Genomic DNA, 70933 nt, shown 5'->3' with positions numbered 1-70933 from the left:
TAGAAAATACTGCATTGGTAAATTTTGATCATTTGTCATTTGTTAGATAGATAAGTTGTTTTGTTGGATGTCTGCTTGAATTTTTCATACTGGCTTGATTGTCATAGTAGTCTTTTATATGTAACTTCAGTTTGACATCATTTTAACTTAGCATGTTCTGGCATCTGGCTATGATTTAGGCTTTCAGGCTCCCTTCTTTTTAACGTAAATAGGTGATGAGTACACTGCCTAACTAATTTAGGAGGAATAAATAGCCACCAATACAACTTTTTGGAAGAATTCCAACTTGAGGTGTAGGTCTATGTGCCTTTTGTGGTTGACTTATGAGACTTGCTTGCACTGAGTTACCTCAGACATTTGGTGTGTGCTGTACATGGATCAGACACTTCCAAATTGTTGATAGTGTCAGTATGAAGTATGAAAAGTAAATGTTGCTTTCCTATCATGCATTATAGGGACAAGGTTAATAGAAGGTTGTGATTTCTATTGACCTTATCTGCTTTCTTCTATCGCTGTTTGTTTTGTTTTCTGATGATATCTTTCCTTCTGATTTCACTTATTCTGGGTAAGCATGCATTTGTATTTTATTCCGTGTTTAATGAAAGCTTCTTTCTGTACCGGATACTGCAATCAACCATCATTGTGGAATGTCGAGCTCATGAGCTGTGCTAGAAATGTAGTTGCTAAGCTACATTGAATTTGAACTGCGGCACTCAAGTTGCTCATGAATTCTGTGAAAGATTAAACATTGCAAGCAAGCTGTTTTCGACTTTTTGTTCCTTCAATTAGATTGTCCCTGCACTCTAGTGTAAGAGTCAAGCTACAAGAGTAAAAGATAAAAGCCTGCAATTTTGTTCATATACAAAGGCGTTTCCATTCATTTAAATATAATTTACAAGTTTAGAACCTGCAATACGATTTTTGCTCTTTTACATGATGTGGGTACATGTACCAACCTGTCATGATCTTTCTGGTTAATCTTGATGGAAAATTAGTTGAGTGATTTTGTATCTGTTTCCCCACTACAGGAAGATCATTGATTTTGGTCGAACGAGATCTAACATGGAACCATCCTCACAGCCTCAGCCTGTGATGGGTGTTACTGATGGTGGGTCACAAGGATATCCTGCTGCTGTCACTGCTTATCCGCCTGCAACAATGATGCCTGGAGCTCCTGCTGTTGCCCCTCCTGGCTCACAGCCAACAGCATCAGTCCCCACTAATCCAGCTCAACTCAGTGCTCAGCACCAGCTGCTCTACCAACAAGCTCAGCAATTCCACCAACAACTGCAGCAACAGCAACAACAGCAGCTCAGGGAGTTCTGGGCTACCCAGATGGATGAGATCGAGCAGACAACTGACTTCAAGAACCACAGCTTGCCACTTGCAAGGATAAAGAAGATAATGAAGGCTGATGAGGATGTACGAATGATCTCTTCTGAAGCTCCTGTTGTTTTTGCGAAGGCATGCGAGGTATTCATATTAGAGCTGACATTGAGGTCATGGATGCACACTGAGGAGAACAAGCGCCGGACCTTGCAGAAGAATGACATTGCAGCTGCCATCACTAGGACTGACATATATGACTTCTTGGTGGACATAATTCCAAGGGATGAAATGAAAGAGGAGGGACTCGGGCTTCCAAGGGTTGGCTTACCGCCTGCTATGGGGCTGCCGACTGATAGCTATCCACCATATTACTATGTGCCAGCACAGCAGGTGCCAGGATCTGGAATGATGCATGGTGGTCAGCAGGGTCACCCGGTGACGTATGTGTGGCAGCAGCCTCAGGGGCAAGAGGAAGAGCCTCCGGAAGAGCAGCAGCAGTCTTAGGTCATAGGGTTTCCTAATGGTAGTTTCGACTTTGGATGCTTCTATGCAGCAGTAGAAGAAGATTGTGATTTGGGACTAATGTTAATCATAAATTTTCATTCTAACCCGATATTTCAAGTGCCCTTGCTTGAATTAAGCAGTGGAAGTTCATGTGACGCCTCTGTTTGTTTGCCTCATTTGTTGGTCATTAATTCATTATGTTGTTTGCTTAGCAAGAATATTGCCTTCCTGATCTGGCACTCACCAAAGTATAGGATGCTGTAAACTGGTAAGCATGAAGAACGAGGACTAGCAGACTACTGATAAGTTTGGAAAACAAGTGGGTAGCTTTCTTTGGCTCGGTTTAGCATAACTGAAACTTATGAGCTTTTACTAAAAGCTGTTTTTTTAAAGCTGTTTATGACTTATAAGAAAAACTATTAGCTTATATGTTTAATTTTTAGGTTCTTGGCATACAATTTTTCAGAAAAGTTACTCTAAACCAGCTTACAAATTTTTAGTGTTTATCAGTTTTCCATGACAAATAAGGCCTTTGTAATGCATCCTATGTATGTAAAATAGTCTTCTAGGCTTTGAGGAATATTTGGGACAAACAAAATAAGAAATTGATTATTTTTTTTACAGTGACCACGATGCGCACCATGTGTTGTACATGCATTTTCCACCTTTTCCCGAATTTTCCAACATTTTTCCGCTGGGCTATGAAATGTGGATCAATCAAAGATGCATATGGTCACGTGAGCGTACTGTTACGATCAGGCATTACCACCGCAAGCACCTCCCACGTCATCAGCTCTAGGTGCCGAGGCGATAATGCCACCATGCCTGAGAAGTGAGATGGTTTATACTACGTGTTTGTAAGCCGGGTCTATGGACGGCAACATATCCTGTGAATCCGGGGAGACCGCTGCATCCCTGCATCCGTTGGGCGTGAGCGCTCCGATGGAAATCCAACGTACCGGCAGCGCTGTGGTGTTTCCCGAGCCCCTCACGCCCGAGCGCTTGGTGCTCACGCCGTCAGCCAATGCCAAACGGAGCCCCCAACCGGTGCAGCCATCAGCCAAACGGACGAGCGCTCACGCCCAGATGCGCTCGAGTCCCTGGCCCCGTACTCTTCCCGAGGGCGCCCTTTCGTTCCTGACCGGCGCTGGGCGTTCGGCGCCGATTGGGGACGGAGATTGGCGCGCGATTAGTGGTGATTGGGGACTGCGATCAACGAGCGGCATCGGAGCCTCGGCGCACAGCGTCAAGGCGATCGCCCGGTGGTGCTGGTCGTTCGAGGACCCGAAGCGGGAAACCCTACAGCGGCTGGTGGTGCTGGCGATCGGACGGCAAAAGGAGCCTCTTTGTTTCTACCTATTCAAGTTTCTAATTCAGTGAGCCATTAGAGGTAATTCTAATTCTGGGCATGCCCTAATTCAGTGACAGTTTGTACATATCAAAATTTTTCACAAAGGTATTTGTAAGTGTGAAAGATACTCCGTGGTTGCCGTTTTAAGTCGCTTATCGTGTGCCTAAATGTGTAGTGATGGAATCAGTCGAATCCTTGCAAATGCATCTAATGAATGAGGATGGATTAAGTTCACCCAAAAAGACAGGGAGCATTCCTCTTTGTGTAAGTGTTATGATTTTTCATATGTTCTTTGATTTAGTGAATTATGCAAGATGTGCTTATTGCAATTCATTTGTTATGTTGCAGTGTTCATCTTATGTACCCGAATGTGACGAGGAATTTAAGCCTAAAGTAGGTATGGCATTTGAAGGTATTGAGGCTGTGGAGGAATTCTACAAGTCCTATGCACACCGTGTGGGTTTTGGAGTCCGTGTTGGGCAGCAAAAGAAGTTACAAAATGCAGTGGTACGAACCAAGCGCTTCTTGTGCAATAGGGAAGGATTCAAAGAAAAGGGTAATGAGAATGTTGATCCCTCGAAGAAAAGGCATAAGATGAAGTCCAGTAGATGTGGATGTCAAGCGCATATCTTCGTCAGGTTGTGTGGTGATAACACTTACAAGATAGACTCATGGGTTGAACAGCATAACCATGGTCTTGTGTCTCCCGATAAACTTCATTTGATTAGATCAAATCGTGAAGTCAGTGAGAGGGCAAAGAATACACTATACACATACCACAAAGCAAGCATAGGCACCTCCCAGGCATACAGGCTCCTTCAAGTCAGCGAGGGTGGGTTCGAGAATGTCGGATGCACAAAGAGGGACTTACAGAATTATTACCGTGACTTAAGGTATAAAATTAGGAACGCAGATGCTCAAATGTTTGTGGCCCAGCTAGCTAGAAAGCAAGAAGTCAATCCAGCTTTTTTCTATGACTTTGTCGTAGATGATCAGGGTAAGTTGGTGCATGTGTTCTGGGCAGATGCAACAAGTAGGAAAAACTACAGTCACTTCGGTAATATATTATCATTTGATTCTACGTACACCACTAATCAGTACAACATGATTTTTGCACCATTTACGGGAGTCAACCACCACTTGCAAAGTGTGTTTTTTGGTGCTGCATTCTTAGCAAATGAGCAGACTGATTCATACATTTGGTTGTTTGAGACATTCCTTAGAGCAATGGGAGGGGTAGCACCTAGACTCATAATCACCGATGAAGCTAAGAGCATAGCAAATGCTATTGTTGCAGTTCTTCCAAGCACGGTTCATAGGTTATGCATGTGGCATATCATGGAAAAAGTGCCCGAAAAGGTTGGTCCGGCAGTTAGAGAAGACCCTGAGTTTTGGAATAGGATAAACTTGTGTGTTTGGGGATCAGAAACCCCGGCTGAGTTTGAGTCACAGTGGAGTTCTATCATTTCAGAATTTGGGCTAGAGGGGAACGAGTGGTTTGCTAATAGATTTGACATTCGAGAGTCATGGATACCAGCTTATTTTATGGACATATCTTTGGCAGGCATTCTCCGAACCACATCACGGTCGGAAAGTGCAAATTCGTTTTTTAACCGTTTCATTCATCGCAAGCTTGCTTTTGTTGAGTTCTGGCTTAGATTTGATACAGCTTTAGAATGCCAACGACAGGAGGAGTTGATGGCGGATAACACTAGCATTCATACGACACCTCAACTTATAACACCGTGGGCAATTGAGAAACAAGGAAGTGTAGTATTCACATATGCAGTGTTTGAGCAATTTCAGCGTGAAGTTATTGCCACAAGAGACAGCTGTTGTGTTCAAGGTATTTCACATGATGACAATGTAAAAGTTGTGTCCCTTAGAGATGGCCCTACTAAGGTTAGGGAGGTCCGTTACGAAAAGGAAACCATGCTTGCTGATTGTTCATGCAAGTTATTTCAGTCAAAAGGTATCCCATGTCGCCATATTATTCTAGTACTGAGAGGTGAAAATCAAAACGAGCTTCCCGCGTACTACATTATGAAAAGATGGGGAAAAAGGTGTAAAAGGTACAAATAAGCTTAACAAATTATTGCATAGACATCTGAAATTAATTTGACTGATGGCACTTATTTCCTTTGTAGGGAGAGTATTTATGATGACCAAGGCAATCCACTAGAAGAGAAGCCCACTGATCCATTGGATGCGGCAATGAGAAAGAAGATTTCGACTGTTCGCAATAAGTTCGAAGATCTCATTCAAATGGCTAGGCACTCAATTGAAGGAATTGAGTTCTTAACCTCGAGTGTGTTCAACCTTGAGGCACCTCTACAACATATGGTTCCGGCTATTAAGCAAACTAGGCAAGAGGAATACGAGGCTTTTATTGGATGCAACATTCCTACCGAAGTCAACATACACCCACCAAATGATATTAATTCGAGGGGGAGAAGCAAGAGAATTAAGAGGGCGAAGGAGATGAATCAAGGTGTTCAAAGAAATAAGAAGAAAGAAGCTAACAAAAGAGTGGCACGCCAATGCAAGACATGCAAGCAAGTGGGGTTTCATGATACCCGCACCTGTCCAAGCAAAGAAAAACAAGAATGATAATTGGGGTTTCATGATACCTGCCATTTTGCGCTTTTGGCTACGTTAATTTTGATGTGGTGGAAGTGTCTTTGCTAGTGCGTTTGAAAGCTTTTGTATGAAATGATGAGTAGAAGCTGTGACTAGAAGCTGCAGTCCTATTTTGAGTTTTATTATACTGTACATGGTTGGTACTTCAATCCAATGTTTTATACTATAAGCTTATAGTACACCAGTACAAGGGGGCAGCTCTCAGCTGCTCTTTTACAAATTCTGAAACACACATATTTGTTTGGGTCAGAATGATGTGAGGTGCTCTGATTTGCAAATTTATAACCTCGAGTGTGTTTGGGTCAGAAAAGCTCTTTTACAAAATCTGAAGGCATGTTTGAAACATGGTGTAGAATAAGGTTGTCATGATCTCCATAAAATATTTCTGAAACCAATTTAAACCAAGTTTTTCATTTTCTCTAAAAGGATTACACAACTTGATTGTAAATATACGATGACAAAACTGGATACTTGGCTTTAATAGTTCCATTTCCATTCTTCTTGGCATTAAGGACAAGATGTCCATTAGACAACTTCAAACACTGCTTTCTCTGTTATATGTTCAGTTTATATCTTGCAACAGCCTCCATGCTTATATCTTGCAACCAGAATTAAATCAGAAAAAGGAACTCCGGGCTCCAGAGAAACTGATACAACAAATCAAAACATTATCGACACCCAGATGATTCAATATCCTTTTTCTTATTTCAACACAACATCACGGAAATTTAACATACAAAGATAGCAATAGTTATTCGGATACATGACATGAGCATACAAATATTATGAAGGCTACAGACAGCAAACAGACACAACATTTCGGCTATCAGCTACATCAAGCAGTTTCTCCCTCGACACTTCACTCTACAAGATTTGGGCTCTCTTGCCTTTTGCCTTACCATCAGAAGGTACTTAACTAAATCATTGTACATATTGGCTTCCTCAGCAGCACAAATGACATCAAGGAAATGTGCTGCATCATCTGCGCGAATGAAGGACTCAATTGCTTCACCGACTAAACCTTCACGTAACAGGGCCTTAGCAACCTGGCTCTAAACAGCATCTTCTTCAACACGGAATGCAAACTCTTCAGCTCTTTCTATATATGCTTCAGATGTTATCCAAGAGAAGCTCGATCAGTTCATGAGGAAGGTTAGCTGTCATGAAAGCCTTAACAGCAGCAGACACTTGCTCAGAGATCTTGCTCTCAGGCAATGCAGTAGAAACCACTTGGCCATTGCCAACAATCTGAACCAGACAAATTACATCTTCAAATCTGCAGTTCAACAAATAAGTCAATGAATCTTCACTAACACAGAATTGAATTCAACACTTTAAATGGACGAAAACAAGTCTACCATCGCCGGTCCACATTTTCTTTGTCTGAACATGCATCCATTGGCAGAAATGTGAGCTCACACATCCATCAACCAAGCAAAAACCATGAGACGAGGGGAGAAGAGAGAGGCGCGTTGGGGGCGTCAACGACGCTGCTGGCGGCGGCGTCCCAGTCGGCATCCTCATTGGCAGAGCGAGAAAAGGAGGGCGCAAAGGGGTCCCAGAAGTCCCAGCTCGACGACATTGGAGGCGGCGACGAAGGGCGGAGGGGGCAAGAACGCGGACGCAGAGATCGAGGAGGAGTTGGTCGTCCAGGACCTTGTGGTCGGGGTGGGGCTAAGCGGCGGCGGCGGCGGGGGAGGCGGAGGCAGCGTCGGAAGCGGCGCCGACGAGGGCAGCACCGGTTGGGGTCTGGGCGTGAGAGCTACTGCGCGTGACGGGGCCGGTTGGGCGCTCCGTTTGGCTGACGGCGTGAGCCTAGGGCGTGCGCGCTCGGGCGTGAGGGGCTCGGGAAACACCACAGCGCTGCCGGTACGTTGGATTTTCATCGGAGCGCTCACGCCCAACGGATGCAGGGATGCAGCGGTCTCCCCGGATTCACAGGATATGTTGCCTCTATGGACCGTGGGTCTCACTGGGTAGTGTGTGTAAGGGCTAAAAGGCCAAGTCTTATACGCAAGAGGGTATCGAATGAAAATATAATATGAAATTTTCTCACCCTGTTCTTCTTCCTCCCCCGACAAGTCCTGCGAGCAGTGGTGGAGCTTGAGCAAACGAGTGGAGGGAGCCGGCCTAAGTAATTAAGCTCTAAATATTAATAAACAGTAGCTAATTTATTTCTTAATCAGTGAAGTTTAAGTTTGACAAAGGGGCCATGACCCTCTCTAACTACAACTAAGCTCCGCCACTGTCGGCGAGAGAACAAATGAGAGGCGTGCACCAGCTGGTTAGGAGAATGGCTCGGTCCAGCCATCCGGTTGGACCCAGCCAGCCTTGATTCAACTGAGGGACAAAACAGACTTTCTATGTGGCTGCATAAGGGGAGTTGAAAACATTTTAAAAGGCCAAAATGGCAGCATAATCAAAGTGGGAATGTTTGGAGTGACATTTTAATTTGTGCAATGATTGGATGGCATAATTGCGGATCTCATTCTTTGAAGTGGCAAATTTCCAATTTTCTCTAGCCCGGTACCACATATTGGCCGATTCTGACACATTTATCTAGACATCGTGAAATTATTATATGTTATCATAGTATTATAGAAAATATTTCTATTATATTTGTATAGGCATTGTAGAATTGTTATCTGTTATCATAATATTGTAGGAAATCTTGTTTCTATCGGATGTAGACAAGAACTCTTCTTAGACTACAATGGTCATTTGCTATAATATTCTCTGCTATATAAAACACGAGTTGTTTACCACATCATTTGTTCTTTCTATCCTCCTTCCATCTAATAAAAGCTCTTAAAATTCAAATAATTTATCTACTTTTATCATCCACCCTCGTCCTCTAGTCCCCCGTCTCGTTATCGGCTACATATATGAGACCTATTTTACTAGTAAAAATAAATAAAAAAATTAGAAGGAAAATTAGCGAATAATCTTCTCTCTTTTTTCAAATCCCATCTGAAATTAAACTATAGCATAGCTCCCGACGTATTCATTCGATGGTGCTCCTATGACGCATCAATATCTACATATCTTGAGTTTGTGCTTGATGTTAACACGTCCAATGTTTATATTTTTGTTGCAACTTACGGACACTTAGTTAATATTAATATAATATGTAACATGATGCGACATATTTCGGGTTTTGTTACGTTGATCTAGATATGAATGAGGTTTGTCCTATCAGCAATGTGAAGGATCCGGAAGGAGGTATGTATCTATACCTCATTTTGCTTTACTTATTTTATTTTTTTATGGTTGCTTCGATCTTGCTCCCCATTGCAATTACTCATTTTATTTTTTGATAGCTAGCAACATGCATTCATATGCCCTTTCGTCCTCTATGGAAATTACTCATCGAATCATGATGGTTGTATTGGATCAATATCTAAGTAAAGAAGTACTACAAGAGATCTGGTGCGGAAGGACGAAGAAGTCACCATCGCAAATACACACTTTGCTCAATTGTTGGCATGCTTGAAGTGTTTGTTGATGAGGGCGTGAAAGAATTGGCATGCTTTTTTAATTTGTAGATTTGATGCACGCTCTATTGTTGTCTGCAGGAGAGAGGTGGGCATAAAATTTCAAGCAATGAGTCGCACAAAGTGCTCAAAATATATGACTGAAGTTGCATTGATCACGATGACTTTGTCTCAATTAGTTGTGCTTTATCATATGGTTATCCTTTGGTTACCGGATTCCTATGTGGCAAGAGAATTAATATCTTACAGCCTGGAGAATTGTACATGCCACCAAAGAAGACTAGCATTAGTAAGGATTGAAAGAAGAAATCAGAAGATCATGTTGTTGTGCTTGTTGGAGCTCAACAGTAAAAGCAAGAAAGATTCGCCTACTTCCTCAATTCTTGGGATTAAGATTTATGCATAAAGAGCTACTATAAAGGTGATGACATCCGGTGGTGTTGGAGCTATAAGGGCATAGGGTTTATATTTTCTGCCGATTCAAATTTTGAGATTCATTGAGAGGTATAATATTCATCTTTTAAAGAATATTTAATATTCATTATTATAATATCCCTTGGTAACTTTTTTTCAATGAAATATGTCGGGAGAAGCAAGCTGTCCTACATTCTACATAGCCTTGTTTATGACATGTAAGTATCAAGTCCAAAGAATGTTTTGTTTGAACTTCAAAACTACTTGACACTATAAATGAAATGGTTTTAAACTGTTTATGTTGAGAAAATGCAATGAATACTTGATGGAATATTCTAGAAAATTTTGAAAAGAGCATGGTGAAGATATTTGCAAGGAGTATTTTGCCATGGTCAAATTGGAATGCTCTAGAAGGTTTTGGAGTACTACAAGAGAGGAAGATATTTGCATGGAGGCTCATAGAAAATACCAAGTATTTTGTCATTATAAAATTGAACATTCTAGAATCCTTGAGAGCTTTCATGAAGGATATTTACCAACTAAGATGTTAGAGAACTTTCTTCACGGTGAAATAAGAAAAATATAACTTGAATAATTTTGTAGAGAACTCTAGAAGATAGATATTTGTAGTAGGATGGTTAGGATGATGACACTTGTCATGTATCCAATGGTGTTATAATCCGCATGCACCATGGCTATCGTGGAAGCACCCTCTGAGTCCTGTTACGTCGGTATTGCCTAGCGGTCTAGCACCTTTCGCCTAATGAAACAAATGGTACCTGATTCAATCCCTTCCTCATGCAATTTTTCTACTCAAAAGGGAGTTTTATTGTGATGTAGGCATGTTTGGCCTGTGGGTAGTTAGAGCATCTCTAATCGATCCCCTATATTTGACCCTCTATATCTTCATATAGGGGTTCTTCCTATCCAGACTGACTCCTACTTCTCTATGCGTCCAACCGATCCTCTAAATTTGATCTCTATATTTCACTCACCCATATTTTACTACTATCATGTAACTACCAAATTAATTCTAATGGCTATATTTCTAACGATTTTTCCCAACGGCTACTTTTTCCAATAGCTATTTTTGATCCAACGGCTACTCTTTGTTCCCACTGCTACTTTTTTCCAACGGCTAATTCTTCCAACTCTACATATACCTGGCCAGTCCCACGGTTGTTGTCGATGATATGGGATCCGGGGGTTCCCAAGTCCCAAGGCCAGGACAGCGCAGTGCCACATGGTACTTTCCCTTGGGGACCACCTCACCGAGGGCCCGGGGGAAGCCAGGTCCGGGAGGGGGTGCTCGGGGCCAAAAACAGTTGGTCCCTAAGTACCCAGAGTGCCCCGAGGACCCGAGAAGAGCCAGGTCCGGGAGTGGACGCTCGAGGCCAAGTACAGTTGGTCCCCGAGTACCCCGAGGACCCGAGAAGAGCCAGGTCCGAGAGTGGGCGCTCGGGGCTAAGAGCAGTTGGTCCCTGAGTACCTAGAGTGCCCCGAGGACCCGAGAAGAGCCAGGTCTGGGAGTGGGCGCTCGGGGCCAAGAGCAGTTGGTCCCCGAGTACCCAGAGTATCCTGAGGACCCAAGAAGAGCCAGGTCCGGGAGTGGGCGCTCGGGGCCAAGAGTAGTTGGTCCCTGAGCACCCAGAGTACCCCGAGCACCCGGTAAGCCCCATGCCGGTGGACCCCGCAGGGACTCCACGATGAGGTGTCGATCGGTGGGAGGCCCGATGCCGCATTTAATGAGGAGCGTGGACGGTTACATCCAACCACTCTCCCCCACGCCTGCCGTACTGAATATGCCAGCCCCTGCCGCCGCCTGGCAGGGAGGCGTGGGCACAATTAATGCGGCGGATCCCATCGTATGTCCCCTCGCAGGGCCCATGAAGAAGGACAGCTTGAAGATATCTTCGATGGGCTTGAGGCTTATCACCTATCGCCCTATTGCATCAGACCATGTCAGACCTACTCTGACCAAACAGACATGAGAGAGTACTCAGAGGCTGGCCGGTGGGCGCCCCTGCACCTGCTAAAGTTAGGACGTGAAGACCGATGGGACCATCCAATGGGTGTATTTTCAACCCTCTGTAACATCAATTGTAGACCCATAATGGTTGCTTTCCATTTATTATTTACGGGAACTTGTGCCCTCATTTTGGGCACTCCCTGGAGGGCCTCCCCCCGGTAGATAAAAGGGGGGAGCACTTCGTAGAGAGGGGACTTCACACAACCGATGGAACAGCAGCACCTGGTAACACAGAGAAAAACAAGAGAGCTAGAGATCGAGAAGGACATAGAGACATCTGAAGAGCATTGATAACATACAGAACACACAAGAGTAGGGTATTATGCCTCCGTGCGGCTTGAACCTGTCAAAATTCTTGGTGCATTCATTACTACTAGCCAACGATGATTCATCTTGCCTAAGTCCCACACGCATTAACCCCACGTACGAGGTAGTTCCAGGATCAGCCCCCCGGCCGAATCTCAAAGGGGGTCCCTCAGGATCCCTGCTTGCGGTGTTCATCCATCGACAGCTGCCATTCACCAAGTCTCACTCCTTTGTAGTTCCCTCTCTAGCTGAAATGAGTCATCGTTTTCTCTTAGATTCATTGTCATCGTTGGAGGATGACGATGATGAACTCATTCTTAGTACACTACACCAAGCACACACTCAATATGAGCTTATGAATGTTTCACGACTTGGCAGTTCTGTGCCTGAATGTCAGTATATCAACCGCAACAAAGAAGCCGAGCATTAGAGGCTATACGAAGACTACTTTTCAGATGCTCCTACCTACAACCCAGCTTTTGTAACATCCCGAGTTTAGCATATTAGTTAATTACGAATTTTTGCTTCAAATTAAAACTTTTGTGATTAATTAATTAAATAAATGTATTTCAGTTTAATTAAATCATAGTTAATTAATATCATGTCTTAAATTTATGAAACCACTTGGATAATTCATGTTATAATCAATGCTATCTAGGAAAAATATACTATGGTATGAAAGTGTTGTTTAAATTATTAAAGCTCATTTAATCTTGATAGCTAGCTTAATTAAGTTTCTTTTTGGACAGACCTTACATAAATCATTTATACCATGAACATATATAGTTCAATTCGAGTGAATCTTGTTGCATTTTGATCTTTACTCAGTACCACATCCCTCATTAAATTTTCATAGCATTTAGTGTATTTCTCATAGCATTTCATTATGTTGATTGTGATGCACCGTTCTTCCTTTTAGTGATCGACGAACCGGAGAGTGATAGGGGTATTCTTGAGGTGGAACTTGATTGTGATTTTGTGTGTGAAGCAACTGTGCACCAAGGCAAGCATCTCAACATGTCGCATCTATTACTTTGGATCATATGTTGTCTTTAATTTGATAAAATATGTTATATGTATGTCATGCATGATAGTTAGTCGAGGTCAGGTTTTTGGGAGTAGATCCTAATTGTTGTATTATCCTTACTTGGTATTGTTATCTCTTGATCCATTGTAATCTTGGGTATAGAACTCAATGGTCTAACTTAAAATTAATACGTCATGCTTAGCAAGGCTTAGGTTATCGGTAAAAGTCAAGCGATGGTTCAACCATTGTTTACGAGCTTAGGGCTTACTCTTATTTCACAAATACAATGATGATGATGGGATGTGTAAGTTAGTGAGGATGAGATGAGATTCAGTCGGGCAATAGGGATAGCTCGAGAAGGGAGTCTTGGATGCTATAGGCTCGTTTGAATCGATTTAAGCATCGTCCGTTGTTGTAGTTGGCTTTAGCAGTTTCCGTACTTACCACATATCGATATAATAGTAGATAAGTAGAATATCTTTTGTATCTGTGACCTTTTGGCTTGTTGGCATATGGTGTTGTTGGCATAATAGGCTTGTAGAGGTATCTAGTTTTCTCGGAGAGTAGTTCTAGTTAGCTCCGGGAGTAGTCCTAGTGGATCTCCACATCTATAGGTGCATGTTCAAACGATCAAGGCTCAATTGGAAAAGGTTGACACAAGTACCCGTTGTGTGCACTTTAGCTGGTGACACAAGCCGAATGGTCATCGTGTCGTATGGGTAAAGATATACCCTCTTCAGGGTATAAGATCAATTCAAATTATCACACTCTCGGTTATGAGCATGTTTCTGTCTATTTACATCATTCGTAAAGTTTTGTTATTGGGATGTTGTGATGGAATGTTGGGACATAGCTAGTGATGTTGATAAAGAATTGATATGGTAAAAGTTACAGCTTTGTTATGTTAATGGTCTCAGGATGCAAGGGTATTTGATTAGGTGTAGATGCTTACACTTGAGTCTAAATTGCTTTTGCATATGAAGTTACTTAACTTTTATGGTCGAGTCCTTGCTAATTACACATACGCATTCTCCTTGGAGTTGAGCTATTTATAAGTGCCCATTATGATCATATCTTGCAAGTACCTTCGTACTCACGTGCTTTATTTGCTTTTCAAATGAGGAAGATTTAGTTTTTGGCTACATTACGCCCGTCGATGTTGGCGACAGCAGGAGTAGTATCATTCTACTCGTGCGTTGTTATTTTGGGGTAGCGTCTTAGGGCAAATTGCTCTACCCATCTTTTATCGTTATGTAACTTATTCTGCTGCGTAGCTAGTCTAGCAAATGTTTGGGTTATGTATTTTGATGTAAAATTAAATCTAGTTAAAGACTTGTAACTCAATTTAATTACTCACTCTTTATCATGTCTTGTGATGATATGCTTGTTGTAAAGGTATGTGTTCTAATCCTAAAAGTAAATACATACCGGGACTACCAGGGTGGTATTCCGGTTAATAATTATGGGCATGATTATGAAAAAATGATCATCCTAATGATTAGCTCGAATACTATTTGAACAGTTTCCCACATGTTCGTGGACCAGCATGATTTTGGAATCAATACACACTAGGACAAAAGTTGACTATCATCCCAATATGATCCATTGTTTTTAATGTTTTGCTCACTCATCAATTCCAAAAAACTATCCATTGTTGTAACCTGCACCTACATAACAAAAATTGTATCATTATACTAATTTCTAGCATTGCAAAATATACAATTAACCAATTTCTAGTATTAAAATGATATTGTTGCCCAACCCTCCCTCTTCTTCTCTCCCAGCCAGCCTCCATCTCTCTCCAACTGAACTCCCTCTATGTTGGCCCCCTATCTCTCTCCCAGTCAACCTCTCGCTTCTTCTCTCCTAGTCGGCCTCCCTCTCTCTTCGGTCAGCCTTCCTCTCCCACGACCCTCTCTTGCTTAGATATATGGGGCGGGGGCACTAGAGGACCGGAGGCATCGACGCAGGTAGTCAAGGGGGTTGCCAGCGCGGGTAGCCAAGGGGGCCGCCGACGTGAGGCAAGCGAAGGAGCCGGCTGCGCGGGGTAAGCCGCAAGTGGAGCAGCCGGCGACGTGTGGCAAAGCGGAGGAACTGGCAGCATGGTCGGCAGTGGGACTAGACAGGGGTAGAAGGTGTACCTGGCATGGTCGGCAAAGCAGATGTCCGTGGCAGGAAGGAGTGGTCGTTGAGGGATAAGGAGCCGATAGCCACTTCCTACATCTGACGATCGAGGTATGCAAAGTAGGGATCTCTAAAAAATAAGGAGCCAGATGAAGGATCAGTTGGAAAGTCATTTGAGCATTTTTTTGGCTAAAAAATTGGGTAAGGGGTGGGATGAGAGTTCGGTTGGAGATGCTCTAAGGGTAGATTAGATGCAAGGACATGTAAAGTTCAATTCACAGCTAGAGATTATTCCCTGTTTCTTGAAGTTTAAGCTCTAGATAATTTTAATTTAGAATGAGACATGGTTTCCAATGTTTTTTCTTGGCCAAATACTACTCATCCTTTGAATTATTGTTGGCAATTATTCTAAACTGAACTAAGAATGGTTCAATCTTCTATGGTGTTAAATTATTTGCTAGGAAAAATTGATTGTGCAAAATTGAAGGACCATACGATTTGTGCAAAATGTTGGCTTTCATTGCTTATCGCGCATAGAGGCATGGAGAATCCCAACTTGCAATTGATGACATCTATTTTGGTTTCTTACTTGGAACTGATGAGAAATATACCCCTGAACACCGAATCGTCTTTGATGAATGTGATGGGAGGAATTGAAATTTATTTACCATGTTGTACATACCAAGTGATTGATTAATGTTGTTGTCATAGAATGATGTAGCTATTATATTTCAGATGCAATGGAGTTGGCGGTCTGAAGGTGCTGCACAAGGAGGAATAAGCACATTTTGTTGTGTTTGCAATAATGAGGTTGATCTATTTCCGAATAATGCATGACTGATGCTTTTGTTTCCTTAGCATGTCCGAGGTTGATGATAGTATAGATGAAGAATACAGCATGTATGAAGAATGCTTTCAGATGTAGTGCTCTTACTTATGCTTGCAAGTTTCTATATATTAACATGAGATTGTTTCATTTCTTCATCCTAGGTTCTTGGATGGGAACATAGGATGAAGGAACACCCTGTAACATTATCATAGTTTTGTTTTTGTTGTTAGAAAGAGCATTAGTTTGTCACATGGAAGGATATAATGAACTTTGTTGGTATTGTTAAATAGTTTGCTCTATAAACTTCATGATCTTATTCATTCTTGATTCATCTCATAAAGAAGTTTGCTCTATAAATTTGATTTGTTCAAATAAATCAGCTTTTGAGCACCTGAACGACACATTTTTCTTGCATCAACTATTGGATCACAAGGAATAAGTGCCTAGCATTTGTGCAAAAACAGCATGCTAACATTTTCACTTATTCATCTGCAGTTCATGTACTTGCAGTCTCATAAACAGAAATGATGGTTCAGTATTGAAACAATTTCATTTTAATGCAAAGTCAGGTTGTCAATTTGTTTGTTGTAGGATGTTGTAATAATCAAATCAATTCATCTCATTCTCTCTCTATGATTTGTTATGGATTTGTTAATATGTGTAGTGCTTTGCTTTAGGAGGTAATTGTCGCTACTACTCCGGTAGCTCCTCGAGTTTGAACACCTCTAACTCCAACAAACATATCGTGGCCCTCTCATTGATCATCGCCGCCCCCACCTTGACCTCAAAAAGTCTAGTAGTGGCATCCTCTTGCTCATCCTCGTGTCTTTTGCTGCACATGTAGGACCTCTTTCAAGTGAAGAGGTTGAGCAGGTCGCCAGATCGAGAGAGGAGAGAGGAAAGGGGAAGACAAATGAGAGAGAGAGAGAGATGTCGCGCTGTCACAATTCAGCACACCTCGTCGACATACATGTCAATAAGGAAAGGGTTAATAGGGCTTTTGGACCTAGGGTGGTACATTTAACTAGGTTAATGGACATCAAGTTGATTTTTAAAAGTTTGGGGACTAGGTAACACCCCTTGTACAAGTTGAGGACTGCTGATTGATTTTTTCCTTATTTAAAACAAGAAATAAATAAACTATTGAAGATCAGGGTGACCCTAACACCCACTAAGTTGAGAACATACACCTATACTACACCAACTCATGCGAGTTAGATACCCCTTTTAATTTCTAGTTACTTAGTGCACCAGGTCTTTTCGATGTCAGAGATGCCTTCTCACTTCAGTGTGGCAAAGCCTAGCAACAGATGAAGCTGGCTTCAGGGTGGTAGAGCCAACCTTTAGATGAAGTCCAGATCCTTATGATCTTAGATGACAAAGCCAACCTTCAGATGAATCCTAACTTAATATACACTAAGTATTTAAAAATTAATGGCCTAATCATGAGACTGTTACTTACAAAAAAGTACTCTTTACTACACTAATGCGATTATTGGTATAACAAGACTCATACTTTTTTAATAGCTATATATCTCTACTAAAGGTTTTCTTATGGCCATCCCTATTATTATGGTAGCTCTCTCTTCTTCTTAATGGTACCACCTTACTTCAGGTGTGTTATATTATATGGGAGGTGTCGGAACCCTTTATCAGGTGTCGTTGGGCTAGACTAGAACAATGAAAGTAGGCAACCGAAATGTTATGATCCTACAATTATAAGGGGATAATCATTCATCGGGAGGATAGTCAGACGGTGTCGGCTGCTAGGGAAAAAAATAAATTATGAATGAGAGCCTTAGAATATTAAGGTTGACTTAGATTAATTCTTCTCTTGCTTCCTTGTAATAATGTACGGATATCCCTTTATATAGAGAGGAAAATTACAATCCTAAATCAATTTCAACTCCTAACTTATCTTTAAGCAATTATAATTTAATTTGACTCCTAATTTATTTCATATCAAATTTATCTCTAAACAAATCAGTTCAAATTCTAACCTACCAAATTTATCTCCTAATTAAAAAAGATAAGACTTATCTCCTACCGTCGTTGTGTTGATCCTTCAGCCCATACGAGCGGCCGGCTAGCCATCATTACATGAACAACCTTCTTTTGGAGATTGTACGTCTCCACCGGGTTAGATAAGCCTAATACAGGCAATCAATGATGCTGTAAGTGTCGGATTCAGTCTCAAAGTCATACACATGTATGCACTGAGATTCGGGACTCGAAGATTGAGGTGCTAGTGTAATTTCCTGTTTCCTTTTCCTTAAAAAATGTCAAAAACGAGAACTGATAAACCTGGACGCATGCCAGAGATTGATTCTATTGAAATTGCAATCATGTTAGCAGGCGCCAACTGGCTAAAGGGACGAATCTCGGTTCAGTGTGTTTTTATTTCTAAGATCTAACCCAACTGGTGCCTGATTGACGGACGGCAGTTGATCCGAAGTTCCGAACTGATATCGATTCTGTAAACGGTGTCTCTCTTCTGGATGGAAGTGCTAATATTTTAGATAGTAATTATCTAAAGGCTGCTATTACTTGGTCTAAAAAAGGCTGCTATGATATTAATAATGTGAAAATCCTGATTCACACGCGTTTACGAGCGACCAACTTATATATCACACGTAGTTCACGTAACATACCAAGTCACGGTCCACAGAAAACTTTTTTTATAACTTTTTTCTCAAAACTTTACTCGATAACTTTTTTGACACAACTTTTGAGCCATAATTTTAAAGAAAACTTTCAAAAAAAGAAAAATTACAGAGAGAAAAAACTTTCTAAAAAAAGTAAGTTTTGAACTGTCAGGGGACGTCCGTGAGCTGCCCCTCCTGGCGCGCGCGTGAACTTCTGAGTAAACTTTCTGTTAACTTTTTTTTTTTAATTTTTCTCATACAAACTTTTTCCGTAAAACTTTTATCATATAAAGTTTTCTAAAAATAGAAAGACATGTGAGAAATATTTTTCGGAAAAAGGAAAGAGTGGAGGGACTATCGGGAGATTGGCATGCTGACATGCTGACCCGCGCTAATTAGCGGCGTCCTTGATAATGTGACTTAAAAAAGCTCGGGTTCTCTGTCTTCAAAATTTACTTATAATCCAATCTACAAATGGGGCGAGCCCGTATTAATATTTCTCGTTTTAATTCGTGTGGTCTAAATATTTTAATATGGTGAGTTTAGTACTTAGATTAGTATTTTAAATAGGTTAGGGTAAATTTATAAGTCTTTACCCTCCAAACATAATACTTACAGGTTAATCCTTTTACATAAAACTATAACAAATATTTAAAAAATATGTTATGCGTATATAAGCCTACCTTACATGTGGGTTGAACTGTAAGTAAATTTTAGTGACAGGATGTTATAAGGTACTATGATTTCAGCCAAATCATCAACTCTAAAATCTCAACATTTAACTCCTAAGTTAGCTATGAAAAAGAGAAGTTCAGAACTCACTCTTGAAGGAGTACAGTAGCAGCTATCTCCACAAATATAAAACATGTAGCTGCTGCAAATGACCTTTTTCCCCCCTACCAAATTTCAATTGTGAAGCACAAATTAAAGTCACTCATACAAGAGCCACCAAAGATCATGGTAGGATGTATAAAACAGATCCCCTCACCAACTGCAGCTGCTGTCGTTTTGCAGTCTGCATCAGCCACCAACCGCCGATCAGAAGTCTGATCAGAGTCAGAGAGCACCGGTGTCCTGGGTGATTGTTTATGCAGTCGGATGCTGGCCCGTGATTCGGTGATGCCGAGCAGAGCGGCTGGATGCCTGGATGTCTTGTTGTGCGTTAGTTGGTGCCTCCCTCCAAGGCTGTGTTGCTGCATCATCAGTTTGGTTTGGTGATTAGATTTAAGCCTGGTTGATCACTTGAGCGACATGGAATTTGATGCAAAGGTTTGTCATGCTTGCAAACTTATTATGCTTCGACGCTCCTGAACGAAAGTGTGGTCATGCATAATAACCCCATCGAAACTGCGATTTGCAAATTTATTCCTTTGGCAGATTTTCGTTACAAAATGTACATGAAAAGCTGAAGTATATATATATAGAGCATGTTTGGTAGTGTTTCAGTTTATTTTTTAGCTGGGTATTCTAGCTCTATGAATTTGTAGAGCTAGAGCTATGGGTATATCGAGAGTATTTAAGTGAGTTATTTTATTTCTATTTTAAATAAAAAATAGAGATTTAAATTATTTTATCTTAGCCTACCAACATAATATCTACTATGAAATGTCAGAGATATCTCTAACAATGAATCCAGAGTGTATCGAACGAAAGGTACGTTGATAAGTGTTTCTTTATAGTTGGATCAGATGTTCACGAGAATACGAGAATTTATTTATATTTAGACCTCCCGTAGGATAATAACTTTATATTATTTTTATTTTTTAATTAGATAAACTTATTATCGAATGTTCCTCTTTATAAACAGTATCCTTCCCTTTATATAACAAAAGGAAAATAAGTAAGTACAAACAGACCACGTCAAAACTCTCTGCAGAAGACCTACTCAGTATCGTAAGAACCGAAGGGGCAAAATTGAAAACTATCAAGGGAAAGTAGCAAAAAGGCCCACAAGGGCCCGGGCCTTGTAGGAAATATTTCTCGCAATTTGCAAGCGCACCACCAACTTTCCATTTCCCAATATATTTTCCCAACTAGCAGAAAAAGCCGAGGCCACCACCAAACCACGGACGAACGAGCCCGGCGAGAGAGCGGAAGCGGCGCCGCCGAGCAATCGATCTCTTCCCTCCTCCGCCGCCTGATCATGGCTATGGCCGCCTCCTCCCGGCTGCTCTGGGCGTCCCGCGCCGCCGCCTACCTCAGGATCTCCCCCTTCCCCAGGCCCTTCTCCACCGGTACATACCTTTCCCTCCTCCTCGTCGCCACCTTGCCCCCGTTCCTTGCCTGGGCATATGACTTGTGTTCGGTCCTCTGGTTCCTGGGATCACGGGTCCCTTGTGTTGAAATGGCACGATATTGTTGTCTGCTCATCGAAAATATCGGATTCGGGGAGCGATTCTTGATTATTATTATTTTCGTTTCGGTGGTGATTCGGCCATAACTCTCCGCGGGCATCGGGCGGAGTTTTACTGCCACCGTTCTTTATCTCGGCTGCTTTGATCCTCCTGCGGTGAAAGATTTCGTCTTTTATTTCCGCTGTTCTCACTTCCCCCCTTTTTTTCAGTGCTGAAGGATCTGAAGTATGCTGACACTCATGAATGGGCGAAGGTTGAGGGCGATTCAGCAACTGTTGGCATTACTGACCATGCCCAGGTTGATACATCTATACATTTGTATAACTGTTAAGTGTGTACAAATTTAGGTGTTTGTTCTACCATATGTTAGATCATCCAGTGCTTCCTTCGGTACCTATACTGACATACATAACACGTGCAATCTACTGCCTAACATTTTGAGTTCTGATATGTACTATCATGTTCAGCACATAGAGTCGGGGCTTGCAATGCTTAAGCTAGCAATGTGTTGTTTTCTTGCTTCCAGGACCATTTGGGTGATGTTGTGTATGTGGAGCTGCCAGAAGTTGGCACCAATGTATCCCAGGGGAAGAACTTCGGCGCTGTTGAAAGTGTGAAGGCAACCAGTGATATCAACTCACCGGTATCTGGAGAGGTCGTTGCAGTGAATGAGAAACTAAGTGAGGAACCTGGATTGGTAAGTTTTGACTCGTAGTTGCAAGAAATAGGCTGAAAAATAAACCTTCCTTTGGTAGACTAAACAACGTTATGATATGTATGCTGGTTATTTAATCTGCTTAGGTCAATGCAAGTCCATATGAGAAGGGATGGATTATCAAGGTGAAGCTCAGTGATTCCGGTGAGCTCAATTCGCTGATGGACGATGATAAGTACTCAAAATTCTGTGAGGAAGAAGACAAGCATTAAACAATTAAGAGTGGCTTCTAAACATCAAGAACCTGTGTTTCGAGCTTTATCAATGCTTGTGCTGTACCACCAAACACTTTGCGTCTTGAAAGCCACTGTCGCAAACTGGCAAAGGTGCATCACATGGAATAAATTAGTTTTAGTATTTGCCTATTCTACAAGGGCGTGCAATTTTAACTTGTGAAGGACATGAGTTTTGTTATTTCCTTGTAGTATTGCACCCAATTTTAACTATATCTCCGTTTGATTCCTTGGTATACAAGTTGTTTGTTCCTCTTATAGATGGTACAGAAGGTGAAGGCTCGTTATTATTCTTATGCATAGTTTGCGAATAAGGGATGCTAGCAAGCTGATTTGTGTTTAATCAGTGGCATTGCATGTTTGGATTCACTAAAAGACGTTTTTGATGTTTATGAAATCGTGATTGTATAAATGAGATAACCGACATAATTCAGCAAGAATGATACGAAATTCTTCAAAAATCGGAATATAGTGTCAGATTATGGCAAGCCCCAGGCTACTTATCTAATTCCTGAGCTCAGTTGTTGCACAGACAGATAAAGTAAATCCATGGCCTTTGCAACACTGCAAATAGCTGCTAGGTACATACATCAGGTGCTGCAAAAGATCTATTATAGCTTCTCTGGTGAACGATGATAAGTCAGATAACAACTTCGGATCACATTCTTACCAAAGATAGATGCCGACAGAGTGAGTAACTGGGTATAACCATGTAAGATTTGTTTAAAAAAACCCAGTATTACAAGAACATACACATATAGGCACTTATCACCAGAACGCCAGCTTTTTGTCAGAGAAACAGCAGGTGTTTGCTCATTGCCAGGATCTAACAATAAATCATAAAAACTAGCATTAAACAAACATTATCCACGTCAGCTTAAATGCAATATCCTAGAAGATGAAAAATAGTTGTACTATTACAACTGTATCAAAATCTCGCCAGGAAAACACAAAAGGTCTCAAGCTGGTCTCGACGAAACAGAACTTGTCTCACGCTTTGATGTTCCAATTGTGTGCTGATCGTGGGCCGCTTGTAATCCCCTCGTAGTATTGTGATGGCAGCTTTCCTTTGTTCCACGCTTTCACAAACTTTAGGAACAGATCACGAGCAGACTCTGAAGAAAGATCTGAGAAATATTTGCTTTTTTCTTCCTTCAACCAGGTTGCGAACTCATTGTTCTTTGCAAAGTAGTCATCTTTGGATATTTCTTTGAAGCCCTGTTTCAGCAGGAAAAAAAATGAGAAACATAGAAAACTCAAGGTGAAAGAAAGGGGTGGCCAAGGAAAAAGAGACCGAGTTCAGTACATGTCAATCACTTATGTCTTGGCAAGGACATACATACCCTGCTTAAAAAAAGGGGGGCATCCCTATTCGTCCACTAAAATACATATTTATGTTCTTACTTCTTAACAACTTGCTACTTTTGATGTAAAAAAATCCTCATTACTAATTTTCTCGAATTCCAGTTAATCAGAAAACGATAGATGACATGAACTAACCTACGTACAAACACCATGGTTGTGAAGATCTTTCCAGGCATGTACATACTAATATACATACTAATGTTCCCATCAGATACAGCACAAAAAGTTGCGCAAAAGAGAGCATTAACCTAAACAGAACTAAGAACCTTGACTCACATCATTATTTCAGGTCAATGGTAATAACAAATCATGTTATTCAAATTCATTCTTCATAAGAGAAACACATTCTGGCATGTTTTGATCTTCTGTTCAGCCTACAGATGAGAAACACGTTCTGGCAAGTTTCCATGAGACTCCATTGTCCAGGACAACACAGTGGACTTACACTTTGGCTATGAATGATACTTGTAGAAATTTGTGATACCTTAACCTAGATGCATTCTCTCAGGATATACCTAAAATAGAAACAAGTTCTAGTTCGGTACTACTTCTAAGGTAAGCCAACACTCTTCCTCAGTTTGGTTCTATTTCAGACGAATGCTCATGTTCAAGACACTTATACCCATGAAAAGCTCAAGCTTCTCCAACAATTTATCTGCAAAAAGTGGAGTACTGAAGTGCTAACGAGTTTAGAAACTTCAAAATCAATCCTACGCAACTATTTAGTGATATCTGATAAAACAGAGTATAGCGTTTAGAGAACTCACTGCAACCTTGTCTTTCTGCTTGCTCTTCTCCTTCTCCTTGGAATGCCTCTCCTTGGAATCCCTCTCTGTCAACACATATATTTAAACACACGTCAAGACCAAATTTAGCAAAGCCCCCATTTCACATAAGTAACCTACTGCACAAATTTACTCCACTTAAAATACACAAGCTAAGATATAACAAGAATTGCAACGACAAAATGTAGTGATCATAATTTCAGATAAAGAGAATAGAAGCTGTTCAAGGGCAAAAAAAAAAAACAACAAGAACTCGCAGTGCCTTGTAAAGATAAAAGAACTCAAACCTCTGCCTTTGTCCCTGTCGCTGTGCTTGCTCTTCTTCCTCTTCTTGTGCCTATCCTCCACCTCCTCCTCCCTGTCGGGACGGCTGCTCCTCCTGCTCTCCTTCTTGTCCCGCCTCTTGCGCTCCCTCCCCTCTTCCTCCCCTGAACCATCCAAGAAAAGAAGATCGACACTTTGTAGAGAAAAAACACAGATGGATGCAACCGCGAGAGAGGATAGGAATCTCTGGGCACCTGAGGAGGGAGAAGAGCGGCGCTTCCTCGACTTGCCCTCGCCGCCCATCGTCGCCGCCGGCCTCCTCGTCCGAGGGAAGGAAGGGCACCGCAAGTTGGCTTTTTTCTTCCTTTTCTTTTTCTTTTTGACCACTATTAAGTTTGGGCTTTGTGTTGGGCCAAAATGGAAGAGAGGCCCATATATTTTTGGCCCAACAAGTGATCGGCCTTCGCAGTGAGTGGATCGGGAACAGACAGTAATTCAGCCGAGTGCCGGGGCTTGTAAGAAAAATTACCCGTTGGATCCTCGCCGTGCATACTCGATCGAATGGTTGACAGCGAGTCCTGAACGTAATAATACAGTGCAGTTCAATGGAACAGCTCGCGAGTAAAATTATCAGTTCCTATCCAATTCCTATGCGGACTTTTTTTTTTGTGTATGCTATTATTACGAAGTGCCGATAACCAAGCCTTTGGTAATTGTACCCTCATTATTTAGGATCATTCAAAATTTGCTCATTGTGGGTCTCATTAAGGTGCATTTTTCTTTTAGGATAGACGATGTACCCGTCGATAACGAGATATTTTTGTTTTCAGTAGACATTATGTGAGTGTATACGTGTGATGGTGTAAGTGTGTGTATATGTCTACGTGTTGTACTGATGTTTCTTAAAAAATTTCCTACACCGATCAATGTATCCGATTAATTACTAATGGAACAGCACATAAACGTATATCCAAAATAAATTGCTTCACACTCCATGATTCGATCATACATCACAGAAGCACTCAAGTAAAGCTTAGATATCATCACATTGCACAGACAGATATTGTCCATAAACCTAGCTCATATAAATGACAGAACCAACATACTAATTCACCATGCAACATATATATGACAGTACGTTTTAACCAAATAACATGCTGGCGAGTTATCATAGGTACACAGCTGAATTACAAATATATCCATACACTACATGCATATATTATTTTTATTTCCCAGATAGACGAACCCAATTGACACGGGCTCTCAATACCCAAACCAACAAGCTAGTCCTCGAATTAGTTCCACTGCGTTCATGCATGCATCCTCTCCTTCCCATCATCAACCGATCGATCATGCATCATATAAACATGCACGAATGGATACTAGTTAATCTGCAAACAACAAAGAAAAATTCATAGGATCACTATCAACAGAGAAAGAACGTATATTTTTCCCTCGTGGTTTGAATAGATTGATGCGATTAAGTATATATACACACCTGAGTGATCAGATGTGTGGAGCTAGTAGTAGTGTGCATGGCTGGCTGAGCTTACCACAGCTGCAGGCCGTGGCCATGGAGGCCGCCGCACGCCGGGTCCTGCAGGTTCGGCTGCGTCGGCTGCAGCCGGAACCCGCCGTGCAGCTGCTGCTGCGGCGCAGACGTCAGCAGCTGCAGCGCCGTGCTCGACGACTCCTCGCCGTAGTACGCGGCCTGCCCGAAGGCCGCCGCCGGCAGCATCGCCAGCGGCGCCATCTCCCCCATCTTCACGTCGCCGCCGGCCACCGCCTGCTGGTTCTCGTTGATCTGAATGATCAAAACGCCATTAGTTAATCGTGCACGCAAGATATACACACAATTAAGGTTGAAGAAACATTTCTTGAATCTGCTTAATTGATTACCATGCGGCACAGGAAGCTGTTCTGGTCTTCCAAGATGTGCTCCTGTCGATTAATCAATTGCACAACCGATCAATCATTCATAAATCACACGCATGTCATATCGACATTAGTGGGATAAAAAAGAGAGGCATGTATTCAAAAGCATGCAAGGTCTGTTGATGATTGAATTACCTTACGACGCAGGTTGTCAAGCTGTTGGTTCAGGAGCTGATGCTGCAAGCATTATATTGCACATCGTCGTCACGGTTACAAGAGTCGGATATTGATCAGCTAGTTATCAGTGCTTTCATAGAACTGACACCAATTATTTGATGTGCTGCACTGCATGCAACCTCAAGAATTGAACTGGTACTACGTACCTTTCTTGCGCGGACCTTGGTGACGGAGAACTCGAGCTGCTGCTCGAGGTCGTTGATGTCGGCGAGGGTGAGGGAGGAGAGGTCGTCGCCGGTGTACCTCCTGATGCCCGTCTCCAGATTGTCCATCTCGTTCCTCATCCGTGTCATCTCCACAAATATTTGCTGCAGTACAATTTCTATTGTTTAGCATGCATATATAAGCGGTAATCAGTTACTAATTTATTAAGTGTTCAAGCAGCTGTGTCGTCGTACCTGATCGTGGTTTATCTCCTCAAAGTGGCTGTTGGTAGCGCCCTGATACTTCTCAATGAGCTCCCTCAAGCTGATGTGTCAAACATCGCAACAAGCATGCATGCCAGCAAATTAGTAATCTGATTAGCAGAGTACAAGCGTGCGATTTACAGGTCCACTTATGAGTAATATATTTAATCCTCTGAGGCTAATTAATCTCAGTCAGATAAATTACTCGAGCGAGGAATTTGTCGTGAGTAATTTCTCGATGATATATATGTATGAACAGAATGACGACATGGTACAAATGAGATGCTATCTCTTGTTCAAATTTACTTTTTTTCTTGTTTGTTGAATTTATGCAGCCAGCATCCATGCGTGTACTTGTCAACGTCGACCTGGCATTTCGGGTACCGAGTTTGCACGAATTATACTGATATTTGATTTATACGCGCCTTAATTCACAAAGTAAAGAAACTCGTATATAAAGAAAGTAATTCAGTTTTTATTTTTGTGTTTTCTATAAGAAAGAAAAAAGAAAAAAAGAAAAAGTTTTATTTATTGCAACATGCTACACATTCTTCTGTTATGTCAGTGCCCATATAATTAATTATAATTTGCTTAGTAATTCATTTTTATTATGAGGAAACCACTTCACTTATGAGAAAACAAGGGAGCTAATATATATTACTAGATTGCTCTTTAAGAACTTTTAGGATCTTGCAGATCTTGCGACATAGATCAGTAACTTAGGACCATGCATATGTATAACATCAATCAATAACTCTCAAATTCTCAGTTAAACTAATAATAATAACTCCACAAATCTTAGACCCAAAAACAAGTTAGTTCTCAAGAAATTACAAAGAGCACGAGGGTATATATATGTGATGCTTTAGTACCAATAATTATGCTTGTGTCTATTTTGATCATAAATCCTTGGCAATTCAGCAAAGAAATCAAGGGATATCTGTCACTTAATCAAGGGATATAGTACAGAGGCACTGCAGAACTTAAATTAAAGAAGGTAGGGAGGAGTCAAGAAAAAAAAAGGGGGAAATCGAATATATATGCGTGCTTAATCATGCTTGAACATACTACAGGTTCCCCTAAAAAAAACGAAACATAGTACAGGATATACACTACAGATCATCGAATGATCAGAAAATTCTTGAGGCAAAGAAAACAAAAGGGGAAAACGTACACAAGGCCAGTAATTGATTGTTTCTGCAAAGCGTAAACACAAGGTAGAAAGAACAAACAAAAAGATTATTGTGTTCGAGAAACAAGAAACTGATCTAACGGCACTTCAGGTTGAACAGCTAGCAGGCATGACCAACTGAGATATGAGGGAGAGAAATAAAAAGGCCGATGAAGCCTAACCTGCAGGTAGGGCTGCAGTACTCGAACATCTTGCCGGTGCTGGAGAAGATGACCACCCCGACGCGCGCGTCGCACAGCACGGCGAGCTCGTTGGCCTTCTTGAGCAACCCTCCCCGGCGCTTGGAGAAGGTGACCTGCCGGTTCGTCGCGTTCTCGATCCTCTTGATCTCGATCTTTCCACGGCCCATGGCTACCGGATCCAAGCAACACGCTCGTCTCTAGCTAGCTGCTTGGAGATCAGGATGCAAGTCACAATACTTTTCTTTCTCTGGCCTGCATGAGGAAGCAAACAAATAAAGGATTAGTTAGCGTACTAATGGATGAATCAATCGAATATTGTTAATTGGAATCATTATCATGTGGCACTTATGAGCTCAAAATGAACCTAGCAGTCACATAAAGAAAATCTAATTAAAGGGCACAATCAGAAGTAGAAATTTTATCTGCTTCTCTTGTAGTGAAGGATGAAGAACTAGAAAAGCTAGGTTCCATTTTTCTTGAATTAATCTCAAATAGATGGATGTAGCTAGAGAGAGAGAGAGAGAGAGAGAGAGAGAGAGAGAGAGAGAGAGAGCTAGGTCAATACCTTGTGAAGTGCTTGCTTCAAAGGCTAAGGAAGGCTAAGGCAGGAGGGCAGAACGAGGGACATATATAGAAGGAGAGTAACGTGCAAAGTGGTAACCGGCCGGCCTCTCTCCTCCCTATCCTCCTGCCTATGTAAATGTGCTCATAAGAAGTAACACTTGACCTTTAACTGTGAGGCCAAAGCATGACAAATTGTTACTAATGCTTTTCCCTGCTGGCTGCAGATTTGCCATCTAATGTGTATGTAGTTAAGGCTTTTCATACGTACTTTGGTAGATTTACCATGCAGGTAAATATAAATAGTTTATCTAAACTCTCTCTATATATATAGATAGCTAATGTCTTCCTTTGTTTAATTATTGGTGCAGGTTTACCGTTGCAATGCATGCATGCGTGTGTGTTTACAGGGGCTAGCTTGAGTCACTCAACGAGTCAAAGCGCGTACGAAATACCCAAATGATGAGCATGACCAGTCCATGCATATGCACGCTAGCTTCTCTCGCATCTCTGCATACAATGATGCGGTTCCTGCACATATGCACGAGAGCCCTGTGACGCACACTCTTCAGAACGCAGCACACACAAATTAAGCAGGCTAATTCTTCAGATCAGCCTGCACTGCAATGCGTATAGCTTCCTGCTCATCATGGCCGCAGGCCGCTCATGCATGCCTGATGCATTAGAGTAGGGTTTTTTTACTGGTACCGGAGGTCACCGTATATGATTTATATCAGATATATTAGATATATCAAGCAAAATTAAAATACAATACTAGTAATCATATTAAACTTCACTGGTAGAACCGATAAACCGGATATATCGGATATACCAGACCAAATTTTTTTTCCCAACATCAGAGTGCTGCACTGCAGTCTTCACTGCGCAATTAATTGAATTAGCTTGTTGCAGCACTGTGCAGCGAGGGCATGGGAGTGCGATCGAGGAGGCGTGTAAGCTCGCGGCAACCATCGATCGATCTGCATGCCCTCACAAGGCACCATGGAAAGCAACGTCGTCGAGCCCAGTAGTGTATGTGGACTTGTAACCACCCTCTGACCGCGTGGCCCCGCCCGGTCTCCTCCACCTTGTCCATCTCGGCAGGTTCTCGCGGTGGCCACGAGGAGCCAGAGACAGGGACGCTTGCCGCTTATGGCAGCTGAGCCAAGAAACCCTAGCCAGCAAATTGCAATCGCAATGGCTATAGCTGCTTGCCTTGATGGGGACCGCATGCCACCTTGTTCCACATGGGGTGCTGGGGTTGGCCTGCGCTCCTGATTTGGGAGGGAGGAAAATTTTCCTAATAATTTCTTTCTCCCAGAGTCATTTGATCGATCTCCCCGGCCATGATGTAGTCTTGGCTAGGGTTTATCCATGCATGTGTCAAGTTCTGCGAGGTTTCGTGTTTTACGCGGATTTGACAGTAGCCAAATTACTGAGAATGCAAGGGATATATTGCATCATGCATGCGATCTAGGCTTAATTTGTATATCCCTTTATATTTGATGTGATTTAACTTCAGCGATTTTAATTTCTTGGCGCATCTCAAATTCAGGTATGGATGCTTGAGGTATGCACAACTTATAACTATCCATTTGTTTCTTTGCAAAAAAGAAAAAGAAAACTATCCATTTGTTTGAGAAATTGCTAACCAATTCGGTCTTAATTATCATATTTTGACAAGCCAAAGTAAGTATAAAATCCTTTTCATGGGTTAACCAATTCAGTATTATAGAAGAAAATGAAATTGCTAACTAGTTATCCTAACAAATCTTAAGGGAAGTTACCATTGTGGGAGATCATGTCTCGATTAGTAATGCTAAAGTAAAATCTGGGGGGCGGAAGATATTAATACACTTGCATTTGTACCTATTCATGTTCATGATTCAAATGTTAACAGTGCCATTTCTGAGCACATATATATGCACAGAGAGCAAACATATGAGCAAGCACAAAAACTTGAGTTCATCAGAACTGTGTAAACATGCTAGTTGTTTTTTTAGAAAAATCTTACATTAACCAAATGTTATCAGATGCACAATCTTACCCATATATGATCGGCCACCTCCTCATTTTCACACCCAAACAAAATTTTATTTATATGTTCCATGACTACCTGCATGTTGTGTATATATAGAAGAAGATGATTTCCATTTATGTAGTGATGATAGTGAAAAGAAACTGCCTCTTTATATAGCTGATGCATGAAGTGGTAGAACAAACCATAGAGTCCAAGTGCTCAACAACTCTCATAACTTTCTTATGTTGATGACAACTCAAGATTCCTTCTCTGATCTATTTAAGTACAAATTCAGAGAGTACAAGTGTTAAAGTTAGTCCAATCACTCTATTACTAGTTCAGACCAAGAAGTAAGATATACATTAAAATAAAAACTACTTGTATTTTTTTTTACTGTACTCGAGCCAGATGGTTTTGTCTTTTGCAAAAAAGCCATATGGTTGTTTTTTTTTTCCATCCCATTAATGGTCAAGATTGAACATGTGCAATGAGGTTCTCCACCACCCATAAATTCAGATACATAACATTGGAGAGGAGGGACAAGAATATGGCAGGATTTTAGCCCCTTGACCATGAACACTTGAGACATTCAGATCAACCTGCAGATGAGCTTTTTGTTATGGTTAGTTAGGCTGACATGTGAACACCATTGGATTCCATTTGCCATCTAGTTTTGTGAAATGAAATGGCCAAAAATGTAAAAGGTAATGGTGACTTCGTGGATGAGTTCAATAAGAAAATTCATATCTGCCATATACATGTATGTGAGCTGCAACAACCGCACCACTTTACAGCAATGACACTTATTGATGTGACAACTGCCAAATAATCACCAAAGATCACCGCTAGTATTTGTTGAAGGCAGATTTATGTGATGATGAAGTAAACATACTCTTACAAATTTGATAGCTGTCATAAATGGAGTCTAACTAGTGGATCCACCAATATTAGAAGCAACCTACAAAACATCAGCTTGTTTAACGTGGTACAGGTCAATACATGAATACATAATGTATCCTTCATTATGCATGCCCTCTTAAACTTGCCCATTTTGCTCAAGTTTTAGGTAGGAGTTCCTAAGTAATTGATTATCAAGAAAGACAATGATGTTAGACTGGCGTCCAGTTGATAGCTACAGCCTGACACTTGCAACAGGGTATGATTGCATCTACCATTGAGGAAAGGAAGACAGAGTAATGTTATCGTAGCAACAGCGGATTTCTTCTTACCCATATTCTCCTTATAACCTCAATATTTCACTTAAACTAGTAGCTTCTCTTAGACAGTTTTTGTGTGGCTATACATTCCTTGTAGCCTTTGTAATTAAAATCCAAACCACAAAAATTAAAAGATTCCTTGTTACTTACAATCTTAAAAAGAAATGACTTAAGGTTCTACTGACAAAAAATTCAGTAGGACACAGTGTTTTTTTTAAGGAAGGGCACAGTGTTTTTTTAAAGGAAGGACACAGTGATTAATTGGGGAGCTCCTATACAGGGGAGTCGCCGAAACAAGCTTCTGCATAAGACAGTCCAGCCCGAAGCGGCCAATTTTGGCCCAGGCGGTCGCTCGAGGTAACTATCTTTCTTCTTTTTTTCTAATCGTCACAAATTAATTCACTCCTGTCTATAGTTATGATTTTTGTCCTCATATATGCACTCAACATTTTGAAAGTCTTGATTCAATATGCTGAAAACCTTGTTCAACATTTTGAATATAATATTTCAACATTTCATTTAAAATGTTGAATTTTTCAAAAAAATATCAAAAATTAGAAAGATACACTCATATTAGATGTCATTTAGTTACATTAATTCTAAATAATACCGTAGTTTAAACAATTTCAAAAATAAATGTACGGTTTGAGAGAAAATATATTTTAAGTTTCAAAGTCAAACCACATCGCTCCCCTCCTCCCAGCCAATCATCATGCGGCATGTGTCCGCCCCATGCCTCAAGGCTGTGGAGTTGTCCTGTGTAATTGAATCTCAGTCGTCCGCTCCCGTCTCGCACCAATCTCAAACATTAACCTGCATGCAAGTCTAAAATTAATGAACAACCAACGTATAGGATTTCCAGAATAATTGACCCATGCATTTCATAGCCCAACAAAACAAGTTGCATGCCTTAGCCCATACAGGACCCTGGCTAATTAAACTCGTTAGGGGAAAATTAGAGAAACATGTTATGAACTCGGCAGTTGAAATTGGCGTGGACACTTGCCTAAACATAGTAAAGTAGGAATGAGAAAAGAAAAGAGTTCCTGGAGAATTCCCACGAGTTGTTGTCATCCAACACAGGGAGGAGTCCATATCCATGTATAAGACTTGTAAACGTAATTAGGAAATGTTCCTCTCCACCACCCATATAAATACAGGGAGTGGGGAGCCCTCTTGTACTCGCACCATTAAGATAAATAAAACAAGGATTAAAATTTTGTCTCCTTGTCCATGCTTCAATTAGTATTTGTTTATGTTCTTGATTAGATCATCGCAGGTTTCGTAACAAAACTGTTCTTATTCGGAAAAAAAAAAGGAGAAACACTCTCAAAAACCCGAATTAAATTAATTAGAGCCTACGAGTCGACTCCTCAACCTGAGCCAATCATGGTCACCTGACGGTGGCGCAACGAGAGCTCGAACCTTTTGAATGGCACCTGGGCGAGCATTTGTCACATCAGCTTCTACCGCAGCAGGATGGAAGGAGGTGCGGGAAGGAGATGAACACAGAGAGAGGGATGAGCCTGTGGGCCGCAAACATGAAGAGCAGGCGCGACAACCCAATACCCGCTACCCATCGGCTGATTGGGCCCTGTAATAGTCTAGCTGTTGTGTGATTGTCTGAGAGGGGCAAGACACTCTATGTGCGAGCGAGAGAGAAGAACATAGGTATGACTAGGACAATAAACCCAAAACCTCTCCTCAATATAATTTCTCTATCTTCCTCAATCTTTGTTTTTCTTCGTCCTCTCGAATCCTTCCTCTAGTCCGGCACTGATTGAGACTGTGACAATTGGTATCAGAGGCGGTGACTTGGAGTCACCCAATTACCTCAAGAAGCCATAGTACATCATGCGGGAGCAGCGGAAGGCCATGGAGACGGACAAAGCAATTGTGGGAGATCTCCAAAGCCTTGGCCACTCTTCCGGAATCCAACAAGACAATACTCGAGCCATTGATGGATCTAGCGAGGTGGAAGCCAAAGATCGACGTGACAGTGGATGACATCTGAGACGAGATCGAGGTGTTGCGAGTACAAGTGGAGCAGATCATGTGGAATCTGGTCTTGACCGTGAAGCCGGTTGACCTCCCTCCGATGATCGCGAAGCCACCACTGCTTATATGCTCCGATTCTACCTCACCTACCACCTGGGTGGAAGAAGGATGGTGACCATGCTTCCTGTAGGGCGTATCATGCTCCCGGACTGGACGACCACTTCCACACACAAGGGAACTAAGGGACGGCGATTGGGGAGAAATTGTCCCTATTTTTGCCTCCAGACATGGGTATGTGCTCATCCCCCAAATATGTTAGATGTTTTGATGCTAGAGGGGAAGGATCGTACAAGGCATGGGGTAGTCATTCTGTAGCCGCATCACCTAGAATGGATTTCGCTTTATTTGATGGGGGTAATCCGAGGGCTTGGAGTATAAAATGTGAGGCATACTTTAGAGTATTCAATGTGTAGGAGGAATTTTGGGTTAGTATCGCAACCTTGCATTTGGGTGGTAATGATGCGCTATGGATTTGGTTCAACGTACAGTATGTCAATTGGGGTGAGTTCATGAACTTGGTCTGTGAGAAGTTTGGGAAGGGAGAGTTCCAAAGTGTGATGTGTCAATTTTCCCATCTTCGTCAGTTAGACAGTGTTACACGGCACGCTGAGAAGTTCAATAGTTTGATGCACAGCCTAATGGCACCATCCCTCCTGGGATCCCCAGTTTTTCACCACTCAATTCCTAGATGGTCTTAGGGAGGACTTTTGAGCACATGTGATTTTACATCGACCCACCGAACTGGATAATGTGGTTTCTCTGGCATGTTTGCACAAAGAGGTCCTCAAGGCGTCCAGGCATAAAGAAAATTGTATGTTCAACCCACAGCTAGCATGGTCGAGCTCACGTACTGGCCTACCTATACCACCACCACCAAACAAGCCTAGAGGACAGCCGGTGCCACCGGTGGACGATCATCGAGGAATTGATGGCACTTGAGCAACCACCGACAAAGATCAGTTGGCTGCCCTTCGGACATATCGGCAAGCATAAGGTCTATGTATGAAATGCGGAGAGAAGTTGTCTTGCGATCACCATTGTGCTCCTACAGTGCAGATGCACGTGGTTGAAGAGATGATAGAGTTTTTGAGTGGGCAAGAGCGGCTGAATCCATTTTTGGATGGTGAACAGTCCTAGGTCGGTGATGGCAATCTAATGTCAATATCAATGGCGACAACCAGCAGGACTGAAGGGCCTCACACTATGCGTTTGCGTGGATTGATTCAGAAGAAGGAAGTATTGATGTTGATTGACTCAGGGAGTTCTCATAATTTTGTCAGTGTGTTTTGCTTCTCATCTGTTTGGGCTTCAGAGGCCTCATACACCTCTGTCAGTCAAAATAGCCAATGGTGGAATATCGTGCTGTCAATAAGAGATGGTTCAATGCCAGTGATGGATGCAAGGGATATCCTTTTGTAATGATCCCAAGTTGTTACCAATAGATGTATATGATGTCATTCTAGGGATGGAATGGTTGGAAACTCACAGCCACATGATTGTTCATCGGAAACACAACCTGCTGTCATTTGAGTATCATGGACAATTAGTCACATTGAGAGGTAACTAGTTGGATGAAAGAATGTGTCATATGATAACTGCAATGCAATTTTACCATCTGATGTGTAGAGATGCTATTGCCAAGGTGGTCCAATTGTGCAATATTGATCCAGCAGAACAACAGCCCCACTGCCAGTAGCCATTGTAAGGATTCTTCAAGAATTTGCTGATATGTTTACTGAACCGAAGGGACTGCCCCCTCAAAGACGCCATGACCACACCATTCCCTTACTTCCTAGAGCAAAACCCGTCAATATGAGGCCCTACGAATGCAGTCTAGCTCAGAAAATGAGATAGAACAACATGTAGCAGAGATGTTGGACCAGGGTATCATACAAAGGAGTAGCAGCCTTTATGCATCTCTAGTCTTATTGGTGCAAAAGAAGGACAACATATGGCACTTTTGTGTTGATTACAGGGGGTTGAATGTCATCACTGTGAAGAATAGGTTACCTCTGCCAATTATAGATGAGCTTCTAGATGAAGTGGTTGGTGCTTGCATATTTTCTAGCTTGGATATGAGGGCAAGATATCACCAAATTTGAAGGCATCTAGCATATGAACCTAAAACTGCCTTTAAGACCCACTATGGGCATTATGAATTCAAGGTAATGCCCTATGGTTTGGCAGGGGCTCCAACATCCTTTCAAACTGTGATGAACATAATTCTGGCACCTTAGTTGAGAAAGGAGGTCCTAGTATTTATTGATGACATCTTGATATATAGTAGGACTATGGAAGAATACTGTCAGATGCTGAAACAAATCTTCCAAGTTATGGCACAACAGCAGCTCAAGATCAAACATTCAAAATGCTCATTTGCTAAGGATAGACTCACTTATCTAGGGCATGTAATCAGTGCTGATGGTGTGGCCACAAATGACAAGAACATTGAGGTAGTTCAGAATTGGCCCACACCCACAAATGTGAAGAGAAGATTTTTTAACTTAGTTGGATATTACTACAAGTTTGTCAAAAAAATTGGTTTGATCTGTCATCCTCTCACAAATCTACTGAAGAAGCATTCTATTTTCATATGGACTACAGTTCATGAGGATGCTTTTATGGCACTGAAACAAGCATTGGTGTCAGCTCCTATTTTTGCCCTCCTAGATTTCTCCAAAACCTTTGTGATTAGAATTGATGCCTCATATAAAGGAATTGGGGCATTACTTGTGCAGGAGGGACACCCTATTGCATTCTTAAGCAAGGCATTAGGCCCACGAAATCAAATTTTGTCTACATATGAGAAGGAAGGTTTGGCTATACTCATGGTTGTGGATCATTGGAAACAGTACCTCCAAGGTGGTGAGTTTGTGATGTGTCCTGATCAAAGAAGTTTAGTCCACTTAGATGACCAGCATTTGGCAACTCCATGGTAACAGAAAATTATGACAAAGTTATTGGGACTCCAATTTAGATTGGTCTATAAGAAGGGGATTCGGAATAAGGATGTTGATGTATTGTCCAGATGTGCTCACAACCCAACTTCTGAAGTTTCTGATATAACTACTATTGTTTCAACTTGGCTAGAAGTTATCATCAAGGGCTATGAACAGGATCCTGCTACCCAGTCTCAAGTGGCAATTGCAAGATCATCTTCAAAAGAGTTTCAACTCAAGGATGGCTTGCTCAGGTACAAAGGATATGTCTGGGTTGGCAATAATCATGCAGTACACCATTCCATACTCACAGCCTTACATTCTAGTGCCGTGGGAGGCCACTCTGGGTTCCAAGTGACTTATGCTCAGGTAAGAAAGTTGTTTGCTTGGCCAGCAATGAAACAATGTGTCAAGACCTTTGTATCTAATTGTACAATTTGTATGCAACCAAAGACTGAGAGGTTCAAGTATCCATATCTTTTACAGCCATTACCAATTCTTGACACAACTTAGCAGGTGGTTTCATTGGATTTCATTGAAGGGTTGCCTAGCTCTACTGGGTACAACTGTATCCTCGTGGTGGTCAACAAACTCACGAAGTATGCCCATTTTTTAGCACTCACTCACCTTTTCTCTGCAGGATAGGTAGCAAAGCTGTACTTTGATAAAGTTTATAGGCTACATGGTATGCCTCAAGCTCTAATTTCTGATCGGGACCGCATCTTTACAAGTGCCTTGTGGAGGGAGCTATTCAAATTGGCTGGCACCACATTGTGTATGAGCTCGATATATCATCCTTAATCGGATGGACAAACCAAAATGATGAATCAATTCTTAAAGGGATATTTGCATTGTTTTGTGCACACCTGTCCAAAGAAATGGCAATCATGGTTATCGTTGACATAGTTTTGGTACAACACTTCACTCCATTCAGCATTGAGTTGTTCCCCTTTTGAGGTTCTCTATGGACATCCACCTCGCCACTTTGGGATTAAGAACACTGCAACTTGCTTCGTGCCAAATCTGATGGAACAGTGGTTCGAAGAATGACAACTGAAGCTTCAACTGTTGCGACAGCATCTCGAACGAGCACAGCAATGCATGAAGCATAAGGCGGACAAGCGTCGCTCTAAACGCTTGTTTCCTCCAGGCGACTTGGTCTTCATAAAGCTCCAACCCTATGTCCAATCTTCAATTGCTAACCATACCTTGTGCGGTAAAACCTTTTTCAATAAAATAATAATTCCAGGAAATCCTAAAATCCCAAAAATAGGTTTTTCTTATTTAGGAAAATTCTAAAAATTCTTTAATAAGTCACATAAAGGTTTTTAAATGTTTTCCAATAGAATAATTTTATAAAAATATTTTTAATTTTGTTTTATGTGTTTCAGTGATAAGATATATGTTTTAATTATGAAAATAATTAAAAAAATCTAGAATAATGTTAAATAGGTTTTATTTAATGATTTTAATGCTGGAAAAATAGTAAATAATATTGAAAAAGGTTTTCTCGAATATTTTCAATGATGGAAAAAATGATAAATCAGAAAAAGGGGTTTTATTTATTAAAATAATTCTAAATAATCTGTTTTAATTATTTTTAGTGTTTATTTAATTCCTAAAAATCCTTTTTAATTCTAAATAATTACAAGAAAATCCAAAAATTCCTAAAAAATTCCAGAAGCCTCCTAAAAATTCCTACACTCTTCTTTCACCCATCCAAAGCCATATATCCATTGTTGCAAGTCTGATCTAATCATTTCCTTTGCCAATAATTCACCAGAAATCATAAAAATAATAAATCAAGTTGTATTGTGTGTTTTTGGCTTGTTCTTAGTTCTTGGTGTTTATTGTCTTATTTTGTTTTGCAATTAGACGTCGACGTCCAGGAGGAGGAATTTGCAGGTTTCGAGGGCCAGGAGTTTGAGGACCCCGCTCAGCACCAGGGTGAAAGCAAGTTATCCTTAACACATTTCGATCTTAAGTTTCTAAATATTTTTGCTTTACAAAGTTGCACGCTTTTAAGTTGTCATGGAAACCCAATATAGGCTTGATTTAGTTTTCTCCACATCTACCTTGTCGCCTCGGTTTTGGTGGGTTCAAGGGTAGAACTGCTCAGCCATGCTTGGGAGTTGGATCACACTTGGTATAATAATTTTGATAATGGTTCTATGCAACGAGATAAAATGGTGATAATATTTTTAGCAACATGAAACTTAGGATCTGGACAAGTTTGGCATGTTGGTTGGCAAGTGGTGTGTTCCAGGCAGATTGTGGATTTTTGGTGATCTCCTTGTGTTGGATGATGGCGTTCTTGCACATACCACATTAAGGACCAATTCATGGTGTTATCGGACCAAGCTTTACAGTATAACCACAGGCCTAGTGTGGGACGGGCTTGGCTGACCAATTAGTTTTCTTCTAACATAGTATAGACCAGGTGGTGAAATGGGGAACAGATGAAATTTCCTTGGAACCATATGGTGCAAGAGGGGGCTTCTGTTGTTGAGGATATTTTTGTCACGCTGTAGTGAAACCTTAGTAGGTAGACACTTGTTAGGAGAAACTTTGTAAAGGGCTTGTAGTGATAATCCTAGCCGCACACCCCGGAAGTGTATACGTGTTTGATCGACACGGATATAATAGATAATCACGTCTTATGGGTAAAATGTACAACCTCTACATAGTGTAAAACTGATATATCAGTCGTGCTCACGGTAATGAGCGGCGAGGAATGTCACACATCATTAAAATTCACTATTTTGGATAACCTTGGGTTGATGGTTCATTCATGGTTGCGGGAACCATGTTTGAGGTGGTCAAGTTCGATTGAGGTGGTTTATTCATGTTTTATTAAATGTTTTCACTAATTTATATTTTTATGCAAATAAGCCCATGTAAGTTATATTATTGTGAATGTCTTCATTTCATCTCTTACCACGCTTGCAGAGTATGAGACGTACTCACACTTGCTATAACCATAATGCTCAGCCGGGAAAGATTTTGATGACTACTCCAAGAAAGACGTGGTGCTCTCCGTCGACTGCCTGCGAGAATGAAAGAATAAAACATCTACGCTAATTGCGGTTCTATTTGCTTTTTCGACCCTCGAATGTCAACTTGTAATGGTTAATAATGTTAAGTTGTGACAATGTGCTTTTTTATTATCATCTACGAAGTTTTTATATATTGAGTTTGATTCTTAGCTCAATATATGGTATGAGTATTGGTCTATCTTTAGACCGATCCCGACATAGCTCCATGATTAGAAACAAATTAGACTCCACTCAAGGATCGGGCCAACACGCGTTAAAGCCATATTTGTTTTAGTTTCGGATTATGGATTATGGCTTTTACAATCCAAAGCGGAAACAAACAGATATAAGATAGAATTAGATTGTAGCAATCTGGTCTCTAGATTGCTACAATCCAACAATCTATCTCCCACCGGATTGTTTCATATTGTGAAGTGTGAAAGACTGAAGTACCCATCACACTTTTGTTCAATTTACCCGCCACTGTCATTCCCTTTTCACCCCACCCTCGACTGCACCAGATGCCTCCCCCCCCCCCCCCCCGCTTGCTCCTGCGAAACCCTAGCCACCGCCATCGAAAGTACGCGGATCCGGCGTAAATGGATCTGCTGGACCTCAATATGGAAGTGCCTGAGGTTGACACCACCATCGCATTCCAGGACGTATTGTGAGCTCCATCGATCGAGCTGAAATGGATTTCCTGCGCTGAGGGCTCGTTCTCTGGCGTGAAGGCCGTTCCCAACGCTGATTCTCTTCCAGGCAGCGTGTCCCGTCCCGGCGCTACTCTCCGTCCCATCGCGGTAGCCTGCCCTGTTGCGGCGGCCCGCTCTGGCGTGGCAGGCCAGTGCAGCTTGGGAGCCTAGGTGTACAGGGCGCCTCGCCCCTCTGTTGACGCGGTAGGCGGCGCAATAGACAATGTGGCAGTAGGAGCATCTGCCAGTGCACCCCCCCCATCTGCGCCATCTTCAGTAAGGCCATCTCCGGCCGTGCTTGCTGTTATCGTTGCGCATTGAATTCTATTTTGTCCCTGATCGCACGTGACCTTGTTGTCGTGTGTCTCCGTTGAGCTGGTTGTTGCCTCCGGCCATCAGTGTCATTGAAGCGTTGTGCTTCGCCCAGCCTTTGTGCGTGGTAGTTGAAGCGGATTGCTCTGGCCTTGTCGTCGTGTGTCCCTATGGAGGTGTTGTGGTGCTCCTATTTTTCTCTGGCCAACTTCGTGCCGTCGATGTTGAGATATGTTGGCCGCCATTGTTATGAGAGAGTAGGATGATTATGAGAGGCTATTTGTATGGAAAAATACTCAATTTTGTATGAATTATGTATGTCTTAAATTTAATTTATGCATTTTTCATATTTATGGACAAATATTCAATTTTGCATGAATTATGTATCTTTTAAATTTATTTATGTATTTTTCTATTTCAAAATAAACGTGTCACAAAAGAATAAACATGCCATCCAAAACACCTGAGGGTATTATAGACTATTGATATCCAAAAGAAGCAATCCACCCACCTCAGAATCCATATTGCCAAACAGTTACCAACTTTTATAATTCAGATTGTAACAATCTAATTTTTCACAATCTACGATCTACAAGCTGCTTTTCACGATCTCCGGCTGAAATAAATAGGACATAAGCCTGAATGATGTAAAGAAAAAGATTATGTAAATTTATGAGAAACCATGTTCAGATGCTTAAATCATGTTTTAAAGAGGAAAGAGGATTAAATCGTGTTTCTTTGCTTACTTATTTTTCTTGTGTTTGTGGCTTCTGAGTTGTGAGATATTTTTGTTCTGCCCAATCTGGGGCTACTGTGTGACCAACCAGCAATACTTAGGCAAAGCCATAATAATTTATAGGAGTTATGAAACCTTTATTTCCTTCAAAGTATTTAATCATGTAGAAACAATTATACAACAATTCATATTCATATATGTTAAATTCTACTAGTACTTCTTCACAAGAGATACATGCATGTGTAATGTGATGCCATACAAGAGTTTGATTTCATAGTGTGAAGAACGTCTTGGGGTCCTTGTGCATGGACCTGACGATGGCTGTGACCTGCTCCACCTGCCGCTCGTCGGAGCACGCCGCGAGGAGCACCTTGGCCGTGCCGGCGTCCGGGTAGCACCCGGCGTCCACCATCTCCTCGAAGATCTCCAGGCACCGCCCGTACTCCTTCTTCCTCGCGTACGCGCCTATGCGCGACGTCCACGTCACCACGTCGGCGGCGAGCCCCCTGGCCGCCACGGAGCCGAACGCCGCCTCCATCCGGTCCAGGTATCCCGCGCGCCCGTACACGTTCACCAGCACGTTGTACGTGCCGATATCCGGATTGCCGCCGGCGTCGCGCTTCTCCATGGCCGCGAGGAGGCGCTCCATGTCGTCGAGCCGCCCGGCCCGGCCGTACGCGTTAAGCATCGCGTTGAGCGCGAAAGTGTCGGGCCTCAGGCCGGACTTGTGCAGCTCCGCCATCACCTCCTCGCACCTGGACACGTTGCCAGACTTGGCGTGCGCGGACAGGAGCAGCATGTGCGACTTCATCGTCGGCCGCATGCCCTTCTGCTTCAGCTCTTGGAACGCCGCTTCTGCCTCTGAACAATCACAAGAACAGCAGGAAAAACTCAGCATGTTCTTGAGTTTTTTTTTCTCTCTTTTCTTTTTAGGAACTGAAGCATGTCTTTGAGTAAATTAAATTGTCCATGAAGTGAACAGATGAAACTTATTGGCAGGTGCTTGTACCTTGATGAAGACCAGCTCTTCCATAAGCGTCCACCAAGATGTTGTATGAGGCTCTGTCAGGCTCACACCCCATGTGTTGCATCAACGAGAAGATCTCCATTGCGCCTTGCGGGAATCCTGCACGGCTGCGGTGCATTCACAGATTGAAAGGAGTCACTTGAAAATTCAGACCAGGATGAATACATTTCAACGACGAGTAGGCATACGGCATCAGTCTCATGGAATTCTTTTACCTGTAAGATTCCATCAGGGCATTGTAGGCGTACACGTCAGGCTCATGCCCAGCCTGCTGCATCTCCTCAAACACTTCTTCTGCCTTTTCACACAGACCTTCCCTTGCAAATGCGTTCACCAGGGCAGTGTAGGTGCAGATGTTGGGTTTGCACCCTATTGACTTCATCTCGTTGAAGACTTTCAATGACGACATCGGTTGCTTTGCCTGAGAAAAAGGATGAGCATGCAGACGACTATCTCAGAATGCTGCTAGAGACTTGAGGTCGTCTGATCTTGTCACAATAAGCTAGAAAAATGTCTCACCTTTCCATATACATTGATCATCAGGGTGTACGTCTCTGTGTTCGTTCTGCAACGTTCTTTCTTCATCCTTTGATACACTTGGACCGCCTTTTCGGTACATCTCGCTTTCAGTAGGCCGTCGAGGTACGCATTATATACAGTTGCACCTACAAGATAATTCTTGCTATGAGTTATTTCTTCCTTCTAATTTTACAAACATTTTCATCTCATAAAATAGAGGAATATAGTGGGGGTGCATACTTGGAGGAATCCCATTCTCCTGCATCTCTGAAATCACGCCCTCCGCTCGGTGCAGTGACCCAGCATTGCAGTAAGCGCGCAATAGAAGAGCATAGGTATCTTCTGTAGGAACACAGCGAGCTTCCAGAAGAGTCGTGTAAATTGATTCTGCTTTGTTCAGTTGACGCTTTTGGCCGTACGCATCAATGAGCAGATTATAGCAGATGATGTCGGGACGGAAGGAACTCCTGTATATGATCCACTCGCAGACCTATAGGCACTCTTGACAGATCAAACATCAAAACCTTAGGAATTAAGCCAGCACAAGGATGATAAGTAACCAGACCACACATTGCACTCTAACCAATTTGGCATGGTATTATCAGTATACTGACCAAAGCCAACAGGCATAAGGTGATGAGATCAGCAGTGAAAATATGGACTAGGACTTACTAATATGATCGGATCCCATTGTCGGTTCAGACGGAGCTGGACGGCGACATTGAGAATGTCATCCCAGAGATTGTGTGCAGGAGGAATGTTGTCCAGTGATTCCCAGATTTTGGTGACGTCGGTCCCTCTCTGAACAAATTCTAGGATATCCTGTGCCATTGGACTGAGCACAGGGAAGACTCCATCGACAAACCCAGAGCCGTACTTCCAACCACGGCCTCTCATAGCACCGCCTGCATGTTCATGAAATTTGAAGCCGTTATATCATTTCGGAGAGAAATGCTGATGCCATTTCCTACTTGAACTTCCAATGAAACAGTAAATTCAAGCAGAAGACAGGAATCTTTTTTATAATTAGTCTCAGAATTCTTGATGTGCAATATCGGACGGAAAAAAAGGGGGGAAGAGAACTGGCATTACCCCTTTTTCTGGATATTTTCTTTCGGTTGAAGGTCCTTGCTATGCCATCTTTGTCGATGTAAGCACCCTCCTTTTTCCGGTTCTTCCTCTCATTATGGCTATAAGAATGCACCTCTGCATCATGCGAGGCAGTTTCTTGCAAGATATTTTTACAGGCACATATTTTCCATCTTGGTCTTGCAATTGGATAATACGCTGGAGGCTCAACCCTTAACCTGCAAAATGGTGGACAAGAACCGGTGGTGTTCTTTCAGAACTTCTCACAACATTCAGAAAGCAAACACTTACTACTACTACTGCCAAAGTGTTTCCATCAAAATTTAGTACCATAAAATGGAATCACCAATTCACAATGACCCGCAAATACAATTGCAAATTACATAAATTGGGCAAAATTGCATGAACATAGAGTATAGATGAGAAGGTCTAAAAGAAGAAGAAGAAAGAAGATAGATGAGAATCCACAGGGTTAGAATCTGACTTACATGAGCACAGGGTGATGACGGCCACCAAATGTTCTTGATAGGCAAAAGAGTGCAGAGCTGCTGAAAAGTGTGAGGAGGGAAAATATCGCTGGGCTTTCAATCTTTGCTCGAGCTGTGGCCGTTTCTGGAAGGATGGGAGTGACTGGCAGGGACTGCGAGAGGACAAGCTAAAATATCTCCCAGGAATTTTGGTTTGGCTTGTTCTATCCATTGTGCTCTTGGGCCTCGTAGGACCTATCATTCAGGATCCCTTATCCAGAAAGAGAAAAAAATCTGGGCATAACCTTCTTGTGCATTGCTGATGCATTGGCAACTTTCTGTGAGTGAACAGTTTTCTTTGCTAATCTTCTGATTATCATAGGTTTGTGCTGCATCGTATGTAATATGTCCAAATGCAGAGGGTTACGGAGATGTAACTTCTAACACTCTGAAAATCAAGCATGTGTTGGTTGTCTGTCGCTACAAGCTTCACTGCGTGATATTTCAAAGAAGAGTAGCAGTCTTGCTCAGGCCACAGTAGTTCAGAACAAGAAATCAGTTTTATTACATGTAGAAATGACAATGCACAAGATGTCACATTGTTATAACAGAGATTTCTGATGCATTAGATAATCCAAAAGCTGAAGAAACGGGCATCGTTCAATATTCCGTGTGCAGCTGTAAAGTTGTATTCTTTTTCAAGCTTGGCTTTTGGAACTGAGCCACTCGAGTCGAAGGACTGTACATTGTATTGTCAGTCTAAGAACATGGCTACTGAATTAAACGTCTTTTATTTCTTCCTGACAGAGAACAACAAATGTTTGCTGATTTTTTTGTTAATAATATATGGCTGGTGCTCTGTTGCAACTCAAAAGTCGGTTGGGTACTTGTCCAGCTTGAACCACAAAGAGAAATCGATTCCTTTCTTCTTAAGATCTTCAGTAGGCCAATCCGACCCAAAAGCTGCAGTTCAGTAACAGGATTCATCAACAACCCTATGAAACCTCTCCAAACAATAATCTCCAAAATTATTTGCTACGCTAGATAATGCACACATCATACATCATATGCCAAACAACACGCACACCCTATCACCAGAGATCCCTACTGACAAATCTTTTTATTCAGATTCAAGTTCATATTATTGACTCTTTGGTGATGCAACTTTGAATGCTAGGTGGGGGCGTTCCTGTTTTGACTTTTAAAGGCAAGAGAGAATACATGGATTTTTAAGAACAAACCTGTCCATGAACAACACCATTGGAAACAAGAACAGAACGATCAAAGACTGTAAACTCTCCACCATCCATGTATGTTTGTACACATGGTTACTTCTAGAAGAGAGAAAAAGGCTACCTTGTCTGTCTGACTGACATGAATCTTTTGCCCATTACAATATGCTCCTCGACCTGTTCAAGAGAAAGGAAAACTTTTAAAATGAACTCTCTTATGTTCTAGAATAAAGAAGCAAAGCCAGTTGTTGATCAAACAACCTACCAGAAGATGCAGAAATTGTACGAGTGCTCTAGCACATAGGCCCACCACAAAATTCCACCTAAATAAGATAGTGATAAAACATGAAAATACATAAATAAACTGTTTCCTATAATGGTTTGTGTCCCTGTTATCAAAAAGATCATATGGTTCATGAACACGTGCGAACACATACCACAGTGGCAGCAGCAGGCTTTCCACGGAAGAGAACTCCAATGGACACAGAAAAGCTAGGATAACCATGTGCAAAGTTCGTTGTTCCATCTGAAAGGAGAGAAATATGATAGATTATATCCCAATGGAGATACCATCTTGCTGGCCATGTTCCATTCTTGTATAGTCATAAGTCAAGAGGGCATCCCATCATAATTCATCACTTAATGCCTTAAAATTAGATGCTAAAGTTTCAACTACAGGAACCATAGTGTACTCCAAACTCCAGGTATAAAAACCCTTATATGCACCTACGTCATAGTCACAATAGTATGCTTATGCTGTCAGATTTATCATTTATGAATTGTCCGGGTCATTCTATTCCTCAACTTGTCTGTCAAAAATAATACACAGAACTGTCACCTTCTAAATCAACAAAATGGACTAACCTATTCAAGTGCACAAGTTTCCTGCACTAAATCAAAAAAAAAAAAAATTGGAAAACTACTGGAGCCATCCAGTGCCACAAACAATGGATACTGGTATAAAAGACAAAACCAACCTGCCACATGAATAATTGTTCTTGTTCATCAAATCAGAAGTAGGAACTGAGGAACCGAACCTAAAAGGTCAATGCACCAGAGGTACTCTGACAAGGAGTCTCCAATAAGGCCACCTTCCTCCCCAAGTATGAGATGGTCTTTGAAGTTCTTCGTTACTATTTCCAGGATGACTGATTCACTCAGCTTGTCTGTGCTGAACAAAGTATAGAGCAATACATTCAAACTTTCAAATGCTATCTGTGTTTCACTTTACAATATTTTTTTTTCTCGAACACGTAGGAGAGCTGTGCATCATTGTATTAAGAAGAAAAATAACCTAATTTATAAGGGAAACCGGATCAAAAATCTTAATAAGCACTGCATTACAACCCGCGGAGTCTGACTCACACGCAAGAGAAAGAGAGAAAGAAAGGAACCCCAAACACCCTAAACAACCGAACAACAGACACAGCTAAGCAGCATACAACCCGGTAGACACAACAAATAGCATACAACCTAGCATTCCCGATCAACCAAACGGCACCCACACCAAACGACGCTACACCGCCAGCAATTGTGTCCAGCTAGCACCTCAACCAGAACATCCCAACAACTCAATAGGGGGAGCCCTGCTCCCACGCCTGACAACCCAACTCGATCGACGACTCCCACGCCAAGCCACAAGCTCAGATAGGGTCCTGGGACGTCGGAACATAGCCACTGCTGCGAAGCACTGAAAAGGTGATGAGAAGCCTCGCCAAACAGGAGATCGATGAAGTCGGACAAAAGAGCAAATAACAATGGAGGATGGTGTGCCCTGCAAGGAGTGCCGTCGATTATAACAAAGAGCATAGAGATTCTCCAAAATGACGCCTTCAAGAAGGAAGTGGCAATGGAACCGACGTCGCTCGTTCGGGAAGCCGAACAGGGTTTTCACCCGGGAAGAGATCCCAGGGGAAGCTTCGACACTACACCTCCAAGGAGGTAATGACACCCGCTAGCGTCACCGTCGTCGACAATGGCAAGTTGCCTACCAGGGTTTTCGCCCATAATTCCCCCTACCATGACACAACCCAATGAACCAGAGGCTGAACGGGTCAACCAGACCATTCACCACTAACCAACAACACTCAGCACAAGAGCACGATGGCCCGAGCTACGCATCCTCCAGCAAGACACGGTCGGGGACGAAGTCCCAGCCGCTGCAACGCACAGCAAGACCGCCAGGGTAGCACCAAAATCGTCTTCAACAGCGACCAGCATCCACACCAGGCAGCAGCCGCCCGACTGCCAGCAAAGCCGTACAGGACGGGAAGGGTGAGGAAAAGCTAGTGCAGCCGGCAGGTCTCCAGCAGCCGCGCCCGCACCGACGGCCTAAAGTGGACGTGAAGCAGTTGTGTCGGCCGCCGATCCCCGGAGCTGAGGAGCTCGGAACCGGTCCCTAATGGGTGGAACCCACAGCCGCCCGGAGGAGTAGCGACGAGCAACCGCAACAAAGCACCACACTGGCTGGAGGGCAGATCGACCGGAGGAGGGAGCCGTGGGGAGGAGCCAGCCGCCCTGAGGAGCAAGCCACACGGACACCGCGGGGCCCGACCCCGTCGAAGGACACCGCGCCGTCAACGGATCTGAGCGAATCCGGCTGCCAACAGCCAGATCGGGGCCATAGAAAGGGAGATCCGACGAGGGACAAAGCGGATCCACCCGCATCAATGGCACATGCAGAACGGAGGGGTGGGGGGAGGAGGGGGACGGCCACCGCTTGGCACCGCCCCCAGCCGCTGAAATGAATGGAAGTCAAGGAAAACTGTTTTGGGAATTGGTTTTCATCAACAGTAGAGCAAGAAGGAAACGCCGTGTTTCCAGCCTTTTGTAAATTATACAAAGAACTTCAAGCATTTAAAGCGCTATGTAATCAATATTGGCTTGGTTATATCGCCATAGTTATTTGGCAAAAAGAACCACTTTGGCCTCTCAAACTTGTCCAAAGACCCTTAAACCCAATGCGACAAGCAGTTCTTCGCACCATTGCTCATAAACCAGCATCTGCCAGTTCACAAAATGACTAGCATTTCTTATCGCCGTTCAACTAAAGATACATTTTTTTAGCAAATTTACCACCACATGCTAACCAAACCAATCACCAACCCTAGCACAACCAGCAATCTTCTACGGTTCTACCGAATCCAACAAAGGAAGCTGAAACTCACATCGGCCCCGGCCTTGGCAGCTTCTTGGATGACGCCGAGGAGCTCGGCGGCGGGAATCTTGCCGGTGATGGGGGCAGCCACCTTGGGGTACATGGCGGGCGGGGCCGCCTGGTCCGACGCCACCGCCATGATGGGGCGCGCCTTGCTGGACCTTGAGCCGAGCGCGCGGAGGCCCGAGGGTACGTGACGGCGGCGAGCGCTTGGCATCCTTGGAGAGGATGGAGGAGGAGATGGTGGTGGCAGTGGGAGCTAGGAGATACCACGCCATTGGTGCCAGAGAAAGGGTTTGATGCTCAGCAGCTCAGGGTTTTTTGGGAGTGCGATTTGTTCGAGTCTCCTATTGTGCTCCCTCTTTTTAAAGTTTGTATTTGTATACCTGTTTTTTTTTTTTGAAAAATTAGGATATACTCCTGTGTTGCGCTACCCAACTATATGACACCTTAAGATATATCTTGCTGCGTAGTATATGAATCAATGAGGAGTCTAATCGAGATCCGATTGCAGCAGTATCTGAGTGAGCTTCATTTTTCTAGTTAAGTAGAAGATATATGCGGACGGATAAGGAGTCCAGTGGTTATGCTCAATGGGAGCTCGACCGGCGGGAGTTCAAGACTCCCGTCCCACACCAAGCCTCTGCCCTCCAATGAAGGATGTGCAATTAGAGTAGCACTTATAAATAAATAAAAAGTAGAAGATATCAAAAGTACAAGTTCTTTTGAGCGCAGCAGAGTGGTTTTTTAACCTGGTAGAGATAAGGTATGGGTCAGCTTTATTTTTTTTAGTTAATGTAGAAGATATCGAAAGTATAAACAGTGCATGGCAGAGTGGTTTATAGACCTCGTAACGATAAGCCAAAGTGTTTTGCAATGAATTTCTTTTAACAAGATAATTCTCAATAAGAAGTAAATGGCTGCAAACCAATTTTAAACCAAATAGAAGCTTAAGCTTTCCAAGCGAGGTAAGCGTCTCAAATAAGTTTAAATAACATTTTGTTTTAAAAATAAGTTAAAATAACCCTTTTGCCTGAAATGAAATTTGTCCAGCTGCTACCACATTGCCTGGCTCACAAGACATTCAGGAGGAACAAATGCTGTGGCATTCTCAAATTGCTTATGTGCTGCCCTTTAAGATTTACCGAGATGTCAAAGAAAATTTAAACCTTGTTTTGAGAACGTGCATGTGCACGTATTTCATTAAAAAGAAAATTTAAACATGAATGTCGCAAGATCGCGACACTAGTTTCAACATGCAGCTTGTGAGGAGTGACTGTCTAAACGTGATATCAATAATGGAATTCAAGCATTTCAAAGAAACTTATGTTACCGGTGAAGTCATATTCACACAACTTCACCATTCCGTTCAGAGGCGATTCCTGGCACTTTGATTTAAATTAGGTGTGCTTGTTGTTATATATTGTTGTTACGATTTAGGATTCGAATAAAACTCTAATCAATAGGGAAATATAATTAACCAAAATAAAGGTACCACGTTAAATTCTTTACTCGGAGCCTCAAAAATCATTTTTTAATCTTGGTGCGCCACTAAATCGAGGGTGCTGACATTCGAGTGTGTTCTGTACAAGGCAAGAAGGGAAGGGGTGGATTCTTGTTCTGTTCATGAATCTACAGAGCTGCACACTCGCACCCATGAATGTTGCTTGCCTTATGCCTTGGTCAAAACTGAAATTTTTTTCTGGAATTGCAACGTAGGCACCAAAGCAACAGAAATCAGAGTTTCAGACTTTCAGGTAACACACATATCATAAAAAGCGAAAAAAAAATTATTATTTTTTTTAAAATATTCTCGAAATGGCTGACGGGGACAGAGTTGCTCCATTAGTCCATTTCGTGTCCTGGTGGAAGACGAGCTATACACACACAAAATGCTGAGAAGGTTTGAGGTTAAAAAATCGGCAGCATAGTAAATGTAAATCCGAGCGATATAACGCATGAACAATGTGGTTGACTAGGATGGCCATCGAGTGAGAAGGGCATGGGTTTTTTTTTTCACAAAGGAGAAAAGTAATAAGAGTGTGAAGAGCAGTGAATCAGGGAGCAAAAATTCAGTTCATACAGAAGCATGGTAGATGAGATGTTGAATGGCATCACTCATGAGTGATATGATGCATCAACAATCTGATTGACTAAGCATGATCACGAAGTAAAAAAGATGAATAAATGGGCAAAAAGTAAGCTCCCCAGCTTGCAGACCCTGAATACTACAGACTTCAGAATTTCAGACCACAGATACCCCAGCTCTGGCTCCGATGTAAGCCGTGTGTTCTTGGGTCTCAGATGTTTGGGGGCACAATCCTTGGAGAGCTCGTTCCTTGCATCTCATGGCGTGAATCGTCTTATGTCATATGGTTCGCGCATCTGGTGTTTACTGTGGCTCAACAATTAACTGATGCTAATACTTGGAATTGTTCATATGAGCATTGTATGATTTGAGAGCACATTTGAATTTACTCAAGTTCTTAACTGAGACTTGCCAATACCAACAGGATGCCGATCCTTACTGAGGTATGTCATATGATCCCATCCATACCAACAAGGCAACATGCCATGCCACATTTTTTTTTATTTTTTAGAATCGATGCCACTGCTTTGAAAGCATTTAGGGTTGTTGAGGTTCTCTAAAAAAAATCAGGGTTTCAGTCTATTCAGATCCTTGAACTGGACTGTTGTTCCCATAGGCCATTTTCTGTTGCTGGCCCATCAGCACAAATAACTGTAAACATCTCTGTTAACTGCTCCGTGTTGGGTAGTTTGGTCATCATTGTCAGTCCAATGAATCCAGCTCACTGAAATTATCGCCCGTCAGAATCAGAATCAGATGATTAGTTCCTCGCGTTAAAATAAATAATCAGATGATTAGTTTCATGCACCGCTCTGTTCTGTCATTAGCAGATATATCTTTCCTGTTTGTAGATGTCCAAGATTGCAAAAACTACACTGGTCTGAAAAATATAGAGTTGTAAACACCACCCTGATTGGTGTTACATCTGCATGTTACTCTGAAGAACAATTCCTCGAGAAGTCAAAACATGGTCTCTTATAAGATATCCTTCGTTCGGTGCTGCACCAAGTTACTGTTTCAAGACTTGTGAGTCTCAAAAAATAATGATGAGCTAACACTTGCAGAGTTCCATAATAATGAATAATAGTGCATGTGAATCATTTACATAACCCAGACAACCCAGTATTTCTGCACCTCAGTTAGAACCCTACATTTTCTTTTACTTTTACAAATTCAAAACTTGTAGACTTATCAAGCTTCCTTAATGAAACTGGAGTGTGGCCTTTTGCCTAAAGAAAAAAAAATCAAGAACACTATTAGTTCAGCCTGATTTTCAGCTATTGCTAATTGATCAGTACTATACCAGAAGATATTATGTCAGCACTCAAAATGCAGATAATATGGTCAGTACCGTCTGTCTGCCAACACCCTGAGGAAGCAAGGACAGTGCACACAAAACACAACAAACTTACACACATACAGCAGAGGCAGCTGCGAGGTCAAAACGGCCGTGTCACGAGCAGTGAGCGACAAGAGAGGGACCATGCTTGCAACCACCAGCACCGTGCACACACACACACACCTCAAGCCGTTTTGTCTCTCTCTCTCTCTCTCTCTCTCTCTCTCTCTCTCTCTCTCTCTCTCACTCACTCACTCTCTTCTCCTCTCCTTTTGCCTATTGCTATCATGAGACTATCACCAGTTCTTGGCATGTCTTCCCCGGTTGCTTGCAAGAACAGGCCAACAGGCTGCTCGGTTTTGCTGGTGTGAGAGATTGAAGCTGCCAGCATGATCTGATCAACGAACACGGACCGAATCGGTGCGTTGGTAGTGCAACTATAGACAGTTTGATGCTAGAAGAGGTGTGAGTTTGGTTGGAGCCATGGAATTTTGGTGTTCTTGCAAGGTTTCTTAGTGAGCCGATGGTATGTGGCTCCATCAGATCATGTTGCAGCTTCACTCTCTCACCACCATCAAAAGATCTGAAAGAGTTTTGGCTGTCTTGATTCTTGTGTCAATGAATATGCATGAGAAGTAGATATATTTGCTAATCTCTTACTGTTTATCCAATAATTTCCTTTGTTTAGTAGATCTTGTTTCATTATGGTATTTCTATTTCCTCGAGTGGTTTCATAGTGCCTCCTTTTATTAGAACTGCTAGAGTTTACTTTGCTAATGTTTTGAGTTTTGCGCAGTTCTATGCATGAATTACAGATGTGAATCTAGTTCAGTTTTGCATCGAATTCTCACTTGCTCAAGCAGCTACACCCAGCTGCTGTTCGTCTTGTTGTCCTCCTGAAATCACTTTGTGCAGAAAATCTGGTAAATTTCTCCCTAACTTTGCTACATTCATTTCCTAAACCGAAACCTTGTTACAATTCTACAAAACTCAAGATGTGCAGTGCTGTATTTATGTAAACTGTTAGCTTCTGCAAAGAAACTAGATGCTTGTAGTAAATACAACAAGATTTTATTCATGATTTAACAATACCGTTTAGAGTTCCAAATTCTGATAAAATAATTGTATAGTGGAGAGAAAAGGACACAGTTTTGGCTGTGTAATGAACCATGCAATGTAAGTTCCACAAAAGAAAATAAGCCTGCAATTTATAAAATCTCGGCACTGACAAAACCTTACAGATAATAACAACTATTGCGTACGACTGTACGAGTACCGTGTCCAAATGAAAATATACATTATTATTATGCCATATAACAGGCAAAAACAATGCACATTCAGTCAAATAGTACATACATAAATTTGCACACATGAAACGGATATGGCGAAAAATGACAGGTAATTTCCACATTAATGAATTGATAAGGTAGATGTATACTATCGTGAGAACAGTATATATGCTGCAGGAGGAAACTAAAATGAGGTGCAGGTTGACCTAATACATACATGTTCATGATTAATTAGATTCCTTGCTCCCAAAAGACCATGCAATTCAGACTGCATTCACTAAAATAACATTTAAAAAGATTCTGGTGTTTGTGCTTAACAGCGACACGCATCATGCTACTCCTTTAGGCTCCCTGTTCAATCACGATAACGCGCACATTCCATGGAAGAGGCCAAGCTGGTTTGTTTTGCAAGCTGAGCTCAATCACAACTCAGAAAGCTTCTTCTCGTAAAATTCACCAATAGTTCGTGTTGGTCGTCTAAATCATGTAGAAGTCGTGGATTTATGGAGTTTGCAAAATATACTATACATATAGCAACCATCGTTTATTTGTTTAACTCCAGTGGCCTTATTTACTTTGTGATTTATACAGATTATTATTTCATCCAAAGAGTTCCCCATTTGTTTACAGGTTAGGCAGCTCCAACTATCTGGATTCTGCATTCGAAAAGGGCAAGCGTAGAAGTTGACTGAAGATGATGGCAAAGTTCGATTTTGGTGGGACAAATAGTTGGAAAATTATGTCTAAAGGCGTACCTTTCAAAAGTCAAAAGCAAGGAAAATAAAAATATCAACTACCATGAAGGAAGAATGGAACATGCAGAGAAAACAAAAGTAAAGTTAAGCTCAATGAGAATAAAGCACTTTGCAAGTGGAAATTGTATAACAGCCAAAGTTATGTATAACGAATGAATGCATACAACATACACCTCGTGGGACCACTGGCTCTCCTGACCCCGAGACATCTCGCTCCTGAGGCGACTCGGGGGTTCCCCGCTACCACCACTTGGCTCTCCCGTCCGGATCCAACAAGGCCGCCGCTACCAAGGCTGGCCGGCAACGGTGGCGACGGCTACCCCCTCCTCTCTCCCTCTCCCCCCTCTCTTTCCCCCTTCCCACCTCCCCTCCCTCCCCCTGCCCCTGTTGTTCGATGCGTTCGTGCCAGGTGGATCCGTCAGTTTTGGTTGCTGCTCTGGTTGGATCTATGTTGTTCATCATCGGATCTACCCTTCTGATCGGATCCGCGCGGAGGCCCGCGCGTCCGCTCACCTCTTGCTGCTGGTTTGATATTCCTCGGCTCCGATGGTGGAGCTATGGGCTCTGCGTGGCTGCTCGGATGCTGGCAGTGGCTTGGTCGCCGTCTTGTCGGCTCTGTCGCCAATAAGGCTGCTACTTGGCTGTCCTTGCTTGGCCTTTGGCTGGTCATGGCACACCGTACAGGTGGCAACTGACATTTGGCCAATTGCTCGCCGATCCAGGTGCTCCGTGTAGTGGCTGCCCTTTGTTATTGCAACCCAGCGGCCATGATGTGCATCCTTGCAGGCTTCGGTCATCTCTAGTTGCTGGATGCATTGCTCGGGTCGTCGTGTCGTTGTGCTGTGTACTGCTCCCTTACAGGTGTTGGTCTGGTCGACCCATCGAGCCTTGAGTTCTTGGGTTCCATTGTAGTGGGGATTTGTGGGCGAAAGCCCTGGCTGGTGCCATGCCACTGCCACCGGTGGTGACGCTCGTGGGCATCATTACCTTCCCAGAGGCGCCGTGTCAAAGTTCCCCCGTGAGATCTCTCTGAGTGAAAACTCTGTTCGGCTTCCTAGACGAGCAATGACGGTCTCTTGACTGCTTCCTTTCTGAAGGTATCGTTTCAGATAATCCCTATGCCTTTGTCATTGTATCTGGCAGATCTCCTTATAGAGTATTCCATCCTCCGTTGGTGTCTGCTCCTTTGCCCGATCCTCCTGTTCAGTGAGGCTGTCCTACACCATTTCGACGCTTCGCGGCCATGGACATGCTCCGACATCCCAGAACCCCGTCTATAGGGTTGTTCTGGTCGAGATGCTAGCTGGATTTTTGTTGCTGCGAAGTTGCATCGTTTGATATGCATGTAGCTTGATTGTATGCTGCTTAACCGAACCTTTATCATCCGGTTGATTAGGGGGTCTAGGATTTATTTCTTTCTTCCTTGTCTTACACAGAGTGCTGGACTCTGCAGGTTACAAAATTGTGCTTATTAAGGTTTTTAAATCTAATTTCCTTTATAAATTAGGTTATTTCTTCTTAATATAATGACGCACAGCTCTACTACGTGTTCATGAAAAAAAAAAACATAGACCTCGTCAAAAATGTGAGGCAAGTTTTTTTTTCCTGTGAATGAGAGCCAAGTTTTCTTGTCTAGATTTACATGCAGTTATCACTCCAGAAGAACATTGAGGGAAATTAACTCAGACCATACGAAAACCTTATCGGCAACTCATCTTGCAATACCAGCAGGAAGAACGGCAATGACAATCACAGGGATGCAAACTGAAACAGAATATCATACACATACATGGGAGTTCGTTAGTTCCAAATTCCGATCACTTCACTCGCAGCGAGGAAGTCAAAACTTATTCATGACTCATCTAGCAAAACTTGATGACAAGCCTATCTCAAGTCCATAGAGCAATAACTTGGCAACGTTACACCATGGTCCGAAACAAAATGACATTGCCGGACTAGCTGAATTAGCACCAGTAGCCTAGGCGTCGTCAAGGGCAAGAACACCCGGGAGCGGCTTGCCTTCCAACAACTCCAAACTCGCACCACCACCAGTTGAAATGTGGCTCATCTTGTCAGCAAGCCCAGCCTTCTCAACAGCAGCAACAGAGTCACCACCACCGATAATGCTAGTGACACCCTTTGCACTTGTAAGCTCAGCCAACTTCTTGGCAATTGCCTGAAGAATGACAATTGTACTCAGATACCAGAACAAACAAACAAACAAAAAGATGACAAGGACAGAGCAATGGATGGAATGTAAGATAAACCTCAGTGCCTGCTGCAAACTTATCAAACTCAAACACTCCCATAGGACCGTTCCAAATAATAGTCTGGGTGGTATCCAACACTTCATTGAAAGTTTTGATGGCATCAGGGCCAACATCAAGACCCATCCAATCATCGGGGATAGAACTGGCAGGAACAATCTGTAAAAGATGTTTGAGTAAGCATCAAAGATAGCAGAAGATAAATGTGCTTCCAATGCTGGAAGATGAAATTATAGTGTAAGTTAGCATGCCATGTTTCTATTCACATTGAGCTGTTCTTATGTAGCAGTATTAAATGTATGATCTGCTTCAAGCTTTTAAGGGAATATTATCAATGGAAGCTGAAATGACATGCATGATAGAAAAATACACCAGGCTTCCAGACTCTACCACCACACCTGGACTGCTTGTAGGTAAGGTAAGATAATATTTCCAGTCATTTCTTTCCCAAAACACCTAGTTTATCTACTTTAGTGCACAGTGTAAGTTGCACAATGATTATCAAACAGTTTCTGCAACTGATTCCAGAACATAACATATTTTTTGCATGTACCATCCAAGATGTAGCTGTGTAAATGAACAAACCTTGCTTTCAGCATCTGCTGCAAACTTGTCAGCTACCACAATATCAGTGGGAAGCAAGAGAGAAACACCCTTCGCTTTCGCCTTTTCAATGAGCGAGGTTGCAAGTTCAAGTTTGTCTTCCTCCACAAGAGATTTTCCAACAGCATATCCTTGTGCTTTGTAAAATGTGTAGATCATGCCACCACCAAGGATGAGGATATCAACCTTTGCCAGCAGAGACTCAATGACCCCAATCTTAGTTGAGACCTTGGATCCACCAACAATGGCAGCAAACGGTTTCTTTGGGTTGGCAACAGCTCCAACAAGATAGTCAAGTTCCTGGGATAATTAAAACCATTAGTTGAACCTAATTAAAATTATTAATTAAGCCTTACATTTTTATTATGAAAAACTTGATCCTAGAATTCTTGAAAGAAAAACATATAGGGTATCATTTGAAGAATACAAAATAAACATGTATTCAAAATGCAAACGACGCATTACTCCAAAACTTTTGTTCTGTCAAACTATATGCAAATGATTTATGTTAGATTGATTGTTTGCAACTATAAAGGAACATAGCAAGTATAAATCGATTGAGGTAAACAATGTATATTAATCCCGTCCTATAACAGCAGGAAATAAGTATTACGGGAGAAATAGATTAAAGCAGATCATGAGAAGGGTTGAGATTTCATGTCAGCAATACCTTCTGCATGAGGAAGCCAGCAACAGCAGGCTTCAGAAACTTGGTAACTCCCTCTGTTGAAGCATGAGCTCTGTGTGCCGTGCCGAAAGCATCATTTACATAAAGGTCAGCAATAGATGCTAGCTTCTTAGCAAATTCTGGATCATTCTTTTCTTCCTCCTTGTAGAATCTAACATTCTCTAGGAGTAGGACTCCGCCTTCAGGCAAAGCAGCAGCCAATTTCTCAACTTCCTCACCAATGCAATCATTGGCCATCACAACCTATTTATGCACATATAAGAGCACCTCTTGGCCTAGTTAAAAGAGAACAAAAATAATAATGAGCTAATGTCAAATCATAGCATACATTGACTCCAAGGAGCTCAGATAAGCGTGGAACAAGAGGCTTCAAACTGTACTTCGGGGTGACACCTTTTGGACGGCCCTGGAAATTACAACAAAAACACAACATAAGAACAAGAAAAGGCAGAAAATCAAAATCACACTTGTTGCTACATTTCAACATAAAATTTTCGCCATGTTTCATCATAAGCACAAAGACTATTTAATATTAGTAGAGTACACACATGTTTCAATCAAGTCAAACAAATCATCCGTATGAAATCAATTAGAAGTGAAACAATTACTTGTCCAATAACTGTTTTAGTTTAAATATTCCTAAGATCAGTACATTCGGCTGAAAATTATAATGGTGGAAACTGCAAAGGGTACAAGGTCTCACGTAAATATGTTGTTGGTTTTTGTACATCACTTATCGGATTCCAGATATACTATCATTCCATCTGATGGACTAAATGCCATTTCTTTTTCATGCTCCCCAATCATGAAATGATATTCACAGCAGGACAAAAATTGATGGAATGCTAATGGTTCCAGCTAAAAGAACTTATCTACCACATAAAGGGTATATTTTAGTTTTAAACCAGCATTCGATGATCAGCTATAGAAAAGAAAACTTGCATGGCTGAAAGCAACAGTGAAGACAAATGCCCTACGTACCTATCAATGAATAAACAATGTACTTAATTTATAATGTAGAAACCTAAAGGTCCACCCTCCATGATGACAATTCAACTTATTACAGTTATTGAGAAATCAGGGCCACATCACAAGAATCCCTGTTGGATCATGTTGATCCTTAATATGAAGGGACAGAGGTATAGTACTCGTACACCCGCTAACTACCCCCGAACCAGAATTGTGGCCAAGCACAAAATCAGAACACTAAACAAATCATCAGTTCATTTTGGGCTCTGATCAAACAGAAAGAAACAACTAGCTCTGTGAAGTAAACAGGAAAATGCAGGACAGGTTGGAGAGGCATCCTTGCATTTCAATCCCCTTGCAGTGTAGATGCAGCTATTGTCCATGCATAAAATTCAGCACAGTAACAATGTTCATTCATGGCTATTAAACCGTAACAACTGTCAAATTAGAAAACAAAAATCTATGCAAAATGAATTCTATCGTCAATTATCATCGTCACAATATGCAGCCACTCGTTCAGAACTGAATCTGCAAAGACAAGGGAAAGTGACCTCTACCCCATAACACTGATCTAACAGTAAATGAGCTACAATTAGTCAGTTAAAAACATGAAGAGCTGCAGACTAACCACACATCCACAAAGACAAAACTAATTCTAAAATAAAAAATGGTCCACCTTTGCCTCAAGATCATAGCACATCCGTACCTAAACAATATTTCTCATAATAACCACTGATTTAAATTTCAAATTAATTCCAAACCTTCGCACCGTGATCGCACATAAACACATCGCATTCACCCAATCATGCAGACCAAGGCATCTCAGTACACAAAGCAAAGATTGGGCGGACAGCAATGCTCGGGTAGACGATCGTCTAGACGCTAGACGATGATTAGTCGCTAGTCGAAGCCTCAACGTCCAGTCTAGGGCCTGGACGCAACTCTAGATGGCTAGACCATCTAAACGATCAACTTTGGTTAAAGATGGACTAGTCAATGAATCTAGACGGTGCCTGGATGCGACTAGTTGGCTACACGCGTGACTGGGCGACCGTCTTGGCGATGCAGAGTTTGGCGCCTGACGAGTCCACGTGGGAGGATTGTTTTGGCCACGTGCGGGACCAAATTTCGGCCCCAAAACTATTCCTCATACCGCACAAAACCTAAACCAATCCATCCATTCCCCACTCGTCCCTCGACTCTCCTCTCATCTGTGGCGGCGCCGGTTGCAGCCCCCCCATGTCTGCGCCCTCATCCGAGTTGTCGCCCATGGCCGTCACCCGCTCCCTCACCATCGCAGGTCACATGAGCCTGTGTCCTTGTCCAAGCCGTCGCCCATGGCCACTCCCAAGCCATCACCCACTGACGTGCCTACGCTGTCACCTGCGCCTGCACCATCACCCCTCCGCTCCACAAATCCCATGTCATGGGCAAGTACTGGCTCTTATCCCCGGATCTATATATCCTCCACCAGATCTATGCCCGCGTTGCAGCTGCCACGATTAGCTCAGGCACGGGTCCAGCACCCGCAGCCTTGGCGTTGTCTCCTTGTGTGTGTGGTGTGTGCTCTGCTATGCTTCTTTTGTGTTATGATGATTATTGATTGATGAACTAGAGGGCAATGGATGATTGAAGTTGCATTTCTGTCTTTGGAAGGTATGCCTCGAATCTCACTTGAAAATATATTTGTTCGCATTATTTTCTGCCACAGTACAAAATCGTCTGGACAGCGTCGCTAGTCACGGGTGACTGTCTGTCTACGTCTTGGTCAACATTGGCCGACATATGTGCAAGGGTGGGCGGTGACTCACCAGATGGCTGGCGAGGACGACCTTGGCGCCCTTCTCGAGGAGGAACTTGATGGTGGGCACGGAGGCGCGGATGCGGGTGTCGTCGGTGATCTTCTGGGCGTCGTCGAGCGGAACGTTGAGGTCGGCGCGCACGAACACCTTCTTCCCCCTCAGATCCGCCTCCCCTAGGGTGCCCACGCTCCGCTTGGTCGCCATCCCTGCACCAAACCCAACGCCGCGAGGATCAGATGAATACTCGGAACCAGACGGCGACGGATCCGGGGGCGGCCGCGCGGTCGGAGGGGCGACTCACCGCGGAAGAAACGGATCGAATCGGCGGCGGCTCGGGTGCGAATGCGAGTGCGACGACAAGATTGGTGGCGATGAGCTCTGGGCGTAGCGATCGAACGGGGGCGATCCGTTTCTTTATAGAGCTCCGGGGCTCGCGATGGGACAGAATATTCGCGGACGGGGTGGCGGGGTGCCTTGGAGTTTCCCTGACATGTGGGCCGGACAAGGTAGGGCCCGGAGGGCAGCGGGGAAGAGAGGTTTGGAACGAATTGCCCGGGTGTGGCTCAGAGGTTGTTTGGTTGTAGGCCTGCAGTAACAAGTTAAATATTGATCATAGTTAAAGTCGGAATAATATTAAAATTTTGTTCAAATAATAGTACATAGTTTGTGATCAAAATAAAATTTGACAGCTTGTTAAAATAGGACGGCTAAATTGGCTGCTCAAAATTCGTAGACATGCATGATAAAAATTTTCGATTAACCTTGGGATGTCACAAACCAAACAGGGTATAGGAGCAGAGGTAACAGGCATTGCGGGTTTCTAGGCCCGTGGATTGGGCATGGACAGCGCAGATTAGATGGTTTTAGAATGGGAGGGGCACGACTAAGCCACGAGAGGAAGGTTCTGTAAGCCAATGGTTGGAAATGCCGAGATGGCCTCTCATTCTCGTCCTATGGGCTTCTAGGTTGCTGGACTAGCGTTTTGGCGCAAGTTGTTTGCAGCTTCCAGTGCCGGATTCTCTTCTTCTTCAATCTTCACGAGCGAAAACGAGAACATCGACAGCCACCCATGGTCAAGTTAGGCAAAATTTTGATGCCCATGTGTTTAGATTTTTAATGATAGGTGTTGCCTTTTTGTGTGGCCACCATGCTCTACCCTGTTGTGAGTTGGTTGCGTGCCGAGTCACGCTCTGTAACATAAATAGTGAATAGTATAGTATAGAATTTTATTGATTTATTGTATTATATCTGTTACACATATATACAAGATGAAATGGTGTTGTTGGGGAGGCATCTCTCCCTAACAGACATGAATTAAGGGATACATGTTAGTGAGACATCTCTTCCCAATATGTCTGAATTAATCATGTCTCAACACTTCTTCTTAATCAATTTCGTCATATGTATATAGTGCAATAAAGAAATCTCTAAAAAACCACGTGAGAAAAATATGAGGAGAAAAATGATTATAATATGCCATTAAAAAAATCCTTGAAAAATCAATGGGGGAATCTTTAGAGAAAATATATGGCATATACGCTTGTATTGCTATTGCCTCATTAAAAATCTTATACGAGAAAACTAGAGAGAGAGAGTAAAACTCATAAAAAGAAAAGAATGCTATATATATCATAGATAGGTTCTAACTTAGGTTCTCGCATGCATTTTAGAAATATTAAAGTGGGCAGTGACTTAGTGAATAAATCTACTAGTTTTTTCACAGGACTTCATTTACAAGATATCTTGTGGTAATATACTTTGTGATATTTCTCTTTATATAACCTTTTAGCATTTGAGCAATACAAGAAGTATTATCTTGAAAGATAATTATAGAATATTCTGATGAATCTATACCACATGATACTGGAATATGATTAATCATTCTACAAAGCAATACACTTATGTGATGTTGTATATAATTTAATTATTTCAAAATAATAAGTGGAAGTAGCAACTAGAGTTTGTTTTTGATAACTTCCATCATAAGGCGTACTAACATGTAGGAAAATAGAACTAGTCTGACAATAAACTAGCATCAGTATATCCTACCATGACTATGTCTTGATATTCTAATAGAATAAATCAATATTCTTTGTACATTGGAGATATCTGATGATATTCTATAAGCCAATCATATATTTTTTTGTTGGAGCTATGTTGTATCGAGTCAATAACTTGGTTACAAATACAAAGTTAAGTCTAGTGTAATTTGTAAGATATCTAAGTGCTCTAATCATACTAAGATATGAAACTTCAGGTTCTAATATCACCTCTAAATCTGAATGGATGTTTATCCATAATAAGGGATCGAATGACCATATGTGCTTTAGATGAGATATTTGATGCAATGTACTCAAGTTAGAGACTTAAGCAAAATTTAGTTTTAACTAAGTATTTCATCTCAAACTCCGTCTTAAGATGATTGTTTATCACTTCTACATCATGTGTAGTGAGATGATATAAAATCTAGTGAAAGATTTCTTAATAAACACACATAAACAATCATCATTTGAATAACCCTTCAGTAGAAGGAACTCACTCAGTCAGTTATACAATCATCATTTCCTTCTGAATTCGGATTTTGAAGCCATTCAAAAGTGTAAGGAACCATCCGGATAGTATTCTAATTAATCACTAAGTCGATCATTTGCATAATCATGACTATAATAATTAACCATAATACCACCATAGCAGTCTCGGCACGTGTTTTGTGCATAAGATCGGAACACATGCCTCTCCAACATATAACATCACAACACAGTTTAAGAAAGAGCAAGTAATTAAAGTTATATTACAAGTTCTTAAGTATTTATCAAGTTATTACAATTTACAGCAAAAGAGAGCTAAGAGGAGATAAAAACTGACTCAACTCTTAACCAACAAAAGAAACTATGCAGCGAAAGATTAAAGACTATACAATAAAAGAAGGATGGAGCCATATGCCCTTAGATTCCATCACAAAAGTACGGTCTCTGAGTAGTTGACTACTCATGTCCGCCACCACCCTCGACGGGCGTAAAGTAGCCAAAGACCAACTTCTCCTCACCGGTAGCACTTGAAATAGCAGCATGAGTACGAAGGTACTCACAAGTTGAAACAAGTATGATATTATGTACAAGGTTCTCAAATTGGTGTTACTTCTTCCTATGACAACCACTAGTACTGAGAGGGTATTTTTTTTCAATAAATTATATGAAAAATAAGTTGAGAAATAGAATGAAGATCAATATTAAAATGATTGCTTGTTTACTTTTTTAGAGCGTGATTTTTTTTTGTCCAAATCAAAAATAGTGACATCATAAATTGGTTCTAAGCTATAAAGAAACACGCAAAGTTGAATTATAATTTTAAAAGAAAACGCCCAGTTTTAGAGTTTTGTTTAAAATGCGAATGTTTTTTATAATTTTTTTATGTAGTGAATTTCATGTGTTCCAAACATGCTTGTCTCGCTTGTTGTACACTTTTTCTTTTATCAAAGTGCTTGTTGTACTTGGAGCGGTTACACGATGGGCTGTTGTGGGCCTGAAATCAGTTTCAGGCTACTTCGGCCGTTCGCCGCCTTCACACTGCCAAAGATTTTTTATATTTTTTAAATAAAAATTGTAAATATATGTGCACATTTTTGTAAAAAAAAAATCTAAATTTAGACTCTTGCCACATATCCCTCATTGGAAGGGAAATATACCGCCCTTGCAAGCGGGCGATATGTTTACAAATAAAAAATATTACATTTAAATGTTTTTAAATTCAAAACACAATTACAATAGTTATGAAAATTTTTGAAAAAAATTATGTGATATCCTCTAGCTCTTTAAAATTTTAAGGCAAAAATATGACTTGTACCATGAGAAATTACACAAGTACTTGTTTGAGTTAAAAAACTTGGAACACAATTTTTTTTTTATTTTTAAACCTACCTCTTTTTCAAGGGCAACAGGTCTAAGATTTGCAATTTTTATTTTAAAAATATATAGTTAAAAAAGTAGTCAATGGACGAGCCTAACAGCATGAGGCCCAAAAGAATTCGGCCCATATGAACCATCGGCTCGCCGGCGGCGACGACGGTAAGAGCCGAGGAAGAGCCGAGCCGAGCCGAGCACCTAACCCCCTTCTCCTCCGCCTCCGCGACCGCACCAATGGCGACGGCCTCCTCCCCCTTCGCTCCTCGCCTCCGCCCGCACCTCCTCCTCCCCCAAGCGCTTTCTACCCTCACCGTGCAGCCTCCCGCGCCCCGATCCCCTCCTCCGCCTCTGCGCGGGCTCCGTCAAGCAGTGGCACGAGTTCGAGGACGAGGCGGGCGCCGTGAAGGAGTGGCAGGAGTTCGAGGACGCCGTCAGGAGCAAGGACCTCGCCCGCGCTCTCCGCTTCCTGCAGTCCGTGGAGCCCGAGGCGGGAACTGCGGCGACGCAGGTCGCGGTCCCCGTGCAGCCGGGGCGGGACTGGGAGGTGCTCGACGCCTGCATCGACGCCGACGACATGCGGCTCGTCGGCCGGGCATACCAGTTCCTGTCCGACCGCGGGGTCCTCGCTAACTTCGGCAAGTGCAAGAGCATCGGTGAGTTGGGATGCAATTGCAAATTGCCTCCAAAATTTGAACTTGGCGTGGTATTAACTTCAGTTTATTAGTTGTTTGTGGAATGGGTGTGTAAGAGATTATTTGATTTACTATGATTGAAGGAATGGCCTCACGATTTGAATTTGGCTTACAGTTTATCAATTGACGTTTACTGTGCTATAGAGATCCCATCTCATTCAGAATGCCGTTCGGATTGACTCTACATGCATTCCATTTGTTGCAGTTCTGGAAGGACCAAGAGGTGACACCAGCAGTTCTAAAGGAGATGACAGGGTTGGAAGGTGAGTATTGAGACAGTATCCCCTCTCTTCTACTGTATTATTCCTTACACAAATATTGCAGTGGGTTACCAGTTACCACATGGCAGGATGTTCATACTGCACTTTTTTTTTGTTCTTTTTGTAAAATGGTAAAACTCTACTGCAACACTCTCTGGCAAAACATAGTCACAAGAAGCTGATATAGCTGTTTCAAAGGAACTTTATTTCATCTATTGTGAATTATCATCACTATGATGTAAAGCTCTAATCTTTTTTATCTATTAATTTCTTCAGCTGCAAAGCTTGCACCAATGAAGTGGGGTCTGTCGGGAAGTTCTCCGTATGTTCTCATTGGATTTCTCGGAGATGTGTCTTATCTACTAACTCAAGGGATTGATGTACGGCCTAACTTGGGTGCCATATTGGCATTAGCAACAGCTGATGCAATCTTTCTTGGTGGCACTTGTCTCACCCAAATCTCATGTTTCTGGCCTCCGTACAAGCGTCGAATCCTTGTAGATGAAGCAGGCCATCTTCTTACTGGTATGACTTTACTTTTCCTACCTTTTTGTTGTCCCATGTTCTTATAATTGAAGCCCCTTTTATGATAGTAGTTTTCACTTTAAGTTTTCCAATGTGTAATTTGTGTTATGTCTGACTTCTGAGATTCTACTTTGTTAATGTTCCTTACTTCGTTTGAACTTATGTGTAGCCTACCTAATGGGTTGCCCTATACGAGGAGTCATATTGGATCCATTTGTGGCATTACGAATGGGCATTCAGGGCCAGGTACAACTTTTGTTAATATTGATACTGTGGTTATCTATCTGTTGTGCTTGATGTTTTCTGTCTATTATCCTATGAAGCAATGTAATTTCTGTCACTTGAAAAGTTGACTGCACTTTTTCAGGGCTAGGCCTTAATATGGATTTTAGCAGGAGGCCCTTTCTGTTCTGTGAGATTTGTAACCTGCTGTGCATTATCAAAGTTCTGACAAGTAGTAATTATCATCAATATTGTTGTTTATTCAAACTACTCTCTGTATGTGTCACATTTGTATATCGCCGATAATTAAAAACAGAAGCGACTAGTATTGGAAAATGTGATGATGAAAGTTGTGCCTCTTTCTATAATTTAGTCTGAATAAAGCTTGATACTATCATTAAATATTTGTGATTTTCTGCCATGAATTTAAGTTCACATGATCACATCTCTTGTTTTTATTTGGCTCGCCTTATTAAGTAGTAGATTATTGGACTTTCTTACACTTGTAGTTGTGGTGCATTGCTTTTTCTTTTGAAAGATCTCAGTTATGCCACCATTCCCTTTTGCCTAGGGACGCAAGTTCTATTTTTTTGGGTCGACCCAAAACCCACTCCACCTAACTAGACATTCACTTCCACCTAATTCCTAGTTCATTTGTTCCTTGGATTTAGAGGCCAAATGAAGTAAGAGTGGTTGACCCAACTACACATAGGTTGACCCACTTGCATCCCTACTTTTGCCTTTATCACCTTATGCCCTTCATATAGATCTCACATGTTATAGAGATCTCGTGGGTGATTTCATAACTCTGCAGGCAGGGACTCAGTTCTGGGATGAAAATATGGAAAAAGAACTTGCTGAGGTATCAAGTACGGCATTTGACAGGTACATAAACTAGTTATTATGTTTGAATGTTGGCACTTGGAGTTCTTGGGCAGCATTTGACTTTTCCTAAGCGAGAGTCCAATTGCAGGTACTGCATTATTCTGTTTGCCGGAATTGCTGCTGAAGCACTTGTTTATGGGGAGGCAGAAGACAGAGAAAATGACCGAGAATTTATTCAGGAGTTTGTGTATTCTACTGAACCCACCGCTTTCTGTTGCACAGGTTCTTCTTATTTTCCTGTTATCTCTTACCTACTTCTGAATGAACCTATGTAGTCCATGAATATTTCTCTACTGCTTATCAGATGGCAAACCGAGCTCGTTGGTCAGTCATGCAATCTTATAACCTTTTGAAGTGGCACAAGAAAGCTCATAGAGCAGCGGTCAAAGCACTGGAAGGTGGACATAGCCTCAGCGTTGTAATCAGAAGGATAGAAGAAGCTATCGCCTCTGACCTATAACTGGACGAATTGATCGTTTACATGAATGGTTTCCTCGGCACCTTGCATTAAATACAAGGAAGGATTTCCGTAATTTTGTTCCTCGATGGCCTCACAGGAAGGGTTGGTGCGCGTTGAAACAGGAACGATGCTATTGAAAGGAAGGCATACAATCCCTCGATGTTGGTAAAGGAGGCCAAAGCATCTAAGGGACAAACGAGATCAGCTGATATGTTGGAGATTTGAAGGAACTCAAATTCAAGCTATGTGGTTAATATTGATGCCAGATATAGTACATGTACATAGGAGATGGTGACTCTTGATGAATATAGTATAAGCATATGTAGGAATAGAAGTAGCTCCATATAGTATAAGCAGTCAGGATTTTTCTTCCTTCCAGTAACAACCTGAGGGCATATTTTACGGAGGAGGGCCAACAGAACTCTGGATTGTTGCTAAAAATTCTTTTTTTTAATTGTGCAATCTCAAATCAATTAATGTACGTATCTGGCTGATTGAACATGCATGTAACTAATGATCATCTATCACATATGTAATACGCTACATACGAAATAAATCATGCTTGCATATACCACTATAATTAACTGTTTATTCTCCAATTATATAGCATGTGTCTGAGGTGCAGACGTGCAGTCGCGGAGGTACACTACACATTGGGTTTAAACATGATTAAATCCTTAGTGGTGCTTCTCAGTAAATTGAAGGCTCTAGTTTGCTAGTGCAGAGATCCATGGATTTGCATGATTTTGGTTCTTTCTTTCATATGCTCATCGGTTCAGTGCAGAATTCATTATATATGCGTACGACCGTGGCAGAATCCACATCCGATATGATTCCTCGAATTGCCGCTTCTCTGCCTCGAAATGCAGCCAACGTGCCGTCGGAGAGCTCAAGAGAGGATAGGGGCGGCGGGTTTCTTGCAGATCGAGGCGGTGCCGTTAATTGTTTATTCGCCAAATTATATAACATATATACCTTGAAGATTAATTGTTTATTCGCCAAATTATATAACATATATACCTTGAAGATTAATTGTTTATTCGCAAAATTATATAACATATCTTGAAGATTAATTGTTTATTCCCCAAATTATATAACATATCTTGAAGATTAATTGTTTATTCGCCAAATTATATAACATATCTTGAAGATTAATTGCTTATTCGCCAAATTATATAGCATATATATCTTAAAGATCGATCGATCTCAAATTGCATTAATTGTCCTCCAAGTTCGTCAACATATCTCACATAATATATATATACTAACTTTAACGTCTCTCTCTGTATATATATCAGGGCGCAAGGCCATTGTACATTTCAGAATTACTAGTAACATCGATCCAATACGAAGTGACGGTCTGATATGATGTACGCGAGGACCATCTTGTTCGTCATGCTCTTTGGATGCCTGGCATTGCCTCCTGCACAATGTAAGCACACGATCGAAATCTTCTTAATTGTCTTGTATATACTTCCTCCAGTCATTACTTATGTTTTTGACTTTTTACAGTATTTTATGTGCAACTTTGATTATTATTTTTTATTAGAATATAGTTATAATATCTAATAAAAATATAATATTATTAAAGTTTTTTCGAAATAAATCTACTCATATGATTATGTTTTCAAACTAAATATTTTGAAAGCTACTGACGGTCAAAGTTTTAAAAGTTCGATCAGATCTTAATCAAAACGATAAATATTTATAATCGGAATGAGTATATATACATAGTGTCGTGTATTAATTAATTATATATCGCACTAATATATGACAGCAAAATATTTGAACTGATAGGCCGTCATCCTCAGCTGCTCGAGGCCGGAGGAACAAGGAAGAGCTACCCGAATAATCCTCTTATTGCCAACACAAACACCACATCGTTAGATTTAGATGAAAGCAAGTTGAGATTAATATTTTGCACCAACAAAGGGTTGGCGTGTGTGGTTGGCGAGCCATGCTTCTGCTGCCAGAACGGAAAGCCGGATCAAGAATGTTACTGCACAGTGGAGGAATGCCAGGCCAAATGCCCCGTCTGCGACCCCCATTGCCCATCTCAAATGCCAATGGAAGAAGTTTACCCTTGTAATGATCATTAATTAATTAATGTTACCTTATATATACTGCTAATAAAGGGTTGCATGAATTATATTGTTGTCTTTCATTTTACAGTGTGACATGTGTTACATTTTATTATTAGCTTCTTTTATTTTCCACTACGTGAACCTCTATCTACGATGGTGATGAGACGATCACTGTCCACAAAATATTTGTACGGACGTATTGAAAACCGCACAGAGCGTTTTTTGAATCGTCTGTATCAAAATGTTTGTATAAATCATATTTTAGTATGGATATTTCAAATAAGAAACGTCTATACTAAATCATCCAACCATCTTAGGGCTGCTCATCGTTATTTTCATAGACGATTTTAGTTTGAAGCTATATATAATAATCTTTGCACAGACGGTTCCGTAAAATCATCTGTACAAGAATATTTCACTAAATTATTTCTGTATAGTGGTATTCAACGTCATGACTGCTCTCTTTTTTTTCCCTTGTTACAGATGTTTTTTTTAGCTGGTATATAGGGACGACATAGTTTGAAGGAACTCAAAGTGTAAGCTATGTGCTTAACATTGATACTAGATATAACAAATGTACATAGGATATATTGATTCTGAATTGGTGTATAAATAAACATAGGTAGGAATAGAAATAGCAGGACGATGAAGCGCGCAAAAAGCAGCAGTCCGGCAGGATTGTTTCCTACCAGTAGCATAGTTGAAAAAGACAGCAACTAGCACCTCATTAACAAAGACAC

The 70933-nt window shown here is 41.9% G+C and overlaps 6 protein-coding genes and 2 pseudogenes across 7 annotated transcripts in view; 3 read left to right on the top strand and 5 right to left on the bottom strand.

Annotated features, from left to right (window-relative positions):
* Positions 1-1988, top strand: part of LOC133918443 (nuclear transcription factor Y subunit C-4-like) — a 4017-nt gene extending 2029 nt beyond the window's left edge. The window contains exon 2 of the mRNA XM_062362327.1: positions 1029-1988. Coding sequence (XP_062218311.1) covers positions 1063-1833 — 771 coding nt within the window. The 5' untranslated portion in view covers positions 1029-1062 and the 3' untranslated portion in view covers positions 1834-1988. The remainder of the gene's footprint in view (positions 1-1028) is intronic.
* An 18710-nt stretch (positions 1989-20698) lies between these two features.
* LOC133918442 (glycine cleavage system H protein 2, mitochondrial-like) lies at positions 20699-22252 on the top strand. The gene is made up of 4 exons (XM_062362326.1): positions 20699-20926; positions 21256-21344; positions 21573-21743; positions 21848-22252. Exons 1-4 carry the CDS (start codon positions 20836-20838, stop codon positions 21971-21973), a joined length of 477 nt encoding a protein of 158 aa, XP_062218310.1. The 5' UTR covers positions 20699-20835; the 3' UTR covers positions 21974-22252.
* Positions 22253-22685: 433 nt separating this feature from the next.
* LOC133918441 (style cell-cycle inhibitor 1-A-like) lies at positions 22686-24789 on the bottom strand. 2 transcript variants are annotated; one of them, XM_062362324.1, is made up of 4 exons: positions 24663-24789; positions 24432-24572; positions 24127-24191; positions 22686-23212 (listed from the first exon to the last, which is right to left on the bottom strand). In XM_062362324.1, the coding sequence occupies exons 1-4, from the start codon at positions 24709-24711 to the stop codon at positions 22985-22987; spliced, it is 483 nt and encodes a 160-aa protein (XP_062218308.1). In that variant the 5' UTR covers positions 24712-24789; the 3' UTR covers positions 22686-22984. The 2 variants fall into 2 exon arrangements, with proteins under 2 accessions (XP_062218308.1, XP_062218309.1); XM_062362325.1 differs by having other exon boundaries at positions 24133-24191.
* A 1168-nt stretch (positions 24790-25957) lies between these two features.
* LOC133917373 (MADS-box protein ZMM17-like) lies at positions 25958-28468 on the bottom strand. The gene is made up of 6 exons (XM_062361276.1): positions 28281-28468; positions 26919-26988; positions 26667-26828; positions 26479-26520; positions 26308-26349; positions 25958-26212 (listed from the first exon to the last, which is right to left on the bottom strand). The coding sequence occupies exons 1-6, from the start codon at positions 28466-28468 to the stop codon at positions 25958-25960; spliced, it is 759 nt and encodes a 252-aa protein (XP_062217260.1).
* Positions 28469-41984: 13516 nt separating this feature from the next.
* LOC133918438 (pentatricopeptide repeat-containing protein At2g35130) lies at positions 41985-45252 on the bottom strand. The gene is made up of 8 exons (XM_062362323.1): positions 44995-45252; positions 44510-44724; positions 44090-44322; positions 43658-43907; positions 43418-43563; positions 43114-43319; positions 42881-43005; positions 41985-42732 (listed from the first exon to the last, which is right to left on the bottom strand). Coding segments are annotated over exons 1-8 (1767 nt in total). The 5' UTR covers positions 44997-45252; the 3' UTR covers positions 41985-42142.
* Positions 45253-45511: 259 nt separating this feature from the next.
* On the bottom strand, positions 45512-49731 carry LOC133918440 (uncharacterized; annotated as a pseudogene).
* A 6846-nt stretch (positions 49732-56577) lies between these two features.
* On the bottom strand, positions 56578-61616 carry LOC133918437 (phosphoglycerate kinase, cytosolic-like). Its single transcript, XM_062362322.1, has 7 exons — positions 61465-61616; positions 61173-61369; positions 58721-58798; positions 58375-58635; positions 57687-58004; positions 57102-57260; positions 56578-57010 (listed from the first exon to the last, which is right to left on the bottom strand). Exons 2-7 carry the CDS (start codon positions 61365-61367, stop codon positions 56813-56815), a joined length of 1209 nt encoding a protein of 402 aa, XP_062218306.1. The 5' UTR covers positions 61368-61369; positions 61465-61616; the 3' UTR covers positions 56578-56812.
* Positions 61617-65271: 3655 nt separating this feature from the next.
* Positions 65272-68678, top strand: LOC133918436 (uncharacterized; annotated as a pseudogene).
* Positions 68679-70933: the final 2255 nt, after the last annotated feature.

This window comes from Phragmites australis, chromosome 5 (genome assembly GCF_958298935.1).
Source record: "Phragmites australis chromosome 5, lpPhrAust1.1, whole genome shotgun sequence".
In the NCBI taxonomy this organism is placed as follows: Eukaryota; Viridiplantae; Streptophyta; class Magnoliopsida; order Poales; family Poaceae; genus Phragmites; species Phragmites australis.
Note: the sequence above shows the minus strand (reverse complement) of the source record. Positions and strands in the feature narration are given on the sequence as shown.

Bases quoted from the DNA above. Each gene is read 5' to 3' on its own strand.
- LOC133918441 (XM_062362324.1), bottom strand. From the start codon at position 24,711: ATGGGCGGCGAGGGCAAGTCGAGGAAGCGCCGCTCTTCTCCCTCCTCA. The intron at 24,192-24,431 runs GTTTGAGTTCTT...ATGTGTTGACAG, and splicing joins CGACAGGGACAAAGGCAGAG to AGAGGGATTCCAAGGAGAGG. The intron at 23,213-24,126 runs GTGAGTTCTCTA...CTGCTGAAACAG, and splicing joins AGCAGAAAGACAAGGTTGCA to GGCTTCAAAGAAATATCCAA.
- LOC133918437 (XM_062362322.1), bottom strand. From the start codon at position 61,367: ATGGCGACCAAGCGGAGCGTGGGCACCCTAGGGGAGGCGGATCTGAGG. The intron at 58,799-61,172 runs GTGAGTCACCGC...TGTAATTTCCAG, and splicing joins TCGTCCTCGCCAGCCATCTG to GGCCGTCCAAAAGGTGTCAC. The intron at 57,261-57,686 runs GTTTGTTCATTT...CATCTTTTACAG, and splicing joins CAGCAGATGCTGAAAGCAAG to ATTGTTCCTGCCAGTTCTAT.
- LOC133918438 (XM_062362323.1), bottom strand. The intron at 43,908-44,089 runs GTAAGTCCTAGT...GAGTGCCTATAG, and splicing joins AATGGGATCCGATCATATTA to GTCTGCGAGTGGATCATATA. The intron at 43,006-43,113 runs GTAAAAGAATTC...AATGCACCGCAG, and splicing joins GCCCTGATGGAATCTTACAG to CCGTGCAGGATTCCCGCAAG.
- LOC133918442 (XM_062362326.1), top strand. From the start codon at position 20,836: ATGGCTATGGCCGCCTCCTCCCGGCTGCTCTGGGCGTCCCGCGCCGCC. The intron at 20,927-21,255 runs GTACATACCTTT...CCTTTTTTTCAG, and splicing joins CCCCAGGCCCTTCTCCACCG to TGCTGAAGGATCTGAAGTAT. The intron at 21,345-21,572 runs GTTGATACATCT...TCTTGCTTCCAG, and splicing joins GCATTACTGACCATGCCCAG to GACCATTTGGGTGATGTTGT.
- LOC133917373 (XM_062361276.1), bottom strand. From the start codon at position 28,468: ATGGGCCGTGGAAAGATCGAGATCAAGAGGATCGAGAACGCGACGAAC. The intron at 26,989-28,280 runs GTTAGGCTTCAT...TTGACACATCAG, and splicing joins TACTGCAGCCCTACCTGCAG to CTTGAGGGAGCTCATTGAGA. The intron at 26,521-26,666 runs GTACGTAGTACC...TAATGCTTGCAG, and splicing joins CCAAGGTCCGCGCAAGAAAG to CATCAGCTCCTGAACCAACA.